The following is a 69,950-nucleotide window of genomic DNA, read 5'->3' as shown; positions in this document are numbered from 1 at the left end:
AAAGCAGGTATCCCCAGTGCTCTTGTGCCTGTGAATAGGCTGCCGAATTACGGTGAAGACCAGCAGAAGCTTTCAGGTCTGACCCCTTCTTGTGGGAATAATAGCCGGACGTTTGTTCTTTCGGAAAAATGCTCTGCCGAGCACGAGAACGGTAGGACGCTACATCTGTGGGAAAGCAGGTATCCCCAGTGCTGTTGTGCCTGTGAATAGGCTGCACAGGGAAGGTGAAGACCAGCAGCAGCTTTCAGGGCTGGACCTTTCCTTGTGGGAGAAATGGCTGGACAATTTGTTTTTCGGAAAAAAGCTCTGCCGAGCACGAGAACGGTGAGATGATACATTTGTGTGAAAGCAGGTATCCCCAGAGCTGTCGTGCCTGTGAATAGGCTGCACAGGGAAGGTGAAGACCAGCAGCAGCTTTCAGGGCTGGAGCTTTCCTTGTGGGAGTAATGGCCGGACATTTTGTATTTCGGAAAAAGGCTCTGCCGAGCACGAGACATTGAGATGATACATTTGTGGGAAAGCAGGTATCCCCAGTGCTGTTGTGCCTGTGAATAGGCTGCACAGGGAAGGTGAAGACCAGCAGCATCTTTCATTGCTGGCCCCTTCTTTGTGGGAGAAATTGCCGGACGTTTGGTTTTTCGGAAAAAGGCTCTGCCGAGCACGAGAACGGTAGGACGCTACATCTGTGGGAAAGCAGGTATACCCAGTGCTGTTGTGCCTGTGAATAGGCTGCACAGGGAAGGTGAAGACCAGCAGCAGCTTTCATTACTGGCCCCTTCTTTGTTGGAGTAATAGCAGGATGTTTGGTTTTTTGGAAAAAGTCTCTGCCGAGCACGAGAACGGTGAGAAGCTACTTCTGTGGGTAAGCACAGATCCCCAGTGCTGTCGTGCCTGTGAATAGGCTGCACAGGGAAGGTGAAGACCAGCAGCAGCTTTCAGGTCTGGACCCTTCTTGTTGGAAATATAGCCGTACGTTTCGTTTTTCGGAAAAAGGCTCTGTCGAGCACGAGAACGGTAGAACGCAACATTTCTGGGAAAGGAGGTATCCCCAGTGCTGTCCTGCCTTTGATAGGCTGCAAAGGGAAGGTGAAGAGCAGCAGCATCTTTCAGTGCTGGACCTTTCCTTGTGTGATAAATGGCCGGACTTTTGGTTATTCGGAAAAAGGCTCTGCCGAGCACGAGAACGCTGAGATGCTACATCTGTGGGAAAGCAGGTATCCCCAGTGCTGTTGTGCCTGTGAATAGGCTGCCTAATTACGGTGAAGACCAGCAGCAGCTTTCAGGTCTGGCTCTTTCTTGTGGGAAAAATATCCGGACGTTTGGTTTTTCGGAAAAAGGCTCTGCCGAGCACGAGAACGGTGAGATGCTACATCTGTGGGAAAGCAGGTATCCCCAGTGCTGTTGTGCCTGTCAATAGGCTGCCCAGTAAGGTGAAGACCAGCAGCAGCTCTCATTGCTGGCCCCTTCTTTGTGGGAGTAATAGCAGGACGTTTGATTTTTCGGAAAAAGGCTCTGCCGAGCACGAGAACGGTGAGAAGCTACTTCTGTGGGTAAGCACAGATCCCCAGTGCTGTCGTGCCTGTGAATAGGCTGCACAGGGAAGGTGAAGACCAGCAGCAGCTTTCATTGCTGGCCACTTCTTTGTGGGAGAAATAGCCAGAAGTTTGGTATTTCGGAAAAAGTCTCTGCCGAGAACAAGAACGGTAGGACGCTACATCTGTCGGAAAGCAGGTATCCCCAGTGCTCTTGTGCCTGTGAATAGGCTGCCCAATTACGGTGAAGACCAGCAGAAGCTTTCAGGTCTGGCCCCTTCTTGTGGGAATAATAGCCGTACGTTTGTTCTTTCGGAAAAATGCTCTGCCGAGCACGAGAACGGTAGGACGCTACATCTGTGGGAAAGCAGGTATCCCCAGTGCTGTTGTGCCTGTGAATAGGCTGCACAGGGAAGGTGAAGACCAGCAGCAGCTTTCATTGCTGGCCCCTTCTTTGTGGGAGAAATAGCCGGACGTTTGGTATTTCGGAAAAAGTCTCTGCCGAGAACAGGAACGGTAGGACGCTACATCTGTGGGAAAGCAGGTATCCCCAGTGCTGTTGTTCCTGTGAATAGGCTGCCGAATTACGGTGAAGACCAGCAGCAGCTTTCAGGTCTGGCCCCTTCTTGTGGGAATAATAGCCGGACGTTTGTTCTTTCGGAAAAAGGCTCTGCCGAGCACGAGAACGGTAGGACGCTACTTCTGTGGGAAAGCAGGTATCCCCAGTGCTGTTGTGCCTGTGAATAGGCTGCACAGGGAAGGTGAAGACCAGCAGTAGCTTTCAGGGCTGGACCTTTCCTTCTGGGAGAAATGGCCGGACGTTTGGTCTTTCGGAAAAAGGCTCTGCCGAGCACGAGAACGGAAGGACGCTACATCTGTGGGAAAGCAGGTATCCCCAGAGCTGTCGTGCCTGTGAATAGGCTGCACAGGGAAGGTGAAGACCAGCAGCAGCTTTCAGGTCTGACCCCTTCTTGTGGGAACAATAGCCGGACGTTTGGTCTTTCGGAAAAAGGCTCTGCCGAGCACGAGAACGGTAGGACGCAACATTTCTAGGAAAGCAGGTATCCCCAGTGCTGTCCTGCCTGTGATAGGCTGCAACGGGAAGTTGAAGACCAGCAGCAGCTTTCATTGCTGGCCCCTTCTTTGTGGGAGTAATAGCAGGATGTTTGGTTTTTTGGAAAAAGGCTCTGCCGAGCACGAGAACGGTGAGAAGCTACTTCTGTGGGTAAGCACAGATCCCCAGTGCTGTCGTGCCTGTGAACAGGCTGCACAGGGAAGGTGAAGACCAGCAGCAGCTTTCAGGTCTGGACCCATCTTGTTGGAAATATAGCCGTACGTTTCGTTTTTCGGAAAAAGGCTCTGCCGAGCACGAGAACGGTAGGACGCAACATTTCTGGGAAAGGAGGTATCCCCAGTGCTGTCCTGCCTTTGATAGGCTGCAAAGGGAAGGTGAAGAGCAGCAGCATCTTTCAGTGCTGGACCTTTCCTTGTGTGATAAATGGCCGGACTTTTGGTTATTCGGAAATAGGCTCTTCCGATCACGAGAACGGTGAGATGCTACATCTGTGGGAAAGCAGGTATCCCCAGTGCTGTTGTGCCTGTGAATAGGCTGCAAAGGGAAGGTGAAGACGAGCAGCAGCTTTCATTGCTGGCCCCTTCTTTGTGGGAGAAATAGCCAGCAGTTTGGTATTTTGAAAAAGTCTCTGCCGAGAACAAGAACGGTAGGACGCTACATCTGTGGGAAAGCAGGTATCCCCAGTGCTGTTGTGCCTGTGAATAGGCTGCACAGTAAAGGTGAAGAGCAGCAGCATCTTTCAGGTCTGGCCCCTTCCTTGAGGGAGAAATAGCGGGATGTTTGGTATTTCGGAAAAAGGCTCTGCCGAGAACAAGAACGGTAGGACGCTAAATCTGTGGGAAAGCAGGTATCCCCAGTGCTGTTGTGCCTGTGAATAGGCTGCACAGGGAAAGTGAAGACCAGCAGCAGCTTTCATTGCTGGCCCCTTCTTTGTGGGAGAAATAGCCGGACGTTTGGTTTTTCGGAAAAAGACTCTGCCGAGCGCGAGAACGGTGAGATGATAAATTTTTGGGAAAGCAGGTTTCCCCAGTGCTGTTGAGCCTGTGAATAGGCTGCCCAGGTACGTTGAAGACCAGCAGCAGCTTTCAGGTCCGGCCCCTTCTTGTGGGAAAAATAGCCGGACGTTTGGTATTTCGGAAAAAGGCTCTGCCGAGCACGAGAATGGTGAGATGATACATTTCTGGGAAAGCAGATATCACCAGTACTGTTGTGCCTTGAAAAGGTTCCACAGGGAAGGTGAAGACCAGCAGCATATTTCAGGGCTTGACCTTTCGTTGTGGGAGAAATGGCCGGATTGTTTGGTTTTTCGGAAAAAGGCTCTGCCGAGAACAAGAACGTTGAGATGCTACATTTGTGGGAAAGCAGGTATCCCCAGTGCTGTTGTGCCTGTGAATAGGCTGCCCAATTACGGTGAAGACCAGCAGCAGCTTTCAGGTCTGGCCCTTTCTTGTGGGAAAAATATCCGGACGTTTGGTATTTCGGAAAAAGGCTCTGCCGAGCACGAGAACGGTGAGATGCTATATCTGTGGGAAAGCAGGTATCCCCAGTGCTGTTGTGCCTGTCAATAGGCTGCCCAGTTAAGGTGAAGACCAGTAGCAGCTCTCATTGCTGGCCCCTTCTTTGTGGGAGTAATAGCAGGACGTTTGGTTTTTCGGAAAAAGGCTCTGCCGAGCACGAGAACGGTGAGAAGCTACTTCTGTGGGTAAGCACAGATCCCCAGTGCTGTCATGCCTGTGAATAGGCTGCACAGGGAAGGTGAAGACCAGCAGCAGCTTTCATTGCTGGCCCCTTCTTTGTGGGAGAAATAGCCAGACGTTTCGTATTTCGGAAAAAGGCTCTGCCGAGTACAAGAACGGTAGGACGCTACATCTGTGGGAAAGCAGGTATCCCCAGTGCTGTTGAGCCTGTGAATAGGCTGCACAGGGAAGGTGAAGACCAGCAGCAGCTTTCATTGCTGGCCCCTTCATTGTGGGAGAAATAGCCGGACGTTTGGTTTTTCCGAAAAAGGCTCTGCCGAGCGCGAGAACGGTGAGATGATACATTTTTGGGAAAGCAGGTATCCCCAGAGCTGTCATGCCTGTGAATAGGCTGCACAGGGAAGGTGAAGACCAGCAGCAGCTTTCAGGGCTGGACCTTTCCTTGTGGGAGAAATGGCCGGACGTTTGGTCTTTCGGAAAAAGGCTCTGCCGAGCACAAGAACGTTAGGACGCTACATCTGTGGGAAAGCAGGTATCCCCAGTGCTGTTGTGCCTGTGAATAGGCTGCCCAGGGAAGATGAAGACCAGCAGCAGCTTTCATTGCTGGCCCCTTCTTTGTGGGAGAAATGGCCGGACGTTTGGCATTTCGTAAAAAGGCTCTGCCGAGCACGAGAACGGTGAGATGCTACATCTGTGGGAAAGCAGGTATCCCCAGTGCTGTCGTGCCTGTGAATAGGCTGCACAGGGAAGGTGAAGACCAGCAGCAGCTTTCATTGCTGGCCCCTTCTTTGTGGGAGAAATAGCCGGACGTTTGGTTTTTTGGAAAAAGTCTCTGCCGAGAACAAGAACGGTGGGACGCTACATCTGTGGGAAAGCAGGTATCCCCAGTGCTGTTGAGCCTGTAAATAGGCTGCCCAATTACGGTGAAGACCAGCAGCAGCTTTCAGGTCCGGCCCCTTCTTGTGGGAAAAATAGCCGGACGTTTGGTTTTTCGGAAAAAGGCTCTGCCGAGCACAAGAACGGTAGGACGCAACATTTCTGGGAACGCAGGTATCCCCAGTGCTGTCCTGCCTGTGATAGGCTGCAAAGGGAAGGTGAAGACCAGCAGCATCTTTCAGGGCTGGACCTTTCCTTGTGGGATAAATGGTCGGACTTTTGGTTTTTCGGAAAAAGGCTCTGCCGAGCACGAGAAAGGTGAGATGCTACATCTGTGGGAAAGCAGGTATCCCCAGTGTTGTTGTGCCTATGAATAGGGTGCACAGGGAAGGAGAAGACCAGCAGCATCTTTCATTGCTGGCCCCTTCTTTGTGGGAGAAATAGCCGGACGTTTGGTATTTCGGAAAAAGGCTCTGCCGAGCACAAGAATGGTGAGATGATACATTTCTGGGAAAGCAGATATCCCCAGTGCTGTTGTGCCTGTGAATAGGTTGCACAGGGAAGGTGAAGACCAGCAGCAGCTTTCATTGCTGTCCCCTTCTTTGTGGGAGAAATAGCCGGACGTTTGGTATTTCGGAAAAAGGCTCTGCCGAGCACGAGAACGGTGAGATGATACATTTGTGTGAAAGCAGGTATCCCCAGAGCTGTCGTGCCTGTGAATAGGCTGCACAGGGAAGGTGAAGACCAGCAGCAGCTTTCAGGGCTGGAGCTTTCCTTGTGGGAGTAATGGCCGGACATTTTGTATTTTGGAAAAAGGCTCTGCCGAGCACGAGACATTGAGATGCCACATCTGTGGGAAAGCAGGTATCCCCAGTGCTGTTGTGCCTGTGAATAGGCTGCACAGGGAAGGTGAGGACCAGCAGCAGCTTTCAGGGATGGCCCCTTCTTTGTGGGAGAAATAGCTGGACGTTTGGTTTTTCGGAAAAAGGCTCTGCCGAGCACAAGAACGGTGAGAAGCTACTTCTGTGGGTAAGCTCAGATCCCCAGTGCTGTCGTGCCTGAGAATAGGCTGCACAGGGAAGGTGAAGACCAGCAGCAGCTTTCATTGCTGGCCCCTTCTTTGTGGGAGAAATAGCCAGAAGTTTGGTATTTCGGAAAAAGTCTCTGCCGAGAACAAGAACGGTAGGACGCTACATCTGTGGGAAAGCAGGTATCCCCAGTGCTCTTGTGCCTGTGAATAGGCTGCCGAATTACGATGAAGACCAGCAGCAGCTTTCAGGTCTGGCCCCTTCTTGTGGGAATAATAGCCGGACGTTTGTTCTTTCGGAAAAAGGCTCTGCCGAGCACGAGAACGGTAGGACGCTACATCTGTGGGAAAGCAGGTATCCCCAGTGCTGTTGTGCCTGTGAATAGGCTGCACAGGGAAGGTGAAGACCAGCAGCAGCTTTCAGGGCTGGACCTTTCCTTCTGGGAGAAATGGCCGGACGTTTGGTCTTTCGGAAAAAGGCTCTGCCGAGCACGAGAACGGAAGGACGCTACATCTGTGGGAAAGCAGGTATCCCCAGAGCTGTCGTGCCTGTGAATAGGCTGCACAGGGAAGGTGAAGACCAGCAGCAGCTTTCAGGTCTGACCCCTTCTTGTGGGAACAATAGCCGGACGTTTGGTCTTTCGGAAAAAGGCTCTGCCGAGCACGAGAACGGTAGGACGCAACATTTCTAGGAAAGCAGGTATCCCCAGTGCTGTCCTGCCTGTGATAGGCTGCAACGGGAAGTTGAAGACCAGCAGCAGCTTTCATTGCTGGCCCCTTCTTTGTGGGAGTAATAGCAGGATGTTTGGTTTTTCGGAAAAAGGCTCTGCCGAGCACGAGAACGGTGAGAAGCTACTTCTGTGGGTAAGCACAGATCCCCAGTGCTGTCGTGCCTGTGAACAGGCTGCACAGGGAAGGTGAAGACCAGCAGCAGCTTTCAGGTCTGGACCCATCTTTGTGGGAGAAATAGCCGGACGTTTGGTTTTTCGGAAAAAGGCTCTGCCGAGCACGAGAACGGTAGGACGCTACAACTGTGGGAAAGCAGGTATCCCCAGTGCTGTTGTGCCTGTGAATAGGCTGCACAGGGAAGGTGAAGACCAGCAGCATCTTTCAGGTCTGGACCCTTCTTGTTGGAAATATAGCCGTACGTTTCGTTTTTCGGAAAAAGGCTCTGCCGAGCACGAGAACGGTAGGACGCAACATTTCTGGGAAAGGAGGTATCCCCAGTGCTGTCCTGCCTTTGATAGGCTGCAAAGGGAAGGTGAAGAGCAGCAGCATCTTTCAGTGCTGGACCTTTCCTTGTGTGATAAATGGCCGGACTTTTGGTTATTCGGAAATAGGCTCTGCCGATCACGAGAACTGTGAGATGCTACATCTGTGGGAAAGCAGGTATCCCCAGTGCTGTTGTGCCTGTGAATAGGCTGCCCAGTTAAGGTGAAGACCAGCAGCAGCTTTCATTGCTGGCCCCTTCTTTGTGGGAGAAATAGCCGGACGTTTGGTTTTTCGGAAAAAGACTCTGCCGAGCGCGAGAACGGTGAGATGATACATTTTTGGGAAAGCAGGTTTCCCCAGTGCTGTTGAGCCTGTGAATAGGCTGCCCAGGTACGTTGAAGACCAGCAGCAGCTTTCAGGTCCGGCCCCTTCTTGTGGGAAAAATAGCCGGACGTTTGGTATTTCGGAAAAAGGCTCTGCCGAGCACGAGAACGGTGAGAAGCTACTTCTGTGGGTAAGCACAGATCCCCAGTGCTGTCATGCCTGTGAATAGGCTGCACAGGGAAGGTGAAGACCAGCAGCAGCTTTCATTGCTGGCCCCTTCTTTGTGGGAGAAATAGCCAGACGTTTGGTATTTCGTAAAAAGGCTCTGCCGAGCGCGAGAACGGTGAGATGATACAATTTTGGGAAAGCAGGTATCCCCAGAGCTGTCATGCCTGTGAATAGGCTGCACAGGGAAGGTGAAGACCAGCAGCAGCTTTCAGGGCTGGACCTTTCCTTGTGGGAGAAATGGCCGGACGTTTGGTCTTTCGGAAAAAGGCTCTGCCGAGCACAAGAACGTTAGGACGCTACATCTGTGGGAAAGCAGGTATCCCCAGTGCTGTTGTGCCTGTGAATAGGCTGCACAGGGAAGATGAAGACCAGCAGCAGCTTTCATTGCTGGCCCCTTCTTTGTGGGAGAAATGGCCGGACGTTTGGCATTTCGTAAAAAGGCTCTGCCGAGCACGAGAACGGTGAGATGCTACATCTGTGGGAAAGCAGGTATCCCCAAGGCTGTCATGCCTGTGAATAGGCTGCACAGGGAAGGTGAAGACCAGCAGCAGCTTTCATTGCTGGCCCCTTCTTTGTGGGAGAAATAGCCGGACGTTTGGTATTTTGGAAAAAGTCTCTGCCGAGAACGAGAACGGTGGGACGCTACATCTGTGGGAAAGCAGGTTTCCCCAGTGCTGTTGAGCCTGTAAATAGGCTGCCCAATTACGGTGAAGACCAGCAGCAGCTTTCAGGTCCGGCCCCTTCTTGTGGGAAAAATAGCCGGACGTTTGGTTTTTCGGAAAAAGGCTCTGCCGAGCACAAGAATGGTGAGATGATACATTTCTGGGAAAGCAGATATCCCCAGTGCTGTTGTGCCTGTGAATAGACTGCACAGGGAAGGTGAAGAGCAGCAGCATCTTTCAGGGCTGGACCTTTCCTTGTGGGATAAATGGTCGGACTTTTGGTATTTCTGAAAACGGCTCTGCCGAGCACGAGAAAGGTGAGATGCTACATCTGTGGGAAAGCAGGTATCCCCAGTGTTGTTGTGCCTATGAATAGGGTGCACAGGGAAGGAGAAGACCAGCAGCAGCTTTCATTGCTGGCCCTTTCTTTGTGGGAGAAATAGCCGGACGTTTGGTATTTCGGAAAAAGGCTCTGCCGAGCACAAGAATGGTGAGATGATACATTTCTGGGAAAGCAGATATCCCCAGTGCTGTTGTGCCTGTGAATAGGTTGCACAGGGAAGGTGAAGAGCAGCAGCAGCTTTCAGGGCTGGACATTTCCTTGTGGGAGAAATGGCCGGACGTTTGGTCTTTCGGAAAAAGGCTCTGCCGAGCACGAGAACGGTGAGATGCTACATTTGTGGGAAAGCAGGTATCCCCAGAGCAGTCGTGCCTGTGAATAGGATGCACAGGGAAGGTGAAGACCAGCAGCAGCTTTCATTGCTGTCCCCTTCTTTGTAGGAGAAATAGCTGGACGTTTGGTATTTCGGAAAAAGGCTCTGCCGAGCATAGGAACGGTGAGATGCTACATCTGTGGGAAAGCAGGTATCCCCAGTGCTGTTGTGCCTGTGAATAGGCTGCACAGGGAAGGTGAAGACCAGCAGCAGCTTTCATTGCTGGCCCCTTCTTTGTGGGAGAAATGGCCGGACATTTGGTATTTCGGAAACAGGCTCTGCCGAGCACGAGAACTGTGAGATGCTACATCTGTGGGAAAGCAGGTATCCCCAGTGCTGTCGTGCCTGTGAATAGGCTGCACAGGGAAGGTGAAGACCAGCAGCATCTTTCAGGGCTGCATATTTCCATGTGGGAGAAATAGCCAGACGTTTGGTATTTCGTAAATAGTCTCTGCCGAGAACAAGAACGGTAGGAAGCTACACTGTGGGAAAGCAGGTATCCCCAGTGCTGTTGTGCCTGTGAATAGGCTGCACAGTAAAGGTGAAGAGCAGCAGCATCTTTCAGGTCTGGCCCCTTCCTTGTTGGAGAAATAGCGGGATGTTTGCTATTTCGAAAAAAGGCTCTGCCGAGCACGAGAACGGTGAGATGCTACATCTGTGGGAAAGCAGGTATCCCCAGTGCTGTTGTGCCTGTGAATAGGCTGCTCAGGGAAGATGAAGACGAGCAGCAGCTTTCATTTCTGGCCCCTTCTTTGTGGGAAAAATAGCCGGACGTTTGGTTTTTCTTAAAAAGGCTCTGCCGAGCACGAGAACGGTGAGATGCTACATCTGTGGGAAAGCAGGTATCCCCAGTGCTGTTGTGCCTGTCAATAGGCTGCCCAGTTAAGGTGAAGACCAGTAGCAGCTCTCATTGCTGGCCCCTTCTTTGTGGGAGTAATAGCAGGACGTTTTTTTTTTCGGAAAAAGGCTCTGCCGAGCACTAGAACAGTGAGAAGCTACTTCTGGGGGTAAGCACAGATCCCCAGTGCTGTCGTGCCTGTGAATAGGCTGCACAGGGAAGGTGAAGACCAGCAGCAGCTTTCATTGCTGGCCCCTTCTTTGTGGGAGAAATAGCCAGACGTTTGGTATTTCGGAAAAAGGCTCTGCCGAGTACAAGAACGGTAGGACGCTACATCTGTGGGAAAGCAGGTATCCCCAGTGCTGTTGAGCCTGTGAATAGGCTGCACAGGGAAGGTGAAGACCAGCAGCAGCTTTCATTGCTGGCCCCTTCATTGTGGGAGAAATAGCCGGACGTTTGGTTTTTCCGAAAAAGGCTCTGCCGAGCGCGAGAACGGTGAGATGATACATTTTTGGGAAAGCAGGTATCCCCAGAGCTGTCATGCCTGTGAATAGGCTGCACAGGGAAGGTGAAGACCAGCAGCAGCTTTCAGGGCTGGACCTTTCCTTGTGGGAGAAATGGCCGGACGTTTGGTCTTTCGGAAAAAGGCTCTGCCGAGCACAAGAACGTTAGGACGCTACATCTGTGGGAAAGCAGGTATCCCCAGTGCTGTTGTGCCTGTGAATAGGCTGCACAGGGAAGATGAAGACCAGCAGCAGCTTTCATTGCTGGCCCCTTCTTTGTGGGAGAAATGGCCGGACGTTTGGCATTTCGTAAAAAGGCTCTGCCGAGCACGAGAACGGTGAGATGCTACATCTGTGGGAAAGCAGGTATCCCCAGTGCTGTTGAGCCTGTAAATAGGCTGCCCAATTACGGTGAAGACCAGCAGCAGCTTTCAGGTCCGGCCCCTTCTTGTGGGAAAAATAGCCGGACGTTTGGTTTTTCGGAAAAAGGCTCTGCCGAGCACAAGAATGGTGAGATGATACATTTCTGGGAAAGCAGATATCCCCAGTGCTGTTGTGCCTGTGAATAGGTTGCACAGGGAAGGTGAAGAGCAGCAGCATCTTTCAGGGCTGGACCTTTCCTTGTGGGATAAATGGTCGGACTTTTGGTATTTCTGAAAACGGCTCTGCCGAGCACGAGAAAGGTGAGATGCTACATCTGTGGGAAAGCAGGTATCCCCAGTGTTGTTGTGCCTATGAATAGGGTGCACAGGGAAGGAGAAGACCAGCAGCAGCTTTCATTGCTGGCCCTTTCTTTGTGGGAGAAATAGCCGGACGTTTGGTATTTCGGAAAAAGGCTCTGCCGAGCACAAGAATGGTGAGATGATACATTTCTGGGAAAGCAGATACCCCCAGTGCTGTTGTGCCTGTGAATAGGTTGCACAGGGAAGGTGAAGAGCAGCAGCAGCTTTCAGGGCTGGACATTTCCTTGTGGGAGAAATGGCCGGACGTTTGGTATTTCGGAAAAAGGCTCTGCCGAGCACGAGAACGGTGAGATGCTACATTTGTGGGAAAGCAGGTATCCCCAGAGCAGTCGTGCCTGTGAATAGGATGCACAGGGAAGGTGAAGACCAGCAGCAGCTTTCATTGCTGTCCCCTTCTTTGTAGGAGAAATAGCTGGACGTTTGGTATTTCGGAAAAAGGCTCTGCCGAGCATAGGAACGGTGAGATGCTACATCTGTGGGAAAGCAGGTATCCCCAGTGCTGTTGTGCCTGTGAATAGGCTGCACAGGGAAGGTGAAGACCAGCAGCAGCTTTCATTGCTGGCCCCTTCTTTGTGGGAGAAATAACCGGACGTTTGGTATTTCAGAAAAAGGCTCTGCCAAGCACGACAACTGTGAGATGCTACATCTGTGGGAAAGCAGGTATCCCCAGAGCTGTCATGCCTGTGAATAGGTTGCCCAGGGAAGGTGAAGACCAGCAGCAGCTTTCATTGCTGGCCCCTTCTTTGTGGGAGAAATAGCCTAACATTTGCTTTTTCGGAAAAAGGCTCTGCCGAGCACGAGAACGGTGAGATGCTACATCTGTGGGAAAGCAGGTATCCCCAGTGCTGTTGTGCCTGTGAATAGGCTGCACAGGGAAGGTGAAGACCAGCAGCAGCTTTCATTGCTGGCCCCTTTTTTGTGGGAGAAATAGCCAGACATTTGGTATTTTGAAAAAAGGCTCTGCCGAGCACGAAAACGGTGAGATGCTACATCTGTGGGAAAGCAGGTATCCCCAGTGCTGTTGTGCCTGTGAATAGGCTGCACAGGGAAGGTGAAGAGCAGCAGCAGCTTTCAGGGATGGACCTTTCCTTCTGGCAGAAATGGCCGGACGTTTGGTATTTTGGAAAAAGGCTCTGCCCAGCACAATAACGGTGAGATGGTACATCTGTGGGAAAGCAGGTATCCCCAGTGCTGTTGTGCCTTTGAATAGGCTGCACAGGGAAGGTGAAGACCAGCAGCAGCTTTCATTGCTGGCCCCTTCTTTGTGGGAGAAATGGCCGGACATTTGGTATTTCGGAAACAGGCTCTGCCGAGCACGAGAACTGTGAGATGCTACATCTGTGGGAAAGCAGGTGTCCCCAGTGCTGTCGTGCCTGTGAATAGGCTGCACAGGGAAGGTGAAGACCAGCAGCATCTTTCAGGGCTGCATATTTCCATGTGGGAGAAATAGCCAGACGTTTGGTATTTCGTAAATAGTCTCTGCCGAGAACAAGAACGGTGGGAAGCTACACTGTGGGAAAGCAGGTATCCCCAGTGCTGTTGTGCCTGTGAATAGGCTGCACAGTAAAGGTGAAGAGCAGCAGCATCTTTCAGGTCTGGCCCCTTCCTTGAGGGAGAAATAGCGGGATGTTTGGTATTTCGGAAAAAGGCTCTGCCGAGAACAAGAAGAGTAGGACGCTACTTCTGTGGGAAAGCAGGTATCCCCAGTGCTGTTGTGCCTGTGAAAAGGCTGCACAGGGAAGGTGAAGACCAGCAGCAGCTTTCATTGCTGGACCTTTCCTTGTGGGAGAAATGGCCGGACATTTTGTATTTCGGAAAAAGGCTCTGCCGAGCACAAGAACGGTGAGATGCTACATCTGTGGGAAAGCAGGTATCCGCAGTGCTGTTGTGCCTGTGAATAGGCTGCACAGGGAAGGTGAAGACCAGCAGCAGCTTTCATTGCTGGCCCCTTCTTTGTGGGAGAAATAGCCGGACGTTTGTTTTTTCGGAAAAAGGCTCAGCCCAGCACGAGAACAGTGAGATGCTACATCTGTGGGAAAGCAGGTATCCCCAGTGCTGTTGTGCCTGTGAATAGGCTGCACAGGTAAGGTGAAGACCAGCAGCATCTTTCAGGTCTGGCCCCTTCCTTGTTGGAGAAATAGCGGGATGTTTGGTATTTCGAAAAAAGGCTCTGCCGAGCATGAGAACGGTGAGATGCTACATCTGTGGGAAAGCAGGTATCCCCAGTGCTGTTGTGCCTGTGAATAGGCTGCTCAGGGGAGATGAAGACGAGCAGCAGCTTTCATTTCTGGCCCCTTCTTTGTGGGAAAAATAGCCGGACGTTTGGTTTTTCGGAAAAAGGCTCTGCCGAGCACGAGAACGGTGAGATGCTACATCTGTGGGAAAGCAGGTATCCCCAGTGCTGTTGTGCCTGTCAATAGGCTGCCCAGTTAAGGTGAAGACCAGTAGCAGCTCTCATTGCTGGCCCCTTCTTTGTGGGAGTAATAGCAGGACGTTTTTTTTTTCGGAAAAAGGCTCTGCCGAGCACTAGAACATTGAGAAGCTACTTCTGGGGGTAAGCACAGATCCCCAGTGCTGTCGTGCCTGTGAATAGGCTGCACAGGGAAGGTGAAGACCAGCAGCAGCTTTCATTGCTGGCCCCTTCTTTGTGGGAGAAATAGCCAGACGTTTGGTATTTCGGAAAAAGGCTCTGCCGAGTACAAGAACGGTAGGACGCTACATCTGTGGGAAAGCAGGTATCCCCAGTGCTGTTGAGCCTGTGAATAGGCTGCACAGGGAAGGTGAAGACCAGCAGCAGCTTTCATTGCTGGCCCCTTCATTGTGGGAGAAATAGCCGGACGTTTGGTTTTTCCGAAAAAGGCTCTGCCGAGCGCGAGAACGGTGAGATGATACATTTTTGGGAAAGCAGGTATCCCCAGAGCTGTCATGCCTGTGAATAGGCTGCACAGGGAAGGTGAAGACCAGCAGCAGCTTTCAGGGCTGGACCTTTCCTTGTGGGAGAAATGGCCGGACGTTTGGTCTTTCGGAAAAAGGCTCTGCCGAGCACAAGAACGTTAGGACGCTACATCTGTGGGAAAGCAGGTATCCCCAGTGCTGTTGTGCCTGTGAATAGGCTGCACAGGGAAGATGAAGACCAGCAGCAGCTTTCATTGCTGGCCCCTTCTTTGTGGGAGAAATGGCCGGACGTTTGGCATTTCGTAAAAAGGCTCTGCCGAGCACGAGAACGGTGAGATGCTACATCTGTGGGAAAGCAGGTATCCCCAGTGCTGTCATGCCTGTGAATAGGCTGCACAGGGAAGGTGAAGACCAGCAGCAGCTTTCATTGCTGGCCCCTTCTTTGTGGGAGAAATAGCCAACGTTTGGTATTTTGGAAAAAGTCTCTGCCGAGAACAAGAACGGTGGGACGCTACATCTGTGGGAAAGCAGGTTTCCCCAGTGCTGTTGAGCCTGTAAATAGGCTGCCCAATTACGGTGAAGACCAGCAGCAGCTTTCAGGTCCGGCCCCTTCTTGTGGGAAAAATAGCCGGACGTTTGGTTTTTCGGAAAAAGGCTCTGCCGAGCACAAGAATGGTGAGATGATACATTTCTGGGAAAGCAGATATCCCCAGTGCTGTTGTGCCTGTGAATAGGTTGCACAGGGAAGGTGAAGAGCAGCAGCATCTTTCAGGGCTGGACCTTTCCTTGTGGGATAAATGGTCGGACTTTTGGTATTTCTGAAAACGGCTCTGCCGAGCACGAGAAAGGTGAGATGCTACATCTGTGGGAAAGCAGGTATCCCCAGTGTTGTTGTGCCTATGAATAGGGTGCACAGGGAAGGAGAAGACCAGCAGCAGCTTTCATTGCTGGCCCTTTCTTTGTGGGAGAAATAGCCGGACGTTTGGTATTTCGGAAAAAGGCTCTGCCGAGCACAAGAATGGTGAGATGATACATTTCTGGGAAAGCAGATATCCCCAGTGCTGTTGTGCCTGTGAATAGGTTGCACAGGGAAGGTGAAGACCAGCAGCAGCTTTCAGGGCTGGACATTTCCTTGTGGGAGAAATGGCCGGACGTTTGGTATTTCGGAAAAAGGCTCTGCCGAGCACGAGAACGGTGAGATGCTACATTTGTGGGAAAGCAGGTATCCCCAGAGCAGTCGTGCCTGTGAATAGGATGCACAGGGAAGGTGAAGACCAGCAGCAGCTTTCATTGCTGTCCCCTTCTTTGTAGGAGAAATAGCTGGACGTTTGGTATTTCGGAAAAAGGCTCTGCCGAGCATAGGAACGGTGAGATGCTACATCTGTGGGAAAGCAGGTATCCCCAGTGCTGTTGTGCCTGTGAATAGGCTGCACAGGGAAGGTGAAGACCAGCAGCAGCTTTCATTGCTGGCCCCTTCTTTGTGGGAGAAATAACCGGACGTTTGGTATTTCAGAAAAAGGCTCTGCCAAGCACGACAACTGTGAGATGCTACATCTGTGGGAAAGCAGGTATCCCCAGAGCTGTCATGCCTGTGAATAGGTTGCCCAGGGAAGGTGAAGACCAGCAGCAGCTTTCATTGCTGGCCCCTTCTTTGTGGGAGAAATAGCCAGACATTTGGTATTTCGGAAAAAGGCTCTGGCGAGCACGAAAACGCTGAGATGCTACATCTGTGGGAAAGCAGGTATCCCCAGTGCTGTTGTGCCTGTGAATAGGCTGCACAGGGAAGGTGAAGACCAGCAGCAGCTTTCATTGCTGGCCCCTTTTTTGTGGGAGAAATAGCCATACATTTGGTATTTTGAAAAAAGGCTCTGCCGAGCACGAAAACGGTGAGATGCTACATCTGTGGGAAAGCAGGTATCCCCAGTGCTGTTGTGCCTGTGAATAGGCTGCACAGGGAAGGTGAAGAGCAGCAGCAGCTTTCAGGGATGGACCTTTCCTTCTGGCAGAAATGGCCGGACGTTTGGTATTTTGGAAAAAGGCTCTGCCCAGCACAATAACGGTGAGATGGTACATCTGTGGGAAAGCAGGTATCCCCAGTGCTGTTGTGCCTTTGAATAGGCTGCACAGGGAAGGTGAAGACCAGCAGCAGCTTTCATTGCTGGCCCCTTCTTTGTGGGAGAAATGGCCGGACATTTGGTATTTCGGAAACAGGCTCTGCCGAGCACGAGAACTGTGAGATGCTACATCTGTGGGAAAGCAGGTATCCCCAGTGCTGTCGTGCCTGTGAATAGGCTGCACAGGGAAGGTGAAGACCAGCAGCATCTTTCAGGGCTGCATATTTCCATGTGGGAGAAATAGCCAGACGTTTGGTATTTCGTAAATAGTCTCTGCCGAGAACAAGAACGGTAGGAAGCTACACTGTGGGAAAGCAGGTATCCCCAGTGCTGTTGTGCCTGTGAATAGGCTGCACAGTAAAGGTGAAGAGCAGCAGCATCTTTCAGGTCTGGCCCCTTCCTTGAGGGAGAAATTGCGGGATGTTTGGTATTTCGGAAAAAGGCTCTGCCGAGAACAAGCAGAGTAGGACGCTACTTCTGTGGGAAAGCAGGTATCCCCAGTGCTGTTGTGCCTGTGAAAAGGCTGCACAGGAAGGTGAAGACCAGCAGCAGCTTTCATTGCTGGACCTTTCCTTGTGGGAGAAATGGCCGGACATTTGGTATTTCGGAAAAAGGCTCTGCCGAGCACGAGAACGGTGAGATGCTACATCTGTGGGAAAGCAGGTATCCGCAGTGCTGTTGTGCCTGTGAATAGGCTGCACAGGGAAGGTGAAGACCAGCAGCAGCTTTCATTGCTGGCCCCTTCTTTGTGGGAGCAATAGCTGGACGTTTGGTTTTTCGGAAAATACTCTTCCGAGCACGAGAACGGTGACATGCTACATTTCTGGGAAAGCAGGTATCCCCAGTGCTGTTGTGCCTGAGAATAGGCTGCACAGGTAAGGTGAAGACCAGCAGCATCTTTCATTGCTGGCCCCTTCTTTGTGGGAGAAATAGCCGGACGTTTGGTATGTCGGAAAAAGGCTCTGCCGAGCACGAGAACGGTGAGATGCTACATCTGTGGGAAAGCAGGTATCCCCAGTGCTGTTGTGCCTGTGAATAGGCTGCACAGGGAAGGCGAAGACCAGCAGCATCTCTCAGGTCTGGCCCCTTCCTTGTGGGAGAAATAGCGGGATGTTTGGTATTTCGAAAACAGGCTCTGGCGAGAACAAGAACGGTAGGACGCTACATCTGTGGGAAAGCAGGTATCCCCAGTGCTGTTGTGCCTGTGAATAGGCTGCACAGGGAAGGTGAAGACCAGCAGCATCTTTCAGGGCTGGCCCCTTCTTTGTGGGAGCAATAGCCGGACGTTTGGTATTTCGGAAAAAGGCTCTGGTGAGCATGAGAACGGTGAGATGCTACATCTGTGGGAAAGCAGGTATCCCCAGTGCTGTTGTGCCTGTGAATAGGCTGCACAGGGAAGGTGAAGACCAGCACCAGCTTTCATTGCTGGCCCCTTCTTTGTGGGAGAAATGGCCGGACGTTTGGTATTTCGAAAAAAGGCACTGCCGAGCATAGGAACGGTGAGATGCTACATCTGTGGGAAAGCAGGTATCCCCAGTGCTGTCGAGCCTGTGAATAGGCTGCACAGGGAAGGTGAAGACCAGCAGCAGCTTTCAGAGCTGGCCCCTTCTTTGTGGGAGAAATAGCGGGACGTTTGTTCTTTCGGAAAAAGGCTCTGCCGAGCACGAGAACGGTAGGACGCTACATCTGTGGGAAAGCAGGTATCCCCAGTGCTGTTGTGCCTGTGAATAGTCTGCACAGGGAAGGTGAATACCAGCAGCATCTTTCAGGTCTGGCCCCTTCTTTGTGGGAGAAATAGCCTAACATTTGCTTTTTCGGAAAAAGTCACTGCCGAGCACGAGAACGGTGAGATGCTACATCTGTGGGAAAGCAGGTATCCCCAGTGCTGTTGTGCCTGTGAATAGTCTGCACAGGGAAGGTGAAGACCAGCAGCAGCTTTCATTGCTGGCCCCTTCTTTGTGGGAGAAATAGCCTAACATTTGCTTTTTCTGAAAAAGGCTCTGCCGAGCACGAGAACGGTGAGATGCTACATCTGTGGGAAAGCAGGTATCCCCAGTGCTGTTGTGCCTGTGAATAGGCTGCACAGGGAAGGTGAAGACCAGCAGCAGCTTTCATTGCTGGCTCCTTCTTTGTGGGAGAAATGGCCGGACGTTTGGTATTTCGGAAAAAGGCTCTGCCGAGCACGAGAACGGTTAGATGCTACATCTGTGGGAAAGCAGGTATCCCCAGTGCTGTTGTGCATGTGAATAGGCTGCACAGGGAAGGCGAAGACCAGCAGCAGCTTTCATTGCTGGCCCCTTCTTTGTGGGAGAAATAGCCGGACGTTTGTTTTTTCGGAAAAAGGCTCTGCCGAGACCAAGAATGGTAGGACGCTACATCTGTGGGAAAGCAGGTATCCCCAGTGCTGTTGTGCCTGTGAATAGGCTGCACAGGGAAGGTGAAGACCAGCAGCATCTTTCAGGTCTGGCCCCTTCTTTGTGGGAGAAATAGCCTAACATTTGCTTTTTCGGAAAAAGTCACTGCCGAGCACGAGAACGGTGAGATGCTACATCTGTGGGAAAGCAGGTATCCCCAGTGCTGTTGTGCCTGTGAATAGTCTGCACAGGGAAGGTGAAGACCAGCAGCAGCTTTCATTGCTGGCCCCTTCTTTGTGGGAGAAATAGCCGGACGTTTGGTATTTCGGAAAAAGGCTCTGCCGAGCACGAGAACGGTGAGATGCTACATCTGTGGGAAAGCAGGTATCCCCAGTGCTGTTGTGCCTGTGAATAGGCTGCACAGGGAAGGTGAAGACCAGCAGCAGCTTTCATTGCTGGCCCCTTCTTTGTGGGAGAAATGGCCGGACGTTTGGTATTTCGGAAAAAGGCTCTGCCGAGCACGAGAAGGGTGAGATGCTACATCTGTGGGAAAGCAGGTATCCCCAGTGCTGTTGTGCCTGTGAATAGGCTGCACAGGGAAGGTGAAGACCAGCAGCAGCTTTCATTACTGGCCCCTTCTTTTTGGGAGAAATAGCCGGACGTTTGGTATTTCGGAAAAAGGCTCTGCCGAGCACGAGAACAGTGAGATGCTACATCTGTGGGAAAGCAGGTATCCCCAGTGCTGTCGTGCCTGAGAATAGGCTGCACAGGGAAGGTGAAGACCAGCAGCATCTTTCATTGCTGGCCCCTTCTTTGTGGGAGAAATAGCCGGACGTTTGGTATTTCGGAAAAAGGCTCTGCCGACCACGAGAACGGTGAGATGCTACATCTGTGGGAAAGCAGGTATCCCCAGTGCTGTTGTGCCTGTGAATAGGCTGCACAGGGAAGGTGAAGACCAGCAGCACCTTTCATTACTGGCCCTTTTTTGTGGCAGAAATGGCCGGACGTTTGGTATTTCGGAAAAAGGCTCTGGCGAGAACAAGAACGGTGAGATTCTACATCTGTGGGAAAGCAGGTATCCCCAGTGCTGTTGTGCCTGTGAATAGGCTGCACAGGGAAGGTGAAGACCAGCAGCAGCTTTCATTTCTGGCCCCTTCTTTTTGGGAGAAATAGCCGGACGTTTGGTTTTTCGGAAAAAGGCTCTGGCAAGAACAAGAACGGTAGGACGCTACATCTGTGGTAAAGCAGGTATCCCCAGTGCTGTTGTGCCTGTCAATAGGCTGCACAGGGAAGGCGAAGACCAGCAGCATCTTTCAGGGCTGGCCCCTTCCTTCTGAGAGAAATAGCGCAATGTTTGGTATTTCGAAAAAAGGCTCTGGCGAGAACAATAACGGTAGGATGCTACATCTGTGGGAAAGCAGGTATCCCCAGTGCTGTTGTGCCTGTGAATAGGCTGCACAGGGAAGGTGAAGAGCAGCAGCAGCTTTCATTGCTGGCCCCTTCTTTGTGGGAGCAATAGCTGGACGTTTGGTTTTTCGGAAAATACTCTTCCGAGCACGAGAACGGTGACATGCTACATTTCTGGGAAAGCAGGTATCCCCAGTGCTGTTGTGCCTGAGAATAGGCTGCACAGGTAAGGTGAAGACCAGCAGCATCTTTCATTGCTGGCCCCTTCTTTGTGGGAGAAATAGCCGGACGTTTGGTATGTCGGAAAAAGGCTCTGCCGAGCACGAGAACGGTGAGATGCTACATCTGTGGGAAAGCAGGTATCCCCAGTGCTGTTGTGCCTGTGAATAGGCTGCACAGGGAAGGCGAAGACCAGCAGCATCTCTCAGGTCTGGCCCCTTTCTTGTGGGAGAAATAGCGGGATGTTTGGTATTTCGAAAACAGGCTCTGGCGAGAACAAGAACGGTAGGACGCTACATCTGTGGGAAAGCAGGTATCCCCAGTGCTGTTGTGCCTGTGAAAAGGCTGCACAGGGAAGGTGAAGACCAGCAGCATCTTTCAGGGCTGGCCCCTTCTTTGTGGGAGAAATAGTCGGACGTTTGGTATTTCGGAAAAATGCACTGCCGAGCACGAGAACGGTGAGATGCTACATCTGTGGGAAAGCAGGTATCCCCAGTGCTGTTGTGCCTGTGAATAGGCTGCACAGGGAAGGTGAGGACCAGCAGCAGCTTTCATTGCTGGCCCCTTCTTTGTGGGAGAAATAGCCGGACGTTTGTTTTTTCGGAAAAAGGCTCTGCCGAGACCAAGAATGGTAGGACGCTACATCTGTGGGAAAGCAGGTATCCCCAGTGCTGTTGTGTCTGTGAATAGGCTGCACAGGGAAGTTGAAGTCCAGCAGCATCTTTCAGGACTGGCCCCTTCTTTGTGGGAGAAATAGCCGGACGTTTGGTTTTTCGGAAAAAGGGTCTGCCGAGCACGAAAACGTTGAGATGCCACATCTGTGGGAAAGCAGGTATCCCCAGTGCTGTTGTGCCTGTGAATAGGATGCACAGGGAAGGCGAAGACCAGCAGCATCTCTCAGGTCTGGCCCCTTTCTTGTGGGAGAAATAGCGGGATGTTTGGTATTTCGAAAACAGGCTCTGGCGAGAACAAGAACGGTAGGACGCTACATCTGTGGGAAAGCAGGTATCCCCAGTGCTGTTGTGCCTGTGAATAGTCTGCACAGGGAAGGTGAAGACCAGCAGCAGCTTTCATTGCTGGCCCCTTCTTTGTGGGAGAAATTGCCGGACGTTTGGTATTTCGAAAAAAGGCACTGCCGAGCATAGGAACGGTGAGATGCTACATCTGTGGGAAAGCAGGTATCCCCAGTGCTGTCGTGCCTGTGAATAGGCTGCACAGGGAAGGTGAAGACCAGCAGCATCTTTCAGGTCTGGCCCCTTCCTTGTTGGAGAAATAGCGGGATGTTTGGTATTTCGAAAAAAGGCTCTGGCGAGAACAAGAACGGTAGGACGCTACATCTGTGGGAAAGCAGGTATCCCCAGTGCTGTTGTGCCTGTCAACAGTATGCACAGGGAAGATGAAGAGCAGCAGTAGCTTTCAGGGCTGGACCTTTCCTTGTGGGAGAAATAGCCGGACGTTTGGTATTTCGGAAAAAGGCTCTGCCGAGCACGAGAACGGTGAGATGCTACATCTGTGGGAAAGCAGGTATCCCCAGTGCTGTTGTGCCTGTGAATAGGCTGCCCAGTTAAGGTGAAGACCAGCACCAGCTTTCATTGCTGGCCCCTTCTTTGTGGGAGAAATAGCCGGACGTTTGGTATTTTGAAAAAAGGCTCTGCCGAGCACGAGAACGGTGAGATGCTACATCTGTGGGAAAGCAGGTATCCCCAGTGCTGTCGTGCCTGAGAATAGGCTGCACAGGGAAGGTGAAGACCAGCAGCATCTTTCATTGCTGGCCCCTTCTTTGTGGGAGAAATAGCCTAACATTTGCTTTTTCGGAAAAAGGCTCTGCCGAGCACGAGAACGGTGAGATGCTACATCTGTGGGAAAGCAGGTATCCCCAGTGCTGTTGTGCCTGTGAATAGGCTGCACAGGGAAGGTGAAGACCAGCAGCAGCTTTCATTGCTGGCCCCTTCTTTGTGGGAGAAATGGCCGGACGTTTGGTATTTCGGAAAAAGGCTCTGCCGAGCACGAGAAGGGTGAGATGCTACATCTGTGGGAAAGCAGGTATCCCCAGTGCTGTTGTGCCTGTGAATAGGCTGCACAGGGAAGGTGAAGACCAGCAGCAGCTTTCATTACTGGCCCCTTCTTTTTGGGAGAAATAGCCGGACGTTTGGTATTTCGGAAAAAGGCTCTGCCGAGCACGAGAACAGTGAGATGCTACATCTGTGGGAAAGCAGGTATCCCCAGTGCTGTCGTGCCTGAGAATAGGCTGCACAGGGAAGGTGAAGACCAGCAGCATCTTTCATTGCTGGCCCCTTCTTTGTGGGAGAAATAGCCGGACGTTTGGTATTTCGGAAAAAGGCTCTGCCGACCACGAGAACGGTGAGATGCTACATCTGTGGGAAAGCAGGTATCCCCAGTGCTGTTGTGCCTGTGAATAGGCTGCACAGGGAAGGTGAAGACCAGCAGCACCTTTCATTACTGGCCCTTTTTTGTGGCAGAAATGGCCGGACGTTTGGTATTTCGGAAAAAGGCTCTGGCGAGAACAAGAACGGTGAGATTCTACATCTGTGGGAAAGCAGGTATCCCCAGTGCTGTTGTGCCTGTGAATAGGCTGCACAGGGAAGGTGAAGACCAGCAGCAGCTTTCATTTCTGGCCCCTTCTTTTTGGGAGAAATAGCCGGACGTTTGGTTTTTCGGAAAAAGGCTCTGGCAAGAACAAGAACGGTAGGACGCTACATCTGTGGTAAAGCAGGTATCCCCAGTGCTGTTGTGCCTGTCAATAGGCTGCACAGGGAAGGCGAAGACCAGCAGCATCTTTCAGGGCTGGCCCCTTCCTTCTGAGAGAAATAGCGCAATGTTTGGTATTTCGAAAAAAGGCTCTGGCGAGAACAATAACGGTAGGATGCTACATCTGTGGGAAAGCAGGTATCCCCAGTGCTGTTGTGCCTGTGAATAGGCTGCACAGGGAAGGTGAAGAGCAGCAGCAGCTTTCATTGCTGGCCCCTTCTTTGTGGGAGCAATAGCTGGACGTTTGGTTTTTCGGAAAATACTCTTCCGAGCACGAGAACGGTGACATGCTACATTTCTGGGAAAGCAGGTATCCCCAGTGCTGTTGTGCCTGAGAATAGGCTGCACAGGTAAGGTGAAGACCAGCAGCATCTTTCATTGCTGGCCCCTTCTTTGTGGGAGAAATAGCCGGACGTTTGGTATGTCGGAAAAAGGCTCTGCCGAGCACGAGAACGGTGAGATGCTACATCTGTGGGAAAGCAGGTATCCCCAGTGCTGTTGTGCCTGTGAATAGGCTGCACAGGGAAGGCGAAGACCAGCAGCATCTCTCAGGTCTGGCCCCTTTCTTGTGGGAGAAATAGCGGGATGTTTGGTATTTCGAAAACAGGCTCTGGCGAGAACAAGAACGGTAGGACGCTACATCTGTGGGAAAGCAGGTATCCCCAGTGCTGTTGTGCCTGTGAAAAGGCTGCACAGGGAAGGTGAAGACCAGCAGCATCTTTCAGGGCTGGCCCCTTCTTTGTGGGAGAAATAGTCGGACGTTTGGTATTTCGGAAAAATGCACTGCCGAGCACGAGAACGGTGAGATGCTACATCTGTGGGAAAGCAGGTATCCCCAGTGCTGTTGTGCCTGTGAATAGGCTGCACAGGGAAGGTGAGGACCAGCAGCAGCTTTCATTGCTGGCCCCTTCTTTGTGGGAGAAATAGCCGGACGTTTGTTTTTTCGGAAAAAGGCTCTGCCGAGACCAAGAATGGTAGGACGCTACATCTGTGGGAAAGCAGGTATCCCCAGTGCTGTTGTGTCTGTGAATAGGCTGCACAGGGAAGTTGAAGTCCAGCAGCATCTTTCAGGACTGGCCCCTTCTTTGTGGGAGAAATAGCCGGACGTTTGGTTTTTCGGAAAAAGGGTCTGCCGAGCACGAAAACGTTGAGATGCCACATCTGTGGGAAAGCAGGTATCCCCAGTGCTGTTGTGCCTGTGAATAGGATGCACAGGGAAGGTGAAGACCAGCAGCATCTTTCAGGGCTGGCCCCTTCTTTGTGGGAGCAATAGCCGGACGTTTGGTATTTCGGAAAAAGGCTCTGGTGAGCATGAGAACGGTGAGATGCTACATCTGTGGGAAAGCAGGTATCCCCAGTGCTGTTGTGCCTGTGAATAGTCTGCACAGGGAAGGTGAAGACCAGCAGCATCTTTCATTGCTGGCCCCTTCTTTGTGGGAGAAATTGCCGGACGTTTGGTATTTCGAAAAAAGGCACTGCCGAGCATAGGAACGGTGAGATGCTACATCTGTGGGAAAGCAGGTATCCCCAGTGCTGTCGTGCCTGTGAATAGGCTGCACAGGGAAGGTGAAGACCAGCAGCATCTTTCAGGTCTGGCCCCTTCCTTGTTGGAGAAATAGCGGGATGTTTGGTATTTCGAAAAAAGGCTCTGGCGAGAACAAGAACGGTAGGACGCTACATCTGTGGGAAAGCAGGTATCCCCAGTGCTGTTGTGCCTGTCAACAGTATGCACAGGGAAGATGAAGAGCAGCAGTAGCTTTCAGGGCTGGACCTTTCCTTGTGGGAGAAATAGCCGGACGTTTGGTATTTCGGAAAAAGGCTCTGCCGAGCACGAGAACGGTGAGATGCTACATCTGTGGGAAAGCAGGTATCCCCAGTGCTGTTGTGCCTGTGAATAGGCTGCCCAGTTAAGGTGAAGACCAGCACCAGCTTTCATTGCTGGCCCCTTCTTTGTGGGAGAAATAGCCGGACGTTTGGTATTTTGAAAAAAGGCTCTGCCGAGCACGAGAACGGTGAGATGCTACATCTGTGGGAAAGCAGGTATCCCCAGTGCTGTTGTGCCTGTGAATAGGCTGCACAGGGAAGGTGAAGACCAGCAGCAGCTTTCATTACTGGCCCCTTCTTTGTGGGAGAAATGGCCGGACGTTTGGTATTTCGGAAAAAGGCGCTGCCGAGCACGAGAACAGTGAGATGCTACATCTGTGGGAAAGCAGGTATCGCCAGTGCTGTTGTGCCTGTGAATAGGCTGCACAGGGAAGGTGAAGACCAGCAGCAGCTTTCATTGCTGGCCCCTTCTTTGTGGGAGAAATAGCCGGACGTTTGGTTTTTCGGAAAAAGGCTCTGGCGAGACCAAGAACGGTAGGACGCTACATCTGTGGGAAAGCAGGTATCCCCAGTGCTGTTGTGCCTGTGAATAGGCTGCACAGGGAAGGCGAAGACCAGCAGCATCTTTCAGGGCTTGCCCCTTCCTTCTGAGAGAAATAGCGGGATGTTTGGTATTTCGAAAAAAGGCTCTGGCGAGAACAATAACGGTAGGATGCTACATCTGTGGGAAAGCAGGTATCCCCAGTGCTGTTGTGCCTGTGAATAGGCTGCACAGGGAAGGTGAAGAGCAGCAGCAGCTTTCATTGCTGGCCCCTTCTTTGTGGGAGCAATAGGTGGACGTTTGGTTTTTCGGAAAATACTCTTCCGAGCACGAGAACGGTGACATGCTACATTTCTGGGAAAGCAGGTATCCCCAGTGCTGTTGTGCCTGTGAATAGGCTGCACAGGGAAGGTGAAGACCAGCAGCATCTTTCAGGGCTGGCCCCTTCTTTGTGGGAGCAATAGACGGACGTTTGGTATTTCGGAAAAAGGCTCTGGTGAGCATGAGAACGGTGAGATGCTACATCTGTGGGAAAGCAGGTATCCCCAGTGCTGTTGTGCCTGTGAATAGGCTGCACAGGGAAGGTGAAGACCAGCACCAGCTTTCATTGCTGGCCCCTTCTTTGTGGGAGAAATGGCCGGACGTTTGGTATTTCGAAAAAAGGCACTGCCGAGCATAGGAACGGTGAGATGCTACATCTGTGGGAAAGCAGGTATCCCCAGTGCTGTCGTGCCTGTGAATAGGCTGCACAGGGAAGGTGAAGACCAGCAGCATCTTTCAGGTCTGGCCCCTTCCTTGTTGGAGAAATAGCGGGATGTTTGGTATTTCGAAAAAAGGCTCTGGCGAGAACAAGAACGGTAGGACGCTACATCTGTGGGAAAGCAGGTATCCCCAGTGCTGTTGTGCCTGTCAACAGTATGCACAGGGAAGATGAAGAGCAGCAGTAGCTTTCAGGGCTGGACCTTTCCTTGTGGGAGAAATAGCCGGACGTTTGGTATTTCGGAAAAAGGCTCTGCCGAGCACGAGAACGGTGAGATGCTACATCTGTGGGAAAGCAGGTATCCCCAGTGCTGTTGTGCCTGTGAATAGGCTGCACAGGGAAGGTGAAGACCAGCACAAGCTTTCATTGCTGGCCCCTTCTTTGTGGGAGAAATAGCCCGACATTTGGTATTTTGAAAAAAGGCTCTACCGACCACGAAAACGGTGAGATGCTACATCTGTGGGAAAGCAGGTATCCCCAGTGCTGTTGTGCCTGTGAATAGGCTGCACAGGGAAGGTGAAGACCAGCAGCAGCTTTCATTACTGGCCCCTTCTTTGTGGGAGAATTGGCCGGACGTTTGGTATTTCGGAAAAAGGCGCTGCCGAGCACGAGAACAGTGAGATGCTACATCTGTGGGAAAGCAGGTATCCCCAGTGCTGTTGTGCCTTTGAATAGGCTGCACAGGGAAGGTGAAGACCAGCAGCAGCTTTCATTGCTGGCCCCTTATTTGTGGGAGAAATAGCCGGACGTTTGGTATTTCGGAAAAAGGCTCTGCCGAGCACGAGAACGGTGAGATGCTACATTTCTGGGAAAGCAGGTATCCCCAGTGCTGTTGCGCCTGAGAATAGGCTGCACAGGGAAGGTGAAGACCAGCAGCATCTTTCATTGCTGGCCCCTTCTTTGTGGGAGAAATAGCCGGACGTTTGGTTTTTCGGAAAAAGTCACTGCCGAGCACGAGAACGGTGAGATGCTACATCTGTGGGAAAGCAGGTATCCCCAGTGCTGTTGTGCCTGTGAATAGGCTGCACAGGGAAGGTGAAGACCAGCAGCATCTTTCAGGGCTGGCCCCTTCTTTGTGGGAGAAATAGCCGGACGTTTGGTATTTCGGAAAAATGCGCTGCCGAGCACGAGAACGGTGAGATGCTACATCTGTGGGAAAGCAGGTATCCCCAGTGCTGTTGTGCCTGTGAATAGGCTGCACAGGGAAGGTGAGGACCAGCAGCAGCTTTCATTGCTGGCCCCTTCTTTGTGGGAGAAATAGCCGGACGTTTGTTTTTTCGGAAAAAGGCTCTGCCGAGCACGAAAACGTTGAGATGCCACATCTGTGGGAAAGCAGGTATCCCCAGTGCTGTTGTGCCTGTGAATAGGCTGCACAGGGAAGGTGAAGACCAGCAGCATCTTTCAGGGCTGGCCCCTTCTTTGTGGGAGCAATAGCCGGACGTTTGGTATTTCGGAAAAAGGCTCTGGCGAGCATGAGAACGGTGAGATGCTACATCTGTGGGAAAGCAGGTATCCCCAGTGCTGTTGTGCCTGTGAATAGGCTGCACAGGGAAGGTGAAGACCAGCAGCAGCTTTCATTGCTGACCCCTTCTTTGTGGGAGAAATGGCCGGACGTTTGGTATTTCGAAAAAAGGCACTGCCGAGGATAGGAACGGTGAGATGCTACATCTGTGGGAAAGCAGGTATCCCCAGTGCTGTCGTGCCTGTGAATAGGCTGCACAGGGAAGGTGAAGACCAGCAGCATCTTTCATTGCTGGCCCCTTCCTTGTTGGAGAAATAGCGGGATGTTTGGTATTTCGAAAAAAGGCTCTGGCGAGAACAAGAACGGTAGGACGCTACATCTGTGGGAAAGCAGGTATCCCCAGTGCTGTTGTGCCTGTCAACAGTATGCACAGGGAAGATGAAGAGCAGCAGTAGCTTTCAGGGCTGGACCTTTCCTTGTGGGAGAAATAGCCGGATGTTTGGTATTTCGGAAAAAGGCTCTGCCGAGCACGAGAACGGTGAGATGCTACATCTGTGGGAAAGCAGGTATCCCCAGTGCTGTTGTGCCTGTGAATAGGCTGCCCAGTTAAGGTGAAGACCAGCACCAGCTTTCATTGCTGGCCCCTTCTTTGTGGGAGAAATAGCCGGACGTTTGGTATTTTGAAAAAAGGCTCTTCCGAGCACGAAAACGGTGAGATGCTACATCTGTGGGAAAGCAGGTATCCCCAGTGCTGTTGTGCCTGTGAATAGGCTGCACAGGGAAGGTGAAGACCAGCAGCAGCTTTCATTGCTGACCCCTTCTTTGTGGGAGAAATAGCCGGACGTTTGGTATTTCGGAAAAAGGCGCTGCCGAGCACGAGAACAGTGAGACGCTACATCTGTGGGAAAGCAGGTATCCCCAGTGCTGTTGTGCCTGTGAATAGGCTGCACAGGGAAGGTGAAGACCAGCAGCAGCTTTCATTGCTGGCCCCTTCTTTGTGGGAGAAATAGCCGGACATTTGGTTTTTCGGAAAAAGGCTCTGCCGAGACCAAGAACGGTAGGACGCTACATCTGTGGGAAAGCAGGTATCCCCAGAGCTGTCATGCCTGTGAATAGGCTGCACAGGGAAGGTGAAGACCAGCAGCAGCTTTCATTGCTGGCCCCTTCTTTGTGGGAGAAATAGCCAGACGTTTGGTATTTCGGAAAAAGGCTCTGCCGAGCACGAAAACGGTGAGATGCTACATCTGTGGGAAAGCAGGTATCCCCAGTGCTGTTGTGCCTGTGAATAGGCTGCACAGGGAAGGTGAAGACCAGCAGCAGCTTTCATTACTGGCCCCTTCTTTGTGGGAGAAATGGCCGGACGTTTGGTATTTCGGAAAAAGGCTCTGCCGAGCACGAGAACGGTAGGACGCTACATCTGTGGGAAAGCAGGTATCCCCAGTGCTGTTGTGCCTGTGAATAGGCTGCACAGGGAAGGTGAAGACCAGCAGCAGCTTTCAGGTCTGGACCCTTCTTGTTGGAAATATAGCCGTACGTTTCGTTTTTCGGAAAAAGGCTCTGCCGAGCACGAGAACGGTAGGACGCAACATTTCTGGGAAAGGAGGTATCCCCAGTGCTGTCCTGCCTTTGATAGGCTGCAAAGGGAAGGTGAAGAGCAGCAGCATCTTTCAGTGCTGGACCTTTCCTTGTGTGATAAATAGCCGGACGTTTGGTTTTTCTAAAAATGTCACTGCCGAGCACGAGAACGGTGAGATGCTACATCTGTGGGAAAGCAGGTATCCCCAGTGCTGTTGTGCCTGTGAATAGGCTGCACAGGGAAGGTGAAGACCAGCAGCAGCTTTCATTGCTGGCCCCTTCTTTGTGGGAGAAATAGCCAGACGTTTGTTTTTTCGGAAAAAGGCTCTGCCGAGACCAAGAATGGTAGGACGCTACATCTGTGGGAAAGCAGGTATCCCCAGTGCTGTTGTGCCTGTGAATAGGCTGCACAGGGAAGGTGAAGTCCAGCAGCATCTTTCAGGACTGGCCCCTTCTTTGTGGGAGAAATAGCCGGACGTTTGGTTTTTCGGAAAAAGGGTCTGCCGAGCACGAAAACGTTGAGATGCCACATCTGTGGGAAAGCAGGTATCCCCAGTGCTGTTGTGCCTGTGAATAGGCTGCACAGGGAAGGCGAAGACCAGCAGCGTCTTTCAGGGCTGGTACTTTCCTTCTGGGAGAAATGGCCGGACGTTTGGTATGTCGGAAAAAGTCTCTGCCGAGCACGAGAACGGTGAGATGCTACATCTGTGGGAAAGCAGGTATCCCCAGTGCTGTTGTGCCTGTGAATAGGCTGCACAGGGAAGGTGAAGACCAGCACCAGCTTTCATTACTGGCCCCTTCTTTTTGGGAGAAATGGCCGGACGTTTGGTATTTCAGAAAAAGGCTCTGCCGAGCACGAGAACAGTGAGATGCTACATCTGTGGGAAAGCAGGTATCCCCAGTGCTGTTGTGCCTGTGAATAGGCTGCCCAGTTAAGGTGAAGACCAGCACCAGCTTTCATTGCTGGCCCCTTCTTTGTGGGAGAAATAGCCGGACGTTTGGTATTTTGAAAAAAGGCTCTTCCGAGCACGAAAACGGTGAGATGCTACATCTGTGGGAAAGCAGGTATCCCCAGTGCTGTTGTGCCTGTGAATAGGCTGCACAGGGAAGGTGAAGACCAGCAGCAGCTTTCATTGCTGACCCCTTCTTTGTGGGAGAAATAGCCGGACGTTTGGTATTTCGGAAAAAGGCGCTGCCGAGCACGAGAACAGTGAGACGCTACATCTGTGGGAAAGCAGGTATCCCCAGTGCTGTTGTGCCTGTGAATAGGCTGCACAGGGAAGGTGAAGACCAGCAGCAGCTTTCATTGCTGGCCCCTTCTTTGTGGGAGAAATAGCCGGACATTTGGTTTTTCGGAAAAAGGCTCTGCCGAGACCAAGAACGGTAGGACGCTACATCTGTGGGAAAGCAGGTATCCCCAGAGCTGTCATGCCTGTGAATAGGCTGCACAGGGAAGGTGAAGACCAGCACCAGCTTTCATTGCTGGCCCCTTCTTTGTGGGAGAAATAGCCAGACGTTTGGTATTTCGGAAAAAGGCTCTGCCGAGCACGAAAACGGTGAGATGCTACATCTGTGGGAAAGCAGGTATCCCCAGTGCTGTTGTGCCTGTGAATAGGCTGCACAGGGAAGGTGAAGACCAGCAGCAGCTTTCATTACTGGCCCCTTCTTTGTGGGAGAAATGGCCGGACGTTTGGTATTTCGGAAAAAGGCTCTGCCGAGCACGAGAACGGTAGGACGCTACATCTGTGGGAAAGCAGGTATCCCCAGTGCTGTTGTGCCTGTGAATAGGCTGCACAGGGAAGGTGAAGACCAGCAGCAGCTTTCAGGTCTGGACCCTTCTTGTTGGAAATATAGCCGTACGTTTCGTTTTTCGGAAAAAGGCTCTGCCGAGCACAAGAACGGTAGGACGCAACATTTCTGGGAAAGGAGGTATCCCCAGTGCTGTCCTGCCTTTGATAGGCTGCAAAGGGAAGGTGAAGAGCAGCAGCATCTTTCAGTGCTGGACCTTTCCTTGTGTGATAAATAGCCGGACGTTTGGTTTTTCTAAAAATGTCACTGCCGAGCATGAGAACGGTGAGATGCTACATCTGTGGGAAAGCAGGTATCCCCAGTGCTGTTGTGCCTGTGAATAGGCTGCACAGGGAAGGTGAAGACCAGCAGCAGCTTTCATTGCTGGCCCCTTCTTTGTGGGAGAAATAGCCAGACGTTTGTTTTTTCGGAAAAAGGCTCTGCCGAGACCAAGAATGGTAGGACGCTACATCTGTGGGAAAGCAGGTATCCCCAGTGCTGTTGTGCCTGTGAATAGGCTGCACAGGGAAGGTGAAGTCCAGCAGCATCTTTCAGGACTGGCCCCTTCTTTGTGGGAGAAATAGCCGGACGTTTGGTTTTTCGGAAAAAGGGTCTGCCGAGCACGAAAACGTTGAGATGCCACATCTGTGGGAAAGCAGGTATCCCCAGTGCTGTTGTGCCTGTGAATAGGCTGCACAGGGAAGGTGAAGACCAGCAGCAGCTTTCAGGTCTGGACCCTTCTTGTTGGAAATATAGCCGTACGTTTCGTTTTTCGGAAAAAGGCTCTGCCGAGCACAAGAACGGTAGGACGCAACATTTCTGGGAAAGGAGGTATCCCCAGTGCTGTCCTGCCTTTGATAGGCTGCAAAGGGAAGGTGAAGAGCAGCAGCATCTTTCAGTGCTGGACCTTTCCTTGTGTGATAAATAGCCGGACGTTTGGTTTTTCTAAAAATGTCACTGCCGAGCACGAGAACGGTGAGATGCTACATCTGTGGGAAAGCAGGTATCCCCAGTGCTGTTGTGCCTGTGAATAGGCTGCACAGGGAAGGTGAAGACCAGCACCAGCTTTCATTACTGGCCCCTTCTTTTTGGGAGAAATGGCCGGACGTTTGGTATTTCAGAAAAAGGCTCTGCCGAGCACGAGAACAGTGAGATGCTACATCTGTGGGAAAGCAGGTATCCCCAGTGCTGTTGTGCCTGTGAATAGGCTGCCCAGGGAAGGTGAAGACCAGCAGCAGCTTTCATTGCTGGCCCCTTCATTGTGGGAGAAATAGCCGGACGTTTGGTTTTTCGGAAAATACTCTTCCGAGCACGAGAACGGTGACATGCTACATTTCTGGGAAAGCAGTTATCCCCAGTGCTGTTGTGCCTGAGAATAGGCTGCACAGGTAAGGTGAAGACCAGCAGCATCTTTCATTGCTGGCCCCTTCTTTGTGGGAGAAATAGCCGGACGTTTGGTATTTCGGAAAAAGGCTCTGCCGACCACGAGAACGGTGAGATGCTACATCTGTGGGAAAGCAGGTATCCCCAGTGCTGTTTTGCCTGTGAATAGGCTGCACAGGGAAGGTGAAGACCAGCAGCAGCTTTCATTACTGGCCCTTTTTTGTGGGAGAAATGGCCGGACGATTGGTATTTCGGAAAAAGGCTCTGGCGAGAACAAGAACGGTGAGATTCTACATCTGTGGGAAAGCAGGTATCCCCAGTGCTGTTGTGCCTGTGAATAGGCTGCACAGGGAAGGTGAAGACCAGCAGCAGCTTTCATTTCTGGCCCCTTCTTTGTGGGAGAAATAGCCGGACGTTTGGTTTTTCGGAAAAAGGCTCTGGCAAGAACAAGAACGGTAGGACGCTACATCTGTGGTAAAGCAGGTATCCCCAGTGCTGTTGTGCCTGTCAATAGGCTGCACAGGGAAGGTGAAGACCAGCAGCACCTTTCAGGGCTGGCCCCTTCCTTCTGAGAGAAATAGCGGGATGTTTGGTATTTCCAAAAAAGGCTCTGGCGAGAACAATAACGGTAGGATGCTACATCTGTGGGAAAGCAGGTATCCCCAGTGCTGTTGTGCCTGTGAATAGGCTGCACAGGGAAGGTGAAGACCAGCACCAGCTTTCATTGCTGGCCCCTTCTTTGTGGGAGCAATAGCTGGACGTTTGGTTTTTCGGAAAATACTCTTCCGAGCACGAGAACGGTGAGATGCTACATCTGTGGGAAAGCAGGTATTCCCAGTGCTGTCGTGCCTGTGAATAGGCTGCACAGGGAAGGTGAAGACCAGCAGCATCTTTCATTGCTGGCCCCTTCTTTGTGGGAGAAATGGCCGGACGTTTGGTATTTCGAAAAAAGGCACTGCCGAGCATAGGAACGGTGAGATGCTACATCTGTGGGAAAGCAGGTATCCCCAGTGCTGTCGTGCCTGTGAATAGGCTGCACAGGGAAGGTGAAGACCAGCAGCATCTTTCAGGTCTGGCCCCTTCCTTGTTGGAGAAATAGCGGGATGTTTGGTATTTCGAAAAAAGGCTCTGGCGAGAACAAGAAAGGTAGGACGCTACATCTGTGGGAAAGCAGGTATCCCCAGTGCTGTTGTGCCTGTGAATAGGCTGCCCAGTTAAGGTGAAGACCAGCAGCAGCTTTCATTGCTGGCCCCTTCTTTGTGGGAGATATAGCCGGATGTTTGGTATTTCGGAAAAAGGCTCTGCCGAGCACGAGAACAGTGAGATGCTACATCTGTGGGAAAGCAGGTATCCCCAGTGCTGTTGTGCCTGTGAATAGGCTTCCCAGGGAAGGTGAAGACCAGCAGCAGCTTTCGGGGCTGGCCCCTTCTTTGTGGGAGAAATAGCCGGACGTTCGGTATTTCGGAAAAAGGCTCTGCCGAGCACGAGAACGGTGAGATGCTAAATTTCTGGGAAAGCAGGTATCCCCAGTGCTGTCGATCCTGTGAATAGGCTGCACAGGGAAGGTGAAGACCGGCAGCAGCTTTCAGGGCTGGCCCCTTCTTTCTGGGAGAAATAGCGGGACGTTTGGTATTTCGAAAAAAGGCTCTGCCGAGCACGAGAACGGTGAGATGCTACATTTCTGGGAAAGCAGGTATCCCCAGTGCTGTTGTGCCTTTGAATAGGCTGCACAGGGAAGGTGAAGACCAGCAGCATCTTTCAGGTCTGGCCCCTTCCTTGTTGGAGAAATAGCGGGATGTTTGGTATTTCGAAAACAGGCTCTGCCGAGCACGAGAACGGTGAGATGCTACATCTGTGGGAAAGCAGGTATCCCCAGTGCTGTTGTGCCTGTGAATGGTATGAACAGGGAAGGTGAAGACCAGCAGCAGCTTTCATTGCTAGCCCCTTCTTTTTGGGAAAAATAGCCGGACGTTTGGTTTTTCGGAAAAAGACTCAGCCGAGCACGAGAACGGTGAGATGATACATTTCTGGGAAAGCAAGTGTCCCCAGAGATGTCGTGCCTGTGGATAGGCTGCACAGGGAAGGTGAAGTCCAGCAGCATCTTTCAGGACTGGACCTGTCCTTTTGGAAGAAATGGCCGGACGTTTGGTATTTTGGAAAAAGGCTGTGCCGAGCACGAGAACGGTGAGATGCTACATCTGTGGGAAAGCAGGTATCCCCAGTGCTGTTGTGCCTGTCAATAGGCTGCTCAGGGAAGGTGAAGACCAGCAGCACCTTTCAGGGCTGGCCCCTTCCTTCTGAGAGAAATAGCGGGATGTTTGGTATTTCCAAAAAAGGCTCTGGCGAGAACAATAACGGTAGGATGCTACATCTGTGGGAAAGCAGGTATTCCCAGTGCTGTCGTGCCTGTGAATAGGCTGCACAGGGAAGGTGAAGACCAGCAGCATCTTTCAGGTCTGGCCCCTTCCTTGTTGGAGAAATAGCGGGATGTTTGGTATTTCGTAAAAAGGCTCTGCCGAGCACGAGAACGGTGAGATGCTACATCTGTGGGAAAGCAGGTATCCCCAGTGCTGTTGTGCCTGTGAATAGGCTGCCCAGTTAAGGTGAAGACCAGCAGCAGCTTTCATTGCTGGCCCCTTCTTTGTGGGAGAAATAGCCGGACGTTTGGTATTTTGAAAAAAGGCTCTGCCGAGCACGAAAACGGTGAGATGCTACATCTGTGGGAAAGCAGGTATCCCCAGTGCTGTTGTGCCTGTGAATAGGCTGCACAGGGAAGGTGAAGACCAGCAGCAGCTTTCATTACTGGCCCCTTCTTTTGGGGAGAAATAGCAGGACGTTTGGTATTTCGGAAAAAGGCTCTGCCGAGCACGAGAACAGTGAGATGCTACATCTGTGGGAAAGCAGGTATCCCCAGTGCTGTTGTGCCTGTGAATAGGCTGCACAGGGAAGGTGAAGACCAGCAGCAGCTTTCATTGCTGGCCCCTTCTTTGTGGGAGAAATAGCCGGACGTTTGGTTATTCGGAAAAAGGCTCAGCACAGCACGAGAATGGTGAGATGCTACATCTGTGGGAAAGCAGGTATCCCCAGTGCTGTTGTGCCTGTGAATAGGCTGCCCAGGGAAGGTGAAGACCAGCAGCATCTTTCAGGTCTTGTCGCTTCCTTGTGGGAGAAATAGCCGGACGTTTGGTATTTCGGAAAAAGACTCAGCCGAGCACGAGAACGGTGAGATGATACATTTCTGGGAAAGCAGGTATTTCCAGAGATGTCGTGCCTGTGAATAGGCTGCACAGGGAAGGTGAAGACCAGCAGCAGCTTTCAGGGCTGGCCCCTACTTTGTGGGAGAAATAGCCGGACGTTTGGTTTTTCGGAAAAAGGCTCTGCTGAGCATGAGAACGGTGAGATGATACTTCTGTGGGAAAGCAGGTATCCCCAGTGCTGTCGTGCCTTTGAATAGGCTGCACAGGGAAGGTGAAGACCAGCAGCAGCTTTCGGGGCTGGCCCCTTCTTTGTGGGAGAAATAGCCGGATGTTCGGTATTTCGGAAAAAGGCTCTGCCGAGCACGAGAACGGTGAGATGCTAAATTTCTGGGAAAGCAGGTATCCCCAGTGCTGTCGATCCTGTGAATAGTCTGCACAGGGAAGGTGAAGACCGGCAGCAGCTTTCAGGGCTGGCCCCTTCTTTCTGGGAGAAATAGCGGGACGTTTGGTATTTCGGAAAAAGGCTCTGCCGAGCACGAGAACGGTGAGATGCTACATTTCTGGGAAAGCAGGTATCCCCAGTGCTGTTGTGCCTTTGAATAGGCTGCACAGGGAAGGTGAAGACCAGCAGCATCTTTCAGGTCTGGCCCCTTCCTTGTTGGAGAAATAGCGGGATGTTTGGTATTTCGAAAACAGGCTCTGCCGAGCACGAGAACGGTGAGATGCTACATCTGTGGGAAAGCAGGTATCCCCAGTGCTGTTGTGCCTGTGAATGGTATGAATAGGGAAGGTGAAGACCAGCAGCAGCTTTCATTGCTAGCCCCTTCTTTTTGGGAAAAATAGCCGGACGTTTGGTTTTTCGGAAAAAGACTCAGCCGAGCACGAGAACGGTGAGATGATACATTTCTGGGAAAGCAAGTGTCCCCAGAGATGTCGTGCCTGTGGATAGGCTGCACAGGGAAGGTGAAGTCCAGCAGCATCTTTCAGGACTGGACCTGTCCTTTTGGAAGAAATGGCCGGACGTTTGGTATTTTGGAAAAAGGCTGTGCCGAGCACGAGAACGGTGAGATGCTACATCTGTGGGAAAGCAGGTATCCCCAGTGCTGTTGTGCCTGTGAATAGGCTGCACAGGGAAGGTGAAGACCAGCAGCAGCTTTCATTGCTGGCCCCTTCTTTGTGGGAGAAATAGCCTAACATTTGCTTTTTCGGAAAAAGGCTCTGCCGAGCACGAGAACGGTGAGATGCTACATCTGTGGGAAAGCAGGTATCCCCAGTGCTGTTGTGCCTGTGAATAGGCTGCACAGGGAAGGTGAAGACCAGCAGCAGCTTTCATTGCTGGCCCCTTCTTTGTGGGAGAAATGGCCGGACGTTTGGTATTTCGGAAAAAGGCTCTGCCGAGCACGAGAACGGTGAGATGCTACATCTGTGGGAAAGCAGGTATCCCCAGTGCTGTTGTGCATGTGAATAGGCTGCACAGGGAAGGCGAAGACCAGCAGCAGCTTTCATTGCTGGCCCCTTCTTTGTGGGAGAAATAGCTGGACGTTTGTTTTTTCGGAAAAAGGCTCTGCCGAGACCAAGAATGGTAGGACGCTACATCTGTGGGAAAGCAGGTATCCCCAGTGCTGTTGTGCCTGTGAATAGGCTGCACAGGGAAGGTGAAGACCAGCAGCAGCTTTCAGGGCTGGACCTTTCCTTCTGGGAGAAATGGCCGGACTTCTGGTATTTCGGAAAAAGGCTCTGCCGAGCACGAGAACGTTGAGATGCCACATCTGTGAGAAAGCAGGTATCCCCAGTGCTGTCGTGCCTGTGAATAGGCTGCACAGGGAAGGCAAAGACCAGCAGCATCTTTCAGGGCTGGACCTTTCCTTGTGGGAGTAATGGCCGGACATTTGGTATGTCGGAAAAAGGCTCTGCCGAGCACGAGAACGGTGAGATGCTACATCTGTGGGAAAGCAGGTATCCCCAGTGCTGTTGTGCCTGTGAATAGGCTACACAGGGAAGGTGAAGACCAGCAGCAGCTTTCATTACTGGCCCCTTCTTTTTGGGAGAAATAGCCGGACGTTTGGTATTTCGGAAAAAGGCTCTGCCGAGCACGAGAACAGTGAGATGCTACATCTGTGGGAAAGCAGGTATCCCCAGTGCTGTCGTGCCTGAGAATAGGCTGCACAGGGAAGGTGAAGACCAGCAGCATCTTTCATTGCTGGCCCCTTCTTTGTGGGAGAAATGGCCGGACGTTTGGTATTTCGGAAAAAGGCTCTGGCGAGAACAAGATCGGTGAGATTCTACATCTGTGGGAAAGCAGGTATCCCCAGTGCTGTTGTGCCTGTGAATAGGCTGCACAGGGAAGGTGAAGACCAGCAGCAGCTTTCATTTCTGGCCCCTTCTTTTTGGGAGAAATAGCCGGACGTTTGGTTTTTCGGAAAAAGGCTCTGGCAAGAACAAGAACGGTAGGACGCTACATCTGTGGTAAAGCAGGTATCCCCAGTGCTGTTGTGCCTGTCAATAGGCTGCACAGGGAAGGCGAAGACCAGCAGCATCTTTCAGGGCTGGCCCCTTCCTTCTGAGAGAAATAGCGCAATTTTTGGTATTTCGAAAAAAGGCTCTGGCGAGAACAATAACGGTAGGATGCTACATCTGTGGGAAAGCAGGTATCCCCAGTGCTGTTGTGCCTGTGAATAGGCTGCACAGGGAAGGTGAAGAGCAGCAGCAGCTTTCATTGCTGGCCCCTTCTTTGTGGGAGCAATAGCTGGACGTTTGGTTTTTCGGAAAATACTCTTCCGAGCACGAGAACGGTGACATGCTACATTTCTGGGAAAGCAGGTATCCCCAGTGCTGTTGTGCCTGAGAATAGGCTGCACAGGTAAGGTGAAGACCAGCAGCAGCTTTCATTGCTGGCCCCTTCTTTGTGGGAGAAATAGCCGGACGTTTGGTATGTCGGAAAAAGGCTCTGCCGAGCACGAGAACGGTGAGATGCTACAACTGTGGGAAAGCAGGTATCCCCAGTGCTGTTGTGCCTGTGAATAGGCTGCACAGGGAAGGCGAAGACCAGCAGCATCTCTCAGGTCTGGCCCCTTCCTTGTGGGAGAAATAGCGGGATGTTTGGTATTTCGAAAACAGGCTCTGGCGAGAACAAGAACGGTAGGACGCTACATCTGTGGGAAAGCAGGTATCCCCAGTGCTGTTGTGCCTGTGAATAGGCTGCACAGGGAAGGTGAAGACCAGCAGCATCTTTCATTGCTGGCCCCTTCTTTGTGGGAGCAATAGCCGGACGTTTGGTATTTCGGAAAAAGGCTCTGCCGAGCACGAGAACGGTGAGATGCTACATCTGTGGGAAAGCAGGTATCCCCAGTGCTGTTGTGCCTGTGAATAGGCTGCCCAGTTAAGGTGAAGACCAGCACCAGCTTTCATTGCTGGCCCCTTCTTTGTGGGAGAAATAGCCCGACGTTTGTTATTTTGAAAAAAGGCTCTACCGACCACGAAAACGGTGAGATGCTACATCTGTGGGAAAGCAGGTATCCCCAGTGCTGTTGTGCCTGTGAATAGGCTGCACAGGGAAGGTGAAGACCAGCAGCAGCTTTCATTACTGGCCCCTTCTTTTTGGGAGAAATGGCCGGACGTTTGGTATTTCGGAAATAGGCGCTGCCGAGCACGAGAACAGTGAGATGCTACATCTGTGGGAAAGCAGGTATGCCCAGTGCTGTTTTGCCTGTGAATAGGCTGCACAGGGAAGGTGAAGACCAGCAGCAGCTTTCATTGCTGGCCCCTTCTTTGTGGGAGAAATACCCGGACGTTTGCTATTTCGGAAAAAGGCTCTGCCGAGAACGAGAACGGTGAGATGCTACATTTCTGGGAAAGCAGGTATCCCCAGTGCTGTTGCGCCTGAGAATAGGCTGCACAGGGAAGGTGAAGACCAGCAGCATCTTTCATTGCTGGCCCGTTCTTTGTGGGAGAAATAGCCGGACGTTTGGTTTTTCGGAAAAAGTCACTGCCGAGCACGAGAACGGTGAGATGCTACATCTGTGGGAAAGCAGGTATCCCCAGTGCTGTTGTGCCTGTGAATAGGCTGCACAGGGAAGGTGAAGACCAGCAGCATCTTTCAGGGCTGGCCCCTTCTTTGTGGGAGAAATAGTCGGACGTTTGGTATTTCGGAAAAATGCGCTGCCGAGCACGAGAACGGTGAGATGCTACATCTGTGGGAAAGCAGGTATCCCCAGTGCTGTTGTGCCTGTGAATAGGCTGCACAGGGAAGGTGAGGACCAGCAGCATCTTTCATTGCTGGCCCCTTCTTTGTGGGAGAAATAGCCGGACGTTTGTTTTTTCGTAAAAAGGCTCTGCCGAGACCAAGAATGGTAGGACGCTACATCTGTGGGAAAGCAGGTATCCCCAGTGCTGTTGTGCCTGTGAATAGGCTGCACAGGGAAGGTGAAGACCAGCAGCATCTTTCAGGACTGGCCCCTTCTTTGTGGGAGAAATAGCCGGACGTTTGGTTTTTCGGAAAAAGGGTCTGCCGAGCACGAAAACGTTGAGATGCCACATCTGTGGGAAAGCAGGTATCCCCAGTGCTGTTGTGCCTGTGAATAGGCTGCACAGGGAAGGTGAAGACCAGCACCAGCTTTCATTGCTGGCCCCTTCTTTGTGGGAGAAATAGCTGGACGTTTGTTTTTTCGGAAAAAGGCTCTGCCGAGACCAAGAATGGTAGGACGCTACATCTGTGGGAAAGCAGGTATCCCCAGTGCTGTTGTGCCTGTGAATAGGCTGCACAGGTAAGGTGAAGACCAGCAGCAGCTTTCAGGGCTGGACCTTTCCTTCTGGGAGAAATGGCCGGACTTCTGGTATTTCGGAAAAAGGCTCTGCCGAGCACGAGAACGTTGAGATGCCACATCTGTGAGAAAGCAGGTATCCCCAGTGCTGTCGTGCCTGTGAATAGGCTGCAAAGGGAAGGCAAAGACCAGCAGCATCTTTCAGGGCTGGACCTTTCCTTGTGGGAGAAATGGCCGGACATTTGGTATGTCGGAAAAAGGCTCTGCCGAGCACGAGAACGGTGAGATGCTACATCTGTGGGAAAGCAGGTATCCCCAGTGCTGTTGTGCCTGTGAATAGGCTGCACAGGGAAGGTGAAGACCAGCAGCAGCTTTCATTACTGGCCCCTTCTTTTTGGGAGAAATAGCCGGACGTTTGGTATTTCGGAAAAAGGCTCTGCCGAGCACGAGAACAGTGAGATGCTACATCTGTGGGAAAGCAGGTATCCCCAGTGCTGTCGTGCCTGAGAATAGGCTGCACAGGGAAGGTGAAGACCAGCAGCATCTTTCATTGCTGGCCCCTTCTTTGTGGGAGAAATGGCCGGACGTTTGGTATTTCGGAAAAAGGCTCTGGCGAGAACAAGAACGGTGAGATTCTACATCTGTGGGAAAGCAGGTATCCCCAGTGCTGTTGTGCCTGTGAATAGGCTGCACAGGGAAGGTGAAGACCAGCAGCAGCTTTCATTTCTGGCCCCTTCTTTTTGGGAGAAATAGCCGGACGTTTGGTTTTTCGGAAAAAGGCTCTGGCAAGAACAAGAACGGTAGGACGCTACATCTGTGGTAAAGCAGGTATCCCCAGTGCTGTTGTGCCTGTGAATAGGCTGCACAGGGAAGGCGAAGACCAGCAGCATCTTTCAGGGCTGGCCCCTTCCTTCTGAGAGAAATAGCGCAATGTTTGGTATTTCGAAAAAAGGCTCTGGCGAGAACAATAACGGTAGGATGCTACATCTGTGGGAAAGCAGGTATCCCCAGTGCTGTTGTGCCTGTGAATAGGCTGCACAGGGAAGGTGAAGAGCAGCAGCAGCTTTCATTGCTGGCCCCTTCTTTGTGGGAGCAATAGCTGGACGTTTGGTTTTTCGGAAAATACTCTTCCGAGCACGAGAACGGTGACATGCTACATTTCTGGGAAAGCAGGTATCCCCAGTGCTGTTGTGCCTGAGAATAGGCTGCACAGGTAAGGTGAAGACCAGCAGCATCTTTCATTGCTGGCCCCTTCTTTGTGGGAGAAATAGCCGGACGTTTGGTATGTCGGAAAAAGGCTCTGCCGAGCACGAGAACGGTGAGATGCTACATCTGTGGGAAAGCAGGTATCCCCAGTGCTGTTGTGCCTGTGAATAGGCTGCACAGGGAAGGCGAAGACCAGCAGCATCTCTCAGGTCTGGCCCCTTCCTTGTGGGAGAAATAGCGGGATGTTTGGTATTTCGAAAACAGGCTCTGGCGAGAACAAGAACGGTAGGACGCTACATCTGTGGGAAAGCAGGTATCCCCAGTGCTGTTGTGCCTGTGAATAGGCTGCACAGGGAAGGTGAAGACCAGCAGCATCTTTCAGGGCTGGCCCCTTCTTTGTGGGAGCAATAGCCGGACGTTTGGTATTTCGGAAAAAGGCTCTGCCGAGCACGAGAACGGTGAGATGCTACATCTGTGGGAAAGCAGGTATCCCCAGTGCTGTTGTGCCTGTGAATAGGCTGCCCAGTTAAGGTGAAGACCAGCACCAGCTTTCATTGCTGGCCCCTTCTTTGTGGGAGAAATAGCCCGACGTTTGTTATTTTGAAAAAAGGCTCTACCGACCACGAAAACGGTGAGATGCTACATCTGTGGGAAAGCAGGTATCCCCAGTGCTGTTGTGCCTGTGAATAGGCTGCACAGGGAAGGTGAAGACCAGCAGCAGCTTTCATTACTGGCCCCTTCTTTTTGGGAGAAATGGCCGGACGTTTGGTATTTCGGAAATAGGCGCTGCCGAGCACGAGAACAGTGAGATGCTACATCTGTGGGAAAGCAGGTATGCCCAGTGCTGTTTTGCCTGTGAATAGGCTGCACAGGGAAGGTGAAGACCAGCAGCAGCTTTCATTGCTGGCCCCTTCTTTGTGGGAGAAATACCCGGACGTTTGCTATTTCGGAAAAAGGCTCTGCCGAGAACGAGAACGGTGAGATGCTGCATTTCTGGGAAAGCAGGTATCCCCAGTGCTGTTGCGCCTGAGAATAGGCTGCACAGGGAAGGTGAAGACCAGCAGCATCTTTCATTGCTGGCCCCTTCTTTGTGGGAGAAATAGCCGGACGTTTGGTTTTTCGGAAAAAGTCACTGCCGAGCACGAGAACGGTGAGATGCTACATCTGTGGGAAAGCAGGTATCCCCAGTGCTGTTGTGCCTGTGAATAGGCTGCACAGGGAAGGTGAAGACCAGCAGCATCTTTCAGGGCTGGCCCCTTCTTTGTGGGAGAAATAGTCGGACGTTTGGTATTTCGGAAAAATGCGCTGCCGAGCACGAGAACGGTGAGATGCTACATCTGTGGGAAAGCAGGTATCCCCAGTGCTGTTGTGCCTGTGAATAGGCTGCACAGGGAAGGTGAGGACCAGCAGCATCTTTCATTGCTGGCCCCTTCTTTGTGGGAGAAATAGCCGGACGTTTGTTTTTTCGTAAAAAGGCTCTGCCGAGACCAAGAATGGTAGGACGCTACATCTGTGGGAAAGCAGGTATCCCCAGTGCTGTTGTGCCTGTGAATAGGCTGCACAGGGAAGGTGAAGACCAGCAGCATCTTTCAGGACTGGCCCCTTCTTTGTGGGAGAAATAGCCGGACGTTTGGTTTTTCGGAAAAAGGGTCTGCCGAGCACGAAAACGTTGAGATGCCACATCTGTGGGAAAGCAGGTATCCCCAGTGCTGTTGTGCCTGTGAATAGGCTGCACAGGGAAGGTGAAGACCAGCACCAGCTTTCATTGCTGGCCCCTTCTTTGTGGGAGAAATGGCCGGACGTTTGGTATTTCGAAAAAAGGCACTGCCGAGCATAGGAACGGTGAGATGCTACATCTGTGGGAAAGCAGGTATCCCCAGTGCTGTCGTGCCTGTGAATAGGCTGCACAGGGAAGGTGAAGAGCAGCAGCATCTTTCAGGTCTGGCCCCTTCCTTGTTGGAGAAATAGCGGGATGTTTGGTATTTCGAAAAAAGGCTCTGGCGAGAACAAGAACGGTAGGACGCTACATCTGTGGGAAAGCAGGTATCCCCAGTGCTGTTGTGCCTGTCAACAGTATGCACAGGGAAGATGAAGAGCAGCAGTAGCTTTCAGGGCTGGACCTTTCCTTGTGGGAGAAATAGCCGGACGTTTGGTATTTCGGAAAAAGGCTCTGCCGAGCACGAGAACGGTGAGATGCTACATCTGTGGGAAAGCAGGTATCCCCAGTGCTGTTGTGCCTGTGAATAGGCTGCCCAGTTAAGGTGAAGACCAGCACAAGCTTTCATTGCTGGCCCCTCCTTTGTGGGAGAAATAGCCCGACATTTGGTATTTTGAAAAAAGGCTCTACCGACCACGAAAACGGTGAGATGCTACATCTGTGGGAAAACAGGTATCCCCAGTGCTGTTGTGCCTGTGAATAGGCTGCACAGGGAAGGTGAAGACCAGCAGCAGCTTTCATTACTGGCCCCTTCTTTGTGGGAGAATTGGCCGGACGTTTGGTATTTCGGAAAAAGGCGCTGCCGAGCACGAGAACAGTGAGATGCTACATCTGTGGGAAAGCAGGTATCCCCAGTGCTGTTGTGCCTGTGAATAGGCTGCACAGGGAAGGTGAAGACCAGCAGCAGCTTTCATTGCTGGCCCCTTCTTTGTGGGAGAAATAGCCGGACGTTTGGTATTTAGGAAAAAGGCTCTGCCGAGCACGAGAACGGTGAGATGCTACATTTCTGGGAAAGCAGGTATCCCCAGTGCTGTTGCGCCTGAGAATAGGCTGCACAGGGAAGGTGAAGACCAGCAGCATCTTTCATTGCTGGCCCCTTCTTTGTGGGAGAAATAGCCGGACGTTTGGTATTTCGGAAAAATGCGCTGCCGAGCACGAGAACGGTGAGATGCTACATCTGTGGGAAAGCAGGTATCCCCAGTGCTGTTGTGCCTGTGAATAGGCTGCACAGGGAAGGTGAGGACCAGCAGCAGCTTTCATTGCTGGCCCCTTCTTTGTGGGAGAAATAGCCGGACGTTTGTTTTTTCGGAAAAAGGCTCTGCCGAGCACGAAAACGTTGAGATGCCACATCTGTGGGAAAGCAGGTATCCCCAGTGCTGTTGTGCCTGTGAATAGGCTGCACAGGGAAGGTGAAGACCAGCAGCATCTTTCAGGGCTGGCCCCTCCTTTGTGGGAGCAATAGCCGGACGTTTGGTATTTCAGAAAAAGGCTCTGGTGAGCATGAGAACGGTGAGATGCTACATCTGTGGGAAAGCAGGTATCCCCAGTGCTGTTGTGCCTGTGAATAGGCTGCACAGGGAAGGTGAAGACCAGCAGCAGCTTTCATTGCTGGCCCCTTCTTTGTGGGAGAAATGGCCGGACGTTTGGTATTTCGAAAAAAGGCACTGCCGAGCATAGGAACGGTGAGATGCTACATCTGTGGGAAAGCAGGTATCCCCAGTGCTGTCGTGCCTGTGAATAGGCTGCACAGGGAAGGTGAAGACCAGCAGCATCTTTCAGGTCTGGCCCCTTCCTTGTTGGAGAAATAGCGGGATGTTTGGTATTTCGAAAAAAGGCTCTGGCGAGAACAAGAACGGTAGGACGCTACATCTGTGGGAAAGCAGGTATCCCCAGTGCTGTTGTGCCTGTGAATAGGCTGCACAGGGAAGATGAAGAGCAGCAGTAGCTTTCAGGGCTGGACCTTTCCTTGTGGGAGAAATAGCCGGATGTTTGGTATTTCGGAAAAAGGCTCTGCCGAGCACGAGAACAGTGAGATGCTACATCTGTGGGAAAGCAGGTATCCCCAGTGCTGTTGTGCCTGTGAATAGGCTTCCCAGGGAAGGTGAAGACCAGCAGCGTCTTTCAGGTCTTGTCGCTTCCTTGTGGGAGAAATAGCCGGACGTTTGGTATTTCGGAAAAAGACTCAGCCGAGCACGAGAACGGTGAGATGATACATTTCTGGGAAAGCAGGTATCCCCAGAGATGTCGTGCCTGTGAATAGGCTGCACAGGGAAGGTGAAGACCAGCAGCAGCTTTCAGGGCTGGCCCCTACTTTGTGGGAGAAATAGCCGGACGTTTGGTTTTTCGGAAAAAGGCTCTGCTGAGCATGAGAACGGTGAGATGCTAAATTTCTGGGAAAGCAGGTATCCCCAGTGCTGTCGATCCTGTGAATAGTCTGCACAGGGAAGGTGAAGACCGGAGGCAGTTTTCAGGGCTGGCCCCTTCTTTCTGGGAGAAATAGCGGGACGTTTGGTATTTCGAAAAAAGGCTCTGCCGAGCACGAGAACGGTGAGATGCTACATTTCTGGGAAAGCAGGTATCCCCAGTGCTGTTGTGCCTTTGAATAGGCTGCACAGGGAAGGTGAAGACCAGCAGCATCTTTCAGGTCTGGCCCCTTCCTTGTTGGAGAAATAGCGGGATGTTTGGTATTTCGAAAACAGGCTCTGCCGAGCACGAGAACGGTGAGATGCTACATCTGTGGGAAAGCAGGTATCCCCAGTGCTGTTGTGCCTGTGAATGGTATGAACAGGGAAGGTGAAGACCAGCAGCAGCTTTCATTGCTAGCCCCTTCTTTTTGGGAAAAATAGCCGGACGTTTGGTTTTTCGGAAAAAGACTCAGCCGAGCACGAGAACGGTGAGATGATACATTTCTGGGAAAGCAAGTGTCCCCAGAGATGTCGTGCCTGTGGATAGGCTGCACAGGGAAGGTGAAGTCCAGCAGCATCTTTCAGGACTGGACCTGTCCTTTTGGAAGAAATGGCCGGACGTTTGGTATTTTGGAAAAAGGCTGTGCCGAGCACGAGAACGGTGAGATGCTACATCTGTGGGAAAGCAGGTATCCCCAGTGCTGTTGTGCCTGTCAATAGGCTGCTCAGGGAAGGTGAAGACCAGCAGCACCTTTCAGGGCTGGCCCCTTCCTTCTGAGAGAAATAGCGGGATGTTTGGTATTTCCAAAAAAGGCTCTGGCGAGAACAATAACGGTAGGATGCTACATCTGTGGGAAAGCAGGTATCCCCAGTGCTGTCGTGCCTGTGAATAGGCTGCACAGGGAAGGTGAAGACCAGCACCAGCTTTCATTGCTGGCCCCTTCTTTGTGGGAGCAATAGCTGGACGTTTGGTTTTTCGGAAAATACTCTTCCGAGCACGAGAACGGTGAGATGCTACATCTGTGGGAAAGCAGGTATTCCCAGTGCTGTCGTGCCTGTGAATAGGCTGCACAGGGAAGGTGAAGACCAGCAGCATCTTTCATTGCTGGCCCCTTCTTTGTGGGAGAAATGGCCGGACGTTTGGTATTTCGAAAAAAGGCACTGCCGAGCATAGGAACGGTGAGATGCTACATCTGTGGGAAAGCAGGTATCCCCAGTGCTGTCGTGCCTGTGAATAGGCTGCACAGGGAAGGTGAAGACCAGCAGCATCTTTCAGGTCTGGCCCCTTCCTTGTTGGAGAAATAGCGGGATGTTTGGTATTTCGAAAAAAGGCTCTGGCGAGAACAAGAACGGTAGGACGCTACATCTGTGGGAAAGCAGGTATCCCCAGTGCTGTTGTGCCTGTGAATAGGCTGCCCAGTTAAGGTGAAGACCAGCAGCAGCTTTCATTGCTGGCCCCTTCTTTGTGGGAGAAATAGCCGGATGTTTGGTATTTCGGAAAAAGGCTCAGCACAGCACGAGAATGGTGAGATGCTACATCTGTGGGAAAGCAGGTATCCCCAGTGCTGTTGTGCCTGTGAATAGGCTGCCCAGGGAAGGTGAAGACCAGCAGCATCTTTCAGGTCTTGTCGCTTCCTTGTGGGAGAAATAGCCGGACGTTTGGTATTTCGGAAAAAGACTCAGCCGAGCACGAGAACGGTGAGATGATACATTTCTGGGAAAGCAGGTATTTCCAGAGATGTCGTGCCTGTGAATAGGCTGCACAGGGAAGGTGAAGACCAGCAGCAGCTTTCAGGGCTGGCCCCTACTTTGTGGGAGAAATAGCCGGACGTTTGGTTTTTCGGAAAAAGGCTCTGCTGAGCATGAGAACGGTGAGATGATACTTCTGTGGGAAAGCAGGTATCCCCAGTGCTGTCGTGCCTGTGAATAGGCTGCACAGGGAAGGTGAAGACCAGCAGCAGCTTTCGGGGCTGGCCCCTTCTTTGTGGGAGAAATAGCCGGATGTTCGGTATTTCGGAAAAAGGCTCTGCCGAGCACGAGAACGGTGAGATGCTAAATTTCTGGGAAAGCAGGTATCCCCAGTGCTGTCGATCCTGTGAATAGTCTGCACAGGGAAGGTGAAGACCGGCAGCAGCTTTCAGGGCTGGCCCCTTCTTTCTGGGAGAAATAGCGGGACGTTTGGTATTTCGGAAAAAGGCTCTGCCGAGCACGAGAACGGTGAGATGCTACATTTCTGGGAAAGCAGGTATCCCCAGTGCTGTTGTGCCTTTGAATAGGCTGCACAGGGAAGGTGAAGACCAGCAGCATCTTTCAGGTCTGGCCCCTTCCTTGTTGGAGAAATAGCGGGATGTTTGGTATTTCGAAAACAGGCTCTGCCGAGCACGAGAACGGTGAGATGCTACATCTGTGGGAAAGCAGGTATCCCCAGTGCTGTTGTGCCTGTGAATAGGCTGCACAGGGAAGGTGAAGACCAGCAGCAGCTTTCATTGCTGGCCCCTTCTTTGTGGGAGAAATAGCCTAACATTTGCTTTTTCGGAAAAAGGCTCTGCCGAGCACGAGAACGGTGAGATGCTACATCTGTGGGAAAGCAGGTATCCCCAGTGCTGTTGTGCCTGTGAATAGGCTGCACAGGGAAGGTGAAGACCAGCAGCAGCTTTCATTGCTGGCCCCTTCTTTGTGGGAGAAATGGCCGGACGTTTGGTATTTCGGAAAAAGGCTCTGCCGAGCACGAGAACGGTGAGATGCTACATCTGTGGGAAAGCAGGTATCCCCAGTGCTGTTGTGCATGTGAATAGGCTGCACAGGGAAGGCGAAGACCAGCAGCAGCTTTCATTGCTGGCCCCTTCTTTGTGGGAGAAATAGCTGGACGTTTGTTTTTTCGGAAAAAGGCTCTGCCGAGACCAAGAATGGTAGGACGCTACATCTGTGGGAAAGCAGGTATCCCCAGTGCTGTTGTGCCTGTGAATAGGCTGCACAGGGAAGGTGAAGACCAGCAGCAGCTTTCAGGGCTGGACCTTTCCTTCTGGGAGAAATGGCCGGACTTCTGGTATTTCGGAAAAAGGCTCTGCCGAGCACGAGAACGTTGAGATGCCACATCTGTGAGAAAGCAGGTATCCCCAGTGCTGTCATGCCTGTGAATAGGCTGCACAGGGAAGGCAAAGACCAGCAGCATCTTTCAGGGCTGGACCTTTCCTTGTGGGAGAAATGGCCGGACATTTGGTATGTCGGAAAAAGGCTCTGCCGAGCACGAGAACGGTGAGATGCTACATCTGTGGGAAAGCAGGTATCCCCAGTGCTGTTGTGCCTGTGAATAGGCTGCACAGGGAAGGTGAAGACCAGCAGCAGCTTTCATTACTGGCCCCTTCTTTTTGGGAGAAATAGCCGGACGTTTGGTATTTCGGAAAAAGGCTCTGCCGAGCACGAGAACAGTGAGATGCTACATCTGTGGGAAAGCAGGTATCCCCAGTGCTGTCGTGCCTGAGAATAGGCTGCACAGGGAAGGTGAAGACCAGCAGCATCTTTCATTGCTGGCCCCTTCTTTGTGGGAGAAATAGCCGGACGTTTGGTATTTCGGAAAAAGGCTCTGCCGACCACGAGAACGGTGAGATGCTACATCTGTGGGAAAGCAGGTATCCCCAGTGCTGTTGTGCCTGTGAATAGGCTGCACAGGGAAGGTGAAGACCAGCAGCATCTTTCAGGGCTGGCCCCTTCTTTGTGGGAGCAATAGCCGGACGTTTGGTATTTCGGAAAAAGGCTCTGCCGAGCACGAGAACGGTGAGATGCTACATCTGTGGGAAAGCAGGTATCCCCAGTGCTGTTGTGCCTGTGAATAGGCTGCCCAGTTAAGGTGAAGACCAGCACCAGCTTTCATTGCTGGCCCCTTCTTTGTGGGAGAAATAGCCCGACGTTTGTTATTTTGAAAAAAGGCTCTACCGACCACGAAAACGGTGAGATGCTACATCTGTGGGAAAGCAGGTATCCCCAGTGCTGTTGTGCCTGTGAATAGGCTGCACAGGGAAGGTGAAGACCAGCAGCAGCTTTCATTACTGGCCCCTTCTTTTTGGGAGAAATGGCCGGACGTTTGGTATTTCGGAAATAGGCGCTGCCGAGCACGAGAACAGTGAGATGCTACATCTGTGGGAAAGCAGGTATGCCCAGTGCTGTTTTGCCTGTGAATAGGCTGCACAGGGAAGGTGAAGACCAGCAGCAGCTTTCATTGCTGGCCCCTTCTTTGTGGGAGAAATAGCCGGACGTTTGCTATTTCGGAAAAAGGCTCTGCCGAGAACGAGAACGGTGAGATGCTACATTTCTGGGAAAGCAGGTATCCCCAGTGCTGTTGCGCCTGAGAATAGGCTGCACAGGGAAGGTGAAGACCAGCAGCATCTTTCATTGCTGGCCCCTTCTTTGTGGGAGAAATAGCCGGACGTTTGGTTTTTCGGAAAAAGTCACTGCCGAGCACGAGAACGGTGAGATGCTACATCTGTGGGAAAGCAGGTATCCCCAGTGCTGTTGTGCCTGTGAATAGGCTGCACAGGGAAGGTGAAGACCAGCAGCATCTTTCAGGGCTGGCCCCTTCTTTGTGGGAGAAATAGTCGAACGTTTGGTATTTCGGAAAAATGCGCTGCCGAGCACGAGAACGGTGAGATGCTACATCTGTGGGAAAGCAGGTATCCCCAGTGCTGTTGTGCCTGTGAATAGGCTGCACAGGGAAGGTGAGGACCAGCAGCATCTTTCATTGCTGGCCCCTTCTTTGTGGGAGAAATAGCCGGACGATTGTTTTTTCGTAAAAAGGCTCTGCCGAGACCAAGAATGGTAGGACGCTACATCTGTGGGAAAGCAGGTATCCCCAGTGCTGTTGTGCCTGTGAATAGGCTGCACAGGGAAGGTGAAGACCAGCAGCATCTTTCAGGACTGGCCCCTTCTTTGTGGGAGAAATAGCCGGACGTTTGGTTTTTCGGAAAAAGGGTCTGCCGAGCACGAAAACGTTGAGATGCCACATCTGTGGGAAAGCAGGTATCCCCAGTGCTGTTGTGCCTGTGAATAGGCTGCACAGGGAAGGTGAAGACCAGCACCAGCTTTCATTGCTGGCCCCTTCTTTGTGGGAGAAATGGCCGGACGTTTGGTATTTCGAAAAAAGGCACTGCCGAGCATAGGAACGGTGAGATGCTACATCTGTGGGAAAGCAGGTATCCCCAGTGCTGTCGTGCCTGTGAATAGGCTGCACAGGGAAGGTGAAGACCAGCAGCATCTTTCAGGTCTGGCCCCTTCCTTGTTGGAGAAATAGCAGGATGTTTGGTATTTCGAAAAAAGGCTCTGGCGAGAACAAGAACGGTAGGACGCTACATCTGTGGGAAAGCAGGTATCCCCAGTGCTGTTGTGCCTGTCAACAGTATGCACAGGGAAGATGAAGAGCAGCAGTAGCTTTCAGGGCTGGACCTTTCCTTGTGGGAGAAATAGCCGGACGTTTGGTATTTCGGAAAAAGGCTCTGCCGAGCACGAGAACGGTGAGATGCTACATCTGTGGGAAAGCAGGTATCCCCAGTGCTGTTGTGCCTGTGAATAGGCTGCCCAGTTAAGGTGAAGACCAGCACAAGCTTTCATTGCTGGCCCCTCCTTTGTGGGAGAAATAGCCCGACATTTGGTATTTTGAAAAAAGGCTCTACCGACCACGAAAACGGTGAGATGCTACATCTGTGGGAAAGCAGGTATCCCCAGTGCTGTTGTGCCTGTGAATAGGCTGCACAGGGAAGGTGAAGACCAGCACCAGCTTTCATTACTGGCCCCTTCTTTGTGGGAGAATTGGCCGGACGTTTGGTATTTCGGAAAAAGGCGCTGCCGAGCACGAGAACAGTGAGATGCTACATCTGTGGGAAAGCAGGTATCCCCAGTGCTGTTGTGCCTGTGAATAGGCTGCACAGGGAAGGTGAAGACCAGCAGCAGCTTTCATTGCTGGCCCCTTCTTTGTGGGAGAAATAGCCGGACGTTTGGTATTTCGGAAAAAGGCTCTGCCGAGCACGAGAACGGTGAGATGCTACATTTCTGGGAAAGCAGGTATCCCCAGAGCTGTTGCGCCTGAGAATAGGCTGCACAGGGAAGGTGAAGACCAGCAGCATCTTTCATTGCTGGCCCCTTCTTTGTGGGAGAAATAGCCGGACGTTTGGTTTTTCGGAAAAAGTCACTGCCGAGCACGAGAACGGTGAGATGCTACATCTGTGGGAAAGCAGGTATCCCCAGTGCTGTTGTGCCTGTGAATAGGCTGCCCAGTTAAGGTGAAGACCAGCACAAGCTTTCATTGCTGGCCCCTCCTTTGTGGGAGAAATAGCCCGACATTTGGTATTTTGAAAAAAGGCTCTACCGACCACGAAAACGGTGAGATGCTACATCTGTGGGAAAGCAGGTATCCCCAGTGCTGTTGTGCCTGTGAATAGGCTGCACAGGGAAGGTGAAGACCAGCAGCAGCTTTCATTACTGGCCCCTTCTTTGTGGGAGAATTGGCCGGACGTTTGGTATTTCGGAAAAAGGCGCTGCCGAGCACGAGAACAGTGAGATGCTACATCTGTGGGAAAGCAGGTATCCCCAGTGCTGTTGTGCCTGTGAATAGGCTGCACAGGGAAGGTGAAGACCAGCAGCAGCTTTCATTGCTGGCCCCTTCTTTGTGGGAGAAATAGCCGGACGTTTGGTATTTCGGAAAAAGGCTCTGCCGAGCACGAGAACGGTGAGATGCTACATCTGTGGGAAAGCAGGTATCCCCAGTGCTGTTGTGCCTGTGAATAGGCTGCACAGGGAAGGTGAAGACCAGCAGCAGCTTTCATTACTGGCCCCTTCTTTTTGGGAGAAATAGCCGGACGTTTGGTATTTCGGAAAAAGGCTCTGCCGAGCACGAGAACAGTGAGATGCTACATCTGTGGGAAAGCAGGTATCCCCAGTGCTGTCGTGCCTGAGAATAGGCTGCACAGGGAAGATGAAGAGCAGCAGTAGCTTTCAGGGCTGGACCTTTCCTTGTGGGAGAAATAGCCGGATGTTTGGTATTTCGGAAAAAGGCTCTGCCGAGCACGAGAACGGTGAGATGCTACATCTGTGGGAAAGCAGGTATCCCCAGTGCTGTTGTGCCTGTGAATAGGCTGCCCAGTTAAGGTGAAGACCAGCACCAGCTTTCATTGCTGGCCCCTTCTTTGTGGGAGAAATAGCCGGACGTTTGGTATTTTGAAAAAAGGCTCTGCCGAGCACGAAAACGGTGAGATGCTACATCTGTGGGAAAGCAGGTATCCCCAGTGCTGTTGTGCCTGTGAATAGGCTGCACAGGGAAGGTGAAGACCAGCAGCAGCTTTCATTGCTGACCCCTTCTTTGTGGGAGAAATAGCCGGACGTTTGGTATTTCGGAAAAAGGCGCTGCCGAGCACGAGAACAGTGAGACGCTACATCTGTGGGAAAGCAGGTATCCCCAGTGCTGTTGTGCCTGTGAATAGGCTGCACAGGGAAGGTGAAGACCAGCAGCATCTTTCATTGCTGGCCCATTCTTTGTGGGAGAAATAGCCGGACGTTTGTTTTTTCGGAAAAAGGCTCTGCCGAGCACGAAAACGGTGAGATGCCACATCTGTGGGAAAGCAGGTATCCCCAGTGCTGTTGTGCCTGTGAATAGGCTGCACAGGGAAGGTGAAGACCAGCACCAGCTTTCATTGCTGGCCCCTTCTTTGTGGGAGAAATAGCCAGACATTTGGTATTTCGGAAAAAGGCTCTGGCGAGCACGAAAACGCTGAGATGCTACATCTGTGGGAAAGCAGGTATCCCCAGTGCTGTTGTGCCTGTGAATAGTCTGCACAGGGAAGGTGAAGACCAGCAGCAGCTTTCATTACTGGCCCCTTCTTTGTGGGAGAAATGGCCGGACGTTTGGTATTTCGGAAAAAGGCTCTGCCGAGCACGAGAAAGGTGAGATGCTACATCTGTGGGAAAGCAGGTATCCCCAGTGCTGTTGTGCCTGTGAATAGGCTGCACAGGGAAGGTGAAGACCAGCAGCAGCTTTCATTGCTGGCCCCTTCTTTGTGGGAGAAATAGCCGGATGTTTGGTATTTCGGAAAAAGGCTCTGCCGAGCACGAGAACGGTGAGATGCTACATTTCTGGGAAAGCAGGTATCCCCAGTGCTGTTACGCCTGAGAATAGGCTGCACAGGGAAGGTGAAGACCAGCAGCATCTTTCATTGCTGGCCCCTTCTTTGTGGGAGAAATGGCCGGATGTTTGGTTTTTCGGAAAAAGTCACTGCCGAGCACGAAAACGGTGAGATGCTACATCTGTGGGAAAGCAGGTATCCCCAGTGCTGTTGTGCCTGTGAATAGGCTGCACAGGGAAGGTGAAGACCAGCAGCATCTTTCAGGGCTGGCCCCTTCATTGTGGGAGAAATAGCCGGACGTTTGGTATTTCGGAAAAATGCGCTGCCGAGCACGAGAACGGTGAGATGCTACATCTGTGGGAAAGCAGGTATCCCCAGTGCTGTTGTGCCTGTGAATAGGCTGCACAGGGAAGGTGAAGACCAGCAGCAGCTTTCATTGCTGGCCCCTTCTTTGTGGGAGAAATAGCCGGACGTTTGTTTTTTCGGAAAAAGGCTCTGCCGAGACCAAGAATGGTAGGACGCTACATCTGTGGGAAAGCAGGTATCCCCAGTGCTGTTGTGCCTGTGAATAGGCTGCACAGGGAAGGTGAAGACCAGCAGCAGCTTTCATTGCTGACCCCTTCTTTGTGGGAGAAATGGCCGGACGTTTGGTATTTCGAAAAAAGGCACTGCCGAGGATAGGAACGGTGAGATGCTACATCTGTGGGAAAGCAGGTATCCCCAGTGCTGTTGTGCCTGTGAATAGGCTGCACAGGGAAGGTGAAGACCAGCAGCAGCTTTCATTGCTGGCCCCTTCTTTGTGGGAGCAATAGCTGGACGTTTGGTTTTTCGGAAAATACTCTTCCGAGCACGAGAACGGTGACATGCTACATTTCTGGGAAAGCAGGTATCCCCAGTGCTGTTGTGCCTGAGAATAGGCTGCACAGGTAAGGTGAAGACCAGCAGCATCTTTCATTGCTGGCCCCTTCTTTGTGGGAGAAATAGCCGGACGTTTGGTATGTCGGAAAAAGGCTCTGCCGAGCACGAGAACGGTGAGATGCTACATCTGTGGGAAAGCAGGTATCCCCAGTGCTGTTGTGCCTGTGAATAGGCTGCACAGGGAAGGCGAAGACCAGCAGCATCTCTCAGGTCTGGCCCCTTCCTTGTGGGAGAAATAGCGGGATGTTTGATATTTCGAAAACAGGCACTGCCGAGCATAGGAACGGTGAGATGCTACATCTGTGGGAAAGCAGGTATCCCCAGTGCTGTCGTGCCTGTGAATAGGCTGCACAGGGAAGGTGAAGACCAGCAGCATCTTTCAGGTCTGGCCCCTTCCTTGTTGGAGAAATAGCGGGATGTTTGGTATTTCGAAAAAAGGCTCTGGCGAGAACAAGAACGGTAGGACGCTACATCTGTGGGAAAGCAGGTATCCCCAGTGCTGTTGTGCCTGTGAATAGGCTGCACAGGGAAGATGAAGAGCAGCAGTAGCTTTCAGGGCTGGACCTTTCCTTGTGGGAGAAATAGCCGGATGTTTGGTATTTCGGAAAAAGGCTCTGCCGAGCACGAGAACGGTGAGATGCTACATCTGTGGGAAAGCAGGTATCCCCAGTGCTGTTGTGCCTGTGAATAGGCTGCCCAGTTAAGGTGAAGACCAGCACCAGCTTTCATTGCTGGCCCCTTCTTTGTGGGAGAAATAGCCGGACGTTTGGTATTTTGAAAAAAGGCTCTGCCGAGCACGAAAACGGTGAGATGCTACATCTGTGGGAAAGCAGGTATCCCCAGTGCTGTTGTGCCTGTGAATAGGCTGCACAGGGAAGGTGAAGACCAGCAGCAGCTTTCATTGCTGACCCCTTCTTTGTGGGAGAAATAGCCGGACGTTTGGTATTTCGGAAAAAGGCGCTGCCGAGCACGAGAACAGTGAGACGCTACATCTGTGGGAAAGCAGGTATCCCCAGTGCTGTTGTGCCTGTGAATAGGCTGCACAGGGAAGGTGAAGACCAGCAGCATCTTTCATTGCTGGCCCATTCTTTGTGGGAGAAATAGCCGGACGTTTGTTTTTTCGGAAAAAGGCTCTGCCGAGCACGAAAACGTTGAGATGCCACATCTGTGGGAAAGCAGGTATCCCCAGTGCTGTTGTGCCTGTGAATAGGCTGCACAGGGAAGGTGAAGACCAGCACCAGCTTTCATTGCTGGCCCCTTCTTTGTGGGAGAAATAGCCAGACATTTGGTATTTCGGAAAAAGGCTCTGGCGAGCACGAAAACGCTGAGATGCTACATCTGTGGGAAAGCAGGTATCCCCAGTGCTGTTGTGCCTGTGAATAGTCTGCACAGGGAAGGTGAAGACCAGCAGCAGCTTTCATTACTGGCCCCTTCTTTGTGGGAGAAATGGCCGGACGTTTGGTATTTCGGAAAAAGGCTCTGCCGAGCACGAGAAAGGTGAGATGCTACATCTGTGGGAAAGCAGGTATCCCCAGTGCTGTTGTGCCTGTGAATAGGCTGCACAGGGAAGGTGAAGACCAGCAGCAGCTTTCATTGCTGGCCCCTTCTTTGTGGGAGAAATAGCCGGACGTTTGGTATTTCGGAAAAAGGCTCTGCCGAGCACGAGAACGGTGAGATGCTACATTTCTGGGAAAGCAGGTATCCCCAGTGCTGTTGCGCCTGAGAATAGGCTGCACAGGGAAGGTGAAGACCAGCAGCATCTTTCATTGCTGGCCCCTTCTTTGTGGGAGAAATGGCCGGATGTTTGGTTTTTCGGAAAAAGTCACTGCCGAGCACGAGAACGGTGAGATGCTACATCTGTGGGAAAGCAGGTATCCCCAGTGCTGTTGTGCCTGTGAATAGGCTGCACAGGGAAGGTGAAGACCAGCAGCATCTTTCAGGGCTGGCCCCTTCATTGTGGGAGAAATAGCCGGACGTTTGGTATTTCGGAAAAATGCGCTGCCGAGCACGAGAACGGTGAGATGCTACATCTGTGGGAAAGCAGGTATCCCCAGTGCTGTTGTGCCTGTGAATAGGCTGCACAGGGAAGGTGAAGACCAGCAGCAGCTTTCATTGCTGGCCCCTTCTTTGTGGGAGAAATAGCCGGACGTTTGTTTTTTCGGAAAAAGGCTCTGCCGAGACCATGAATGGTAGGACGCTACATCTGTGGGAAAGCAGGTATCCCCAGTGCTGTTGTGCCTGTGAATAGGCTGCACAGGGAAGGTGAAGACCAGCAGCAGCTTTCATTGCTGACCCCTTCTTTGTGGGAGAAATGGCCGGACGTTTGGTATTTCGAAAAAAGGCACTGCCGAGGATAGGAACGGTGAGATGCTACATCTGTGGGAAAGCAGGTATCCCCAGTGCTGTTGTGCCTGTGAATAGGCTGCACAGGGAAGGTGAAGACCAGCAGCAGCTTTCATTGCTGGCCCCTTCTTTGTGGGAGCAATAGCTGGACGTTTGTTTTTTCGGAAAATACTCTTCCGAGCACGAGAACGGTGACATGCTACATTTCTGGGAAAGCAGGTATCCCCAGTGCTGTTGTGCCTGAGAATAGGCTGCACAGGTAAGGTGAAGACCAGCAGCATCTTTCATTGCTGGCCCCTTCTTTGTGGGAGAAATAGCCGGACGTTTGGTATGTCGGAAAAAGGCTCTGCCGAGCACGAGAACGGTGAGATGCTACATCTGTGGGAAAGCAGGTATCCCCAGTGCTGTTGTGCCTGTGAATAGGCTGCACAGGGAAGGCGAAGACCAGCAGCATCTCTCAGGTCTGGCCCCTTCCTTGTGGGAGAAATAGCGGGATGTTTGATATTTCGAAAACAGGCACTGCCGAGCATAGGAACGGTGAGATGCTACATCTGTGGGAAAGCAGGTATCCCCAGTGCTGTCGTGCCTGTGAATAGGCTGCACAGGGAAGGTGAAGACCAGCAGCATCTTTCAGGTCTGGCCCCTTCCTTGTTGGAGAAATAGCGGGATGTTTGGTATTTCGAAAAAAGGCTCTGGCGAGAACAAGAACGGTAGGACGCTACATCTGTGGGAAAGCAGGTATCCCCAGTGCTGTTGTGCCTGTGAATAGGCTGCACAGGGAAGATGAAGAGCAGCAGTAGCTTTCAGGGCTGGACCTTTCCTTGTGGGAGAAATAGCCGGATGTTTGGTATTTCGGAAAAAGGCTCTGCCGAGCACGAGAACGGTGAGATGCTACATCTGTGGGAAAGCAGGTATCCCCAGTGCTGTTGTGCCTGTGAATAGGCTGCCCAGTTAAGGTGAAGACCAGCACCAGCTTTCATTGCTGGCCCCTTCTTTGTGGGAGAAATAGCCGGACGTTTGGTATTTTGAAAAAAGGCTCTGCCGAGCACGAAAACGGTGAGATGCTACATCTGTGGGAAAGCAGGTATCCCCAGTGCTGTTGTGCCTGTGAATAGGCTGCACAGGGAAGGTGAAGACCAGCAGCAGCTTTCATTGCTGACCCCTTCTTTGTGGGAGAAATAGCCGGACGTTTGGTATTTCGGAAAAAGGCGCTGCCGAGCACGAGAACAGTGAGACGCTACATCTGTGGGAAAGCAGGTATCCCCAGTGCTGTTGTGCCTGTGAATAGGCTGCACAGGGAAGGTGAAGACCAGCAGCATCTTTCATTGCTGGCCCATTCTTTGTGGGAGAAATAGCCGGACGTTTGTTTTTTCGGAAAAAGGCTCAGCCGAGCACGAAAACGTTGAGATGCCACATCTGTGGGAAAGCAGGTATCCCCAGTGCTGTTGTGCCTGTGAATAGGCTGCACAGGGAAGGTGAAGACCAGCACCAGCTTTCATTGCTGGCCCCTTCTTTGTGGGAGAAATAGCCAGACATTTGGTATTTCGGAAAAAGGCTCTGGCGAGCACGAAAACGCTGAGATGCTACATCTGTGGGAAAGCAGGTATCCCCAGTGCTGTTGTGCCTGTGAATAGTCTGCACAGGGAAGGTGAAGACCAGCAGCAGCTTTCATTACTGGCCCCTTCTTTGTGGGAGAAATGGCCGGACGTTTGGTATTTCGGAAAAAGGCTCTGCCGAGCACGAGAAAGGTGAGATGCTACATCTGTGGGAAAGCAGGTATCCCCAGTGCTGTTGTGCCTGTGAATAGGCTGCACAGGGAAGGTGAAGACCAGCAGCAGCTTTCATTGCTGGCCCCTTCTTTGTGGGAGAAATAGCCGGATGTTTGGTATTTCGGAAAAAGGCTCTGCCGAGCACGAGAACGGTGAGATGCTACATTTCTGGGAAAGCAGGTATCCCCAGTGCTGTTGCGCCTGAGAATAGGCTGCACAGGGAAGGTGAAGACCAGCAGCATCTTTCATTGCTGGCCCCTTCTTTGTGGGAGAAATGGCCGGATGTTTGGTTTTTCGGAAAAAGTCACTGCCGAGCACGAGAACGGTGAGATGCTACATCTGTGGGAAAGCAGGTATCCCCAGTGCTGTTGTGCCTGTGAATAGGCTGCACAGGGAAGGTGAAGACCAGCAGCATCTTTCAGGGCTGGCCCCTTCATTGTGGGAGAAATAGCCGGACGTTTGGTATTTCGGAAAAATGCGCTGCCGAGCACGAGAACGGTGAGATGCTACATCTGTGGGAAAGCAGGTATCCCCAGTGCTGTTGTGCCTGTGAATAGGCTGCACAGGGAAGGTGAAGACCAGCAGCAGCTTTCATTGCTGGCCCCTTCTTTGTGGGAGAAATAGCCGGACGTTTGTTTTTTCGGAAAAAGGCTCTGCCGAGACCAAGAATGGTAGGACGCTACATCTGTGGGAAAGCAGGTATCCCCAGTGCTGTTGTGCCTGTGAATAGGCTGCACAGGGAAGGTGAAGACCAGCAGCAGCTTTCATTGCTGACCCCTTCTTTGTGGGAGAAATGGCCGGACGTTTGGTATTTCGAAAAAAGGCACTGCCGAGGATAGGAACGGTGAGATGCTACATCTGTGGGAAAGCAGGTATCCCCAGTGCTGTTGTGCCTGTGAATAGGCTGCACAGGGAAGGTGAAGACCAGCAGCAGCTTTCATTGCTGGCCCCTTCTTTGTGGGAGCAATAGCTGGACGTTTGTTTTTTCGGAAAATACTCTTCCGAGCACGAGAACGGTGACATGCTACATTTCTGGGAAAGCAGGTATCCCCAGTGCTGTTGTGCCTGAGAATAGGCTGCACAGGTAAGGTGAAGACCAGCAGCATCTTTCATTGCTGGCCCCTTCTTTGTGGGAGAAATAGCCGGACGTTTGGTATGTCGGAAAAAGGCTCTGCCGAGCACGAGAACGGTGAGATGCTACATCTGTGGGAAAGCAGGTATCCCCAGTGCTGTTGTGCCTGTGAATAGGCTGCACAGGGAAGGCGAAGACCAGCAGCATCTCTCAGGTCTGGCCCCTTCCTTGTGGGAGAAATAGCGGGATGTTTGATATTTCGAAAACAGGCACTGCCGAGCATAGGAACGGTGAGATGCTACATCTGTGGGAAAGCAGGTATCCCCAGTGCTGTCGTGCCTGTGAATAGGCTGCACAGGGAAGGTGAAGACCAGCAGCATCTTTCAGGTCTGGCCCCTTCCTTGTTGGAGAAATAGCGGGATGTTTGGTATTTCGAAAAAAGGCTCTGGCGAGAACAAGAACGGTAGGACGCTACATCTGTGGGAAAGCAGGTATCCCCAGTGCTGTCGTGCCTGAGAATAGGCTGCACAGGGAAGATGAAGAGCAGCAGTAGCTTTCAGGGCTGGACCTTTCCTTGTGGGAGAAATAGCCGGATGTTTGGTATTTCGGAAAAAGGCTCTGCCGAGCACGAGAACGGTGAGATGCTACATCTGTGGGAAAGCAGGTATCCCCAGTGCTGTTGTGCCTGTGAATAGGCTGCCCAGTTAAGGTGAAGACCAGCACCAGCTTTCATTGCTGGCCCCTTCTTTGTGGGAGAAATAGCCGGACGTTTGGTATTTTGAAAAAAGGCTCTGCCGAGCACGAAAACGGTGAGATGCTACATCTGTGGGAAAGCAGGTATCCCCAGTGCTGTTGTGCCTGTGAATAGGCTGCACAGGGAAGGTGAAGACCAGCAGCAGCTTTCATTGCTGACCCCTTCTTTGTGGGAGAAATAGCCGGACGTTTGGTATTTCGGAAAAAGGCGCTGCCGAGCACGAGAACAGTGAGACGCTACATCTGTGGGAAAGCAGGTATCCCCAGTGCTGTTGTGCCTGTGAATAGGCTGCACAGGGAAGGTGAAGACCAGCAGCATCTTTCATTGCTGGCCCATTCTTTGTGGGAGAAATAGCCGGACGTTTGGTATTTCGGAAAAAGGCTCTGCCGAGCACGAAAACTTTGAGATGCCACATCTGTGGGAAAGCAGGTATCCCCAGTGCTGTTGTGCCTGTGAATAGGCTGCACAGGGAAGGTGAACACCAGCACCAGCTTTCATTGCTGGCCCCTTCATTGTGGGAGAAATAGCCGGACGTTTGGTTTTTTGGAAAATACTCTTCCGAGCACGAGAACGGTGACATGCTACATTTCTGGGAAAGCAGGTATCCCCAGTGCTGTTGTGCCTGAGAATAGGCTGCACAGGTAAGGTGAAGACCAGCAGCATCTTTCATTGCTGGCCCCTTCTTTGTGGGAGAAATAGCCGGACGTTTGGTATTTCGGAAAAAGGCTCTGCCGACCACGAGAACGGTGAGATGCTCCATCTGTGGGAAAGCAGGTATCCCCAGTGCTGTTTTGCCTGTGAATAGGCTGCACAGGGAAGGTGAAGACCAGCAGCAGCTTTCATTACTGGCCCTTTTTTGTGGGAGAAATGGCCGGACGATTGGTATTTCGGAAAAAGGCTCTGGCGAGAACAAGAACGGTGAGATTCTACATCTGTGGGAAAGCAGGTATCCCCAGTGCTGTTGTGCCTGTGAATAGGCTGCACAGGGAAGGTGAAGACCAGCAGCAGCTTTCATTTCTGGCCCCTTCTTTGTGGGAGAAATAGCCGGACTTTTGGTTTTTCGGAAAAAGGCTCTGGCAAGAACAAGAACGGTAGGACGCTACATCTGTGGTAAAGCAGGTATCCCCAGTGCTGTTGTGCCTGTCAATAGGCTGCACAGGGAAGGTGAAGACCAGCAGCACCTTTTAGGGCTGGCCCCTTCCTTCTGAGAGAAATAGCGGGATGTTTGGTATTTCCAAAAAGGGCTCTGGCGAGAACAATAACGGTAGGATGCTACATCTGTGGGAAAGCAGGTATCCCCAGTGCTGTTGTGCCTGTGAATAGGCTGCACAGGGAAGGTGAAGACCAGCACCAGCTTTCATTGCTGGCCCCTTCTTTGTGGGAGCAATAGCTGGACGTTTGGTTTTTCGGAAAATACTCTTCCGAGCACGAGAACGGTGAGATGCTACATCTGTGGGAAAGCAGGTATTCCCAGTGCTGTCGTGCCTGTGAATAGGCTGCACAGGGAAGGTGAAGACCAGCAGCATCTTTCATTGCTGGCCCCTTCTTTGTGGGAGAAATGGCCGGACGTTTGGTATTTCGAAAAAAGGCACTGCCGAGCATAGGAACGGTGAGATGCTACATCTGTGGGAAAGCAGGTATCCCCAGTGCTGTCGTGCCTGTGAATAGGCTGCACAGGGAAGGTGAAGACCAGCAGCATCTTTCAGGTCTGGCCCCTTCCTTGTTGGAGAAATAGCGGGATGTTTGGTATTTCGAAAAAAGGCTCTGGCGAGAACAAGAACGGTAGGACGCTACATCTGTGGGAAAGCAGGTATCCCCAGTGCTGTTGTGCCTGTGAATAGGCTGCACAGGGAAGGTGAAGACCAGCAGCAGCTTTCATTGCTGGCCCCTTCTTTGTGGGAGAAATGGCCGGACGTTTGGTATTTCGAAAAAAGGCACTGCCGAGCATAGGAACGGTGAGATGCTACATCTGTGGGAAAGCAGGTATCCCCAGTGCTGTCGTGCCTGTGAATAGGCTGCACAGGGAAGGTGAAGACCAGCAGCATCTTTCAGGTCTGGCCCCTTCCTTGTTGGAGAAATAGCGGGATGTTTGGTATTTCGAAAAAAGGCTCTGGCGAGAACAAGAACGGTAGGACGCTACATCTGTGGGAAAGCAGGTATCCCCAGTGCTGTTGTGCCTGTGAATAGGCTGCCCAGTTAAGGTGAAGACCAGCAGCAGCTTTCATTGCTGGCCCCTTCTTTGTGGGAGAAATAGCCGGATGTTTGGTATTTCGGAAAAAGGCTCTGCCGAGCACGAGAACAGTGAGATGCTACATCTGTGGGAAAGCAGGTATCCCCAGTGCTGTTGTGCCTGTGAATAGGCTGCACAGGGAAGGTGAAGACCAGCAGCAGCTTTCATTGCTGGCCCCTTCTTTGTGGGAGAAATAGCCGGACGTTTGGTTATTCGGAAAAAGGCTCAGCACAGCACGAGAATGGTGAGATGCTACATCTGTGGGAAAGCAGGTATCCCCAGTGCTGTTGTGCCTGTGAATAGGCTGCCCAGGGAAGGTGAAGACCAGCAGCATCTTTCAGGTCTTGTCGCTTCCTTGTGGGAGAAATAGCCGGACGTTTGGTATTTCGGAAAAAGACTCAGCCGAGCACGAGAACGGTGAGATGATACATTTCTGGGAAAGCAGGTATCCCCAGAGATGTCGTGCCTGTGAATAGGCTGCACAGGGAAGGTGAAGACCGGCAGCAGCTTTCAGGGCTGGCCCCTTCTTTCTGGGAGAAATAGCGGGACGTTTGGTATTTCGGAAAAAGGCTCTGCCGAGCACGAGAACGGAGAGATGCTACATTTCTGGGAAAGCAGGTATCCCCAGTGCTGTTGTGCCTTTGAATAGGCTGCACAGGGAAGGTGAAGACCAGCAGCATCTTTCAGGTCTGGCCCCTTCCTTGTTGGAGAAATAGCGGGATGTTTGGTATTTCGAAAAAAGGCTCTGCCGAGCACGAGAACGGTGAGATGCTACATCTGTGGGAAAGCAGGTATCCCCAGTGCTGTTGTGCCTGTGAATGGTATGAACAGGGAAGGTGAAGACCAGCAGCAGCTTTCATTGCTAGCCCCTTCTTTTTGGGAAAAATAGCCGGACGTTTGGTTTTTCGGAAAAAGACTCAGCCGAGCACGAGAACGGTGAGATGATACATTTCTGGGAAAGCAAGTGTCCCCAGAGATGTCGTGCCTGTGGATAGGCTGCACAGGGAAGGTGAAGTCCAGCAGCATCTTTCAGGACTGGACCTGTCCTTTTGGAAGAAATGGCCGGACGTTTGGTATTTTGGAAAAAGGCTGTGCCGAGCACGAGAACGGTGAGATGCTACATCTGTGGGAAAGCAGGTATCCCCAGTGCTGTTGTGCCTGTGAATAGGCTGCCCAGTTAAGGTGAAGACCAGCAGCAGCTTTCATTGCTGGCCCCTTCTTTGTGGGAGAAATAGCGGGACGTTTGGTATTTCGGAAAAAGGCTCTGCCGAGCACGAGAACGGTGAGATGCTACATCTGTGGGAAAGCAGGTATCCCCAGTGCTGTTGTGCCTGTGAATAGGCTGCACAGGGAAGGTGAAGACCAGCAGCAGCTTTCATTGCTGGCCCCTTCTTTGTGGGAGAAATAGCCTAACTTTTGCTTTTTCGGAAAAAGGCTCTGCCGAGCACGAGAACGGTGAGATGCTACATCTGTGGGAAAGCAGGTATCCCCAGTGCTGTTGTGCCTGTGAATAGGCTGCACAGGGAAGGTGAAGACCAGCAGCAGCTTTCATTGCTGGCCCCTTCTTTGTGGGAGAAATGGCCGGACGTTTGGTATTTCGGAAAAAGGCTCTGCCGAGCACGAGAACGGTGAGATGCTACATCTGTGGGAAAGCAGGTATCCCCAGTGCTGTTGTGCCTGTGAATAGGCTGCACAGGGAAGGTGAAGTCCAGCAGCATCTTTCAGGACTGGCCCCTTCTTTGTGGGAGAAATAGCCGGACGTTTGGTTTTTCGGAAAAAGGGTCTGCCGAGCACGAAAACGTTGAGATGCCACATCTGTGGGAAAGCAGGTATCCCCAGTGCTGTTGTGCCTGTGAATAGGCTGCACAGGGAAGGTGAAGACCAGCAGCATCTTTCAGGGCTGGACCTTTCCTTCTGGGAGAAATGGCCGGACTTCTGGTATTTCCGAAAAAGGCTCTGCCGAGCACGAGAACGTTGAGATGCCACATCTGTGGGAAAGCAGGTATCCCCAGTGCTGTCGTGCCTGTGAATAGGCTGCACAGGGAAGGCGAAGACCAGCAGCGTCTTTCAGGGCTGGTACTTTCCTTGTGGGAGAAATGGCCGGACGTTTGGTATTTCAGAAAAATGCTCTGGCGAGAACAATAACGGTAGGATGCTACATATGTGGGAAAGCAGGTATCCCCAGTGCTGTTGTGCCTGTGAATAGGCTGCACAGGGAAGGTGAAGAGCAGCAGCAGCTTTCATTGCTGGCCCCTTCTTTGTGGGAGCAATAGCCGGACGTTTGGTATTTCGGAAAAAGGCTCTGGTGAGCATGAGAACGGTGAGATGCTACATCTGTGGGAAAGCAGGTATCCCCAGTGCTGTTGTGCCTGTGAATAGGCTGCACAGGGAAGGTGAAGACCAGCAGCAGCTTTCATTGCTGGCCCCTTCTTTATGGGAGAAATGGCCGGACGTTTGGTATTTCGAAAAAAGGCACTGCTGAGCATAGGAACGGTGAGATGCTACATCTGTGGGAAAGCAGGTATCCCCAGTGCTGTTGTGCCCGTCAACAGTATGCACATGGAAGATGAAGAGCAGCAGTAGCTTTCAGGGCTGGACCTTTCCTTGTGGGAGAAATAGCCGGACGTTTGGTATTTCGGAAAAAGGCTCTGCCAAGCACGAGAACGGTGAGATGCTACATCTGTGGGAAAGCAGGTATCCCCAGTGCTGTTGTGCCTGTGAATAGGCTGCCCAGTTAAGGTGAAGACCAGCACCAGCTTTCATTGCTGGCCCCTTCTTTGTGGGAGAAATAGCCGGACGTTTGGTATTTTGAAAAAAGGCTCTGCCGAGCACGAAAACGGTGAGATGCTACATCTGTGGGAAAGCAGGTATCCCCAGTGCTGTTGTGCCTGTGAATAGGCTGCACAGGGAAGGTGAAGACCAGCAGCAGCTTTCATTACTGGCCCCTTCTTTTTGGGAGAAATGGCCGTACGTTTGGTATTTCGGAAAAAGGCGCTGCCGAGCACGAGAACAGTGAGATGCTACATCTGTGGGAAAGCAGGTATCCCCAGTGCTGTTGTGCCTGTGAATAGGCTGCACAGGGAAGGTGAAGACCAGCAGCAGCTTTCATTGCTGGCCCCTTCTTTGTGAGAGAAATAGCCGGACGTTTGGTTTTTCGGAAAAAGGCTCTGGCGAGACCAAGAACGGTAGGACGCTACATCTGTGGTAAAGCAGGTATCCCCAGAGCTGTCATGCCTGTGAATAGGATGCACAGGGAAGGTGAAGACCAGCAGCAGCTTTCATTGCTGGCCCCTTCATTGTGGGAGAAATAGCCGGACGTTTGGTATTTCGGAAAAATGCGCTGCCGAGCACGAGAACGGTGAGATGCTACATCTGTGGGAAAGCAGGTATCCCCAGTGCTGTTGTGCCTGTGAATAGGCTGCACATGGAAGGTGAAGACCAGCAGCAGCTTTCATTACTGGCCCCTTCTTTGTGGGAGAAATGGCCGGACGTTTGGTATTTCGGAAAAAGGCTCTGCCGAGCACGAGAACAGTGAGATGCTACATCTGTGGGAAAGCAGGTATCCCCAGTGCTGTTGTGCCTGAGAATAGGCTGCACAGGGAAGGTGAAGACCAGCAGCAGCTTTGAGGGCTGGCCCCTTCCTTGTGGGAGAAATAGCCGGACGTTTGGTATTTCGGAAAAATGCGCTGCCGAGCACGAGAACGGTGAGATGCTACATCTGTGGGAAAGCAGGTATCCCCAGTGCTGTTGTGCCTGTGAATAGGCTGCACAGGGAAGGTGAAGACCAGCAGCAGCTTTCATTGCTGGCCCCTTCTTTGTGGGAGAAATAGCCGGACGTTTGGTATTTCGGAAAAAGGCTCTGCCGAGCACGAGAACGGTGAGATGCTACATTTCTGGGAAAGCAGGTATCCCCAGTGCTGTTGCGCCTGAGAATAGGCTGCACAGGGAAGGTGAAGACCATCAGCATCTTTCATTGCTGGCCCCTTCTTTGTGGGAGAAATAGCTGGACGTTTGGTATTTCGGAAAAAGTCACTGCCGAGCACGAGAACGGAGAGATGCTACATCTGTGGGAAAGCAGGTATCCCCAGTGCTGTTGTGCCTGTGAATAGGCTGCACAGGGAAGGTGAAGACCAGCAGCATCTTTCAGGGCTCGACCTTTCCTTCTGGGAGAAATGGCCGGACATTTGGTATTTCGGAAAAAGGCTCTGCCGAGCACGAGAACGTTGAGATGCCACATCTGTGGGAAAGCAGGTATCCCCAGTGCTGTTGTGCCTGTGAATAGGCTGCACAGGGAAGGTGAAGACCAGCAGCGTCTTTCAGGGCTGGTAATTTCCTTGTGGGAGAAATGGCCGGACGTTTGGTATTTCGGAAAAAGGCTCTGCCGAGCACGAGAACGGTGAGATGCTACATCTGTGGGAAAGCAGGTATCCCTAGTGCTGTCATGCATGTGAATAGGCTGCTCAGGGAAGATGAAGACCAGCAGCAGCTTTCATTTCTGGCCCCTTCTTTGTGGGAGAAATAGCCGGACGTTTGGTATTTCGGAAAAAGGCTCTGCCGAGCACGAGAACGGTGAGATGCTACATCTGTGGTAAAGCAGGTATCCCCAGTGCTGTTGTGCCTGTGAATAGGCTGCCCAGTTAAGGTGAAGACCAGCAGCAGCTTTCATTGCTGGCCCCTTCTTTGTGGTAGAAATAGCCGGACGTTTGGTTTTTCGGAAAAAGGCTCTGCCGAGCACGAGAACGGTGACATGCTACATTGCTGGGAAAGCAGGTATCCCCAGTGCTGTTGTGCCTGTGAATAGGCTGCACAGGGAAGGTGAAGACCAGCACCAGCTTTCATTGCTGGCCCCTTCTTTGTGGGAGAAATAGCCAGACATTTGGTATTTTGAAAATAGGCTCTGCCGAGCACGAAAACGGTGAGATGCTACATCTGTGGGAAAGCAGGTATCCCCAGTGCTGTTGTGCCTGTGAATAGGCTGCACAGGGAAGGTGAAGACCAGCAGCAGCTTTCATTACTGGCCCCTTCTTTTTGGGAGAAATGGCTGGACGTTTGGTATTTCGGAAAAAGGCTCTGCCGAGCACGATAACAGTGAGATGCTACATCTGTGGGAAAACAGGTATCCCCAGTGCTGTTGTGCCTGTGAATAGGCTGCACAGGGAAGGTGAAGACCAGCAGCAGCTTTCATTGCTGGCCCCTTCTTTGTGGGAGAAATAGCCGGACGTTTGGTTTTTCGTAAAAAGGCTCTGCCGAGCACGAGAACGGTGAGATGCTACATCTGTGGGAAAGCAGGTATCCCTAGTGCTGTCATACATGTGAATAGGCTGCTCAGGGAAGATGAAGACCAGCAGCAGCTTTCATTTCTGGCCCCTTCTTTGTGGGAGAAATAGCCGGACGTTTGGTATTTCGGAAAAATGCGCTGCCGAGCACGAGAACGGTGAGATGCTACATCTGTGGGAAAGCAGGTATCCCCAGTGCTGTTGTGCCTGTGAATAGGCTGCACAGGGAAGGTGAAGACCAGCACCAGCTTTCATTGCTGGCCCCTTCTTTGTGGGAGAAATAGCCGGACGTTTGTTTTTTCGGAAAAAGGCTCTGCCGAGCACGAGAACGGTGAGATGCTACATTTCTGGGAAAGCAGGTATCCCCAGTGCTGTTGCGCCTGAGAATAGGCTGCACAGGGAAGGTGAAGACCAGCAGCATCTTTCATTGCTGGCCCCTTCTTTGTGGGAGAAATAGCTGGACGTTTGGTATTTCGGAAAAAGTCACTGCCGAGCACGAGAACGGAGAGATGCTAAATCTGTGGGAAAGCAGGTATCCCCAGTGCTGTTGTGCCTGTGAATAGGCTGCACAGGGAAGGTGAAGACCAGCAGCATCTTTCAGGGCTTGACCTTTCCTTCTGGGAGAAATGGCCGGACATTTGGTATTTCGGAAAAAGGCTCTGCCGAGCACGAGAACGTTGAGATGCCACATCTGTGGGAAAGCAGGTATCCCCAGTGCTGTTGTGCCTGTGAATAGGCTGCACAGGGAAGGTGAAGACCAGCAGCGTCTTTCAGGGCTGGTACTTTCCTTGTGGGAGAAATGGCCGGACGTTTGGTATGTCGGAAAAAGTCTCTGCCGAGCACGAGAACGGTGACATGCTACATCTGTGGGAAAGCAGGTATCCCCAGTGCTGTTGTGCCTGTGAATAGGCTGCACAGGGAAGGCGAAGACCAGCAGCATCTCTCAGGTCTGGCCCCTTCCTTGTGGGAGAAATGGCGGGATGTTTGGTATTTCGAAAAAAGGCTCTGGCGAGAACAAGAACGGTAGGACGCTACATCTGTGGGAAAGCAGGTATCCCCAGTGCTGTTGTGCCTGTGAATAGGCTGCACAGGGAAGGTGAAGACCAGCAGCATCTTTCAGGGCTGGCCCCTTCTTTGTGGGAGCAATAGCCGGACGTTTGGTATTTCGGAAAAAGGCTCTGGTGAGCATGAGAACGGTGAGATGCTACATCTGTGGGAAAGCAGGTATCCCCAGTGCTGTTGTGCCTGTGAATAGGCTGCACAGGGAAGGTGAAGACCAGCAGCAGCTTTCATTGCTGGCCCCTTCTTTGTGGGAGAAATGGCCGGACGTTTTGTATTTCGAAAAAAGGCACTGCTGAGCATAGGAACGGTGAGATGCTACATCTGTGGGAAAGCAGGTATCCCCAGTGCTGTCGTGCCTGTGAATAGGCTGCACAGGGAAGGTGAAGACCAGCAGCATCTTTCAGGTCTGGCCCCTTCCTTGTTGGAGAAATAGCGGGATGTTTGGTATTTCGAAAAAAGGCTCTGGCGAGAACAAGAACGGTAGGATGCTACATCTGTGGGAAAGCAGGTATCCCCAGTGCTGTTGTGCCTGTCAACAGTATGCACATGGAAGATGAAGAGCAGCAGTAGCTTTCAGGGCTGGACCTTTCCTTGTGGGAGAAATAGCCGGACGTT

This window comes from Harpia harpyja, chromosome 5 (genome assembly GCF_026419915.1).
Source record: "Harpia harpyja isolate bHarHar1 chromosome 5, bHarHar1 primary haplotype, whole genome shotgun sequence".
Lineage (NCBI taxonomy): Eukaryota > Metazoa > Chordata > Aves > Accipitriformes > Accipitridae > Harpia > Harpia harpyja.
This window is presented reverse-complemented; position numbering follows the sequence as displayed.